Source organism: Macaca fascicularis, chromosome 8, assembly GCF_037993035.2.
Source record: "Macaca fascicularis isolate 582-1 chromosome 8, T2T-MFA8v1.1".
Lineage (NCBI taxonomy): Eukaryota > Metazoa > Chordata > Mammalia > Primates > Cercopithecidae > Macaca > Macaca fascicularis.
This window is the reverse complement of record NC_088382.1, coordinates 151,817,937-151,887,624: the sequence shown is the minus strand read 5'-3', so window position 1 is coordinate 151,887,624 and position 69,688 is coordinate 151,817,937. Positions and strand designations below refer to the sequence as shown.

At 57.3% G+C, this 69,688-nt stretch overlaps 3 long non-coding RNA genes across 3 annotated transcripts in view; all 3 read left to right on the top strand.

Moving 5' to 3' along the window:
* Nucleotides 1-9,181: 9,181 nt before the first annotated feature.
* Nucleotides 9,182-30,042, top strand: LOC123575286 (uncharacterized). Its single transcript, XR_006700554.3, has 3 exons — nt 9,182-9,375; nt 10,891-10,997; nt 29,665-30,042. It is a non-coding gene; the product is annotated as an uncharacterized lncRNA (long non-coding RNA).
* A 22,399-nt stretch (nt 30,043-52,441) lies between these two features.
* Nucleotides 52,442-63,699, top strand: LOC135964837 (uncharacterized). The gene is made up of 2 exons (XR_010577526.2): nt 52,442-52,861; nt 62,726-63,699. It is a non-coding gene; the product is annotated as an uncharacterized lncRNA (long non-coding RNA).
* Nucleotides 63,700-69,207: 5,508 nt separating this feature from the next.
* LOC135964836 (uncharacterized) overlaps nt 69,208-69,688 on the top strand; it is a 2,131-nt gene continuing 1,650 nt past the window's right edge. Inside the window, exon 1 of the long non-coding RNA XR_010577525.1 lies at nt 69,208-69,291. This is a non-coding gene — a long non-coding RNA (uncharacterized lncRNA). The remainder of the gene's footprint in view (nt 69,292-69,688) is intronic.

The following is a 69,688-nucleotide window of genomic DNA, read 5'->3' as shown; positions in this document are numbered from 1 at the left end:
CATCTCCTACCCCACTGGTGGATTTGGAAATTTCTCCCAGTAGCTCTATAACTGTTTGCTTTATGTATTCCGTGGCTATTTTGTTAAGGTTGTATACAAGTTTAGAATGTATCATCTTGGTGAAGTGAACATTTCAGCATTATAAAGTGACCTTTCTGATTCCACATAATGCTTTTTATCTTAAATCCATTTTGTCTGCTCTTAACAGGACTATCCCAGCTTTCTTTTGATTAATGTTTTCGTGATATAGTTTCCTGTACTTTTTCATTTTCGGTATTTCTATGCCTCTGTGCTTTTGATATGCCTCTTGTAAATAGCAGATAGCCGGATTTAAAAAAATCCCATGTGACAATCCCTGTCTTTTCACTGGTGAGTTTAATCCATTATTGATATATTGGGACTTGTTTCTCCCTTCATACTTTTTGATCTGTATTTATCTTGATGTCTGAAAGCTTCTTTATTTTTTATTACTAGAGTTTTAAACTTTTTACTTTGAAAATATTTCAAATGTACATAACAGTCGCAGGAATAGGACACCGAGCCCGGCCTCTTTGGGTCCTATCCGCCATTGTTAATTCTTCCTCATCAGGATGCTCCAATCTGCAGCCCTTGAGTAGCATCAGGAAGAGCCGAGATTCTCCCGCACACCCTCAGAAGTGGCGAGTTGGCGCTAACCACGTATTTAACATGACTCGCTAATCACAGGCCCCACTCGAGTTTTCCTGATTACTCCACTAACGCTTCCTGTTAAGTCCAGGATCGAATTCATTGCATCTGGTGCGTTTACTTTTCATGTCTCTTGAATCAATGGAGTTTTTAAAAGTTAGTTCATTTTTTTCTTGCTCTATTTTTAAAAGTCTTCTTCTACACTTTATTTCAATCTAGTAATTGTTTCCCTTGAAATGTTGCCAGGTCATTCTACTGAAATGAAGTCTCAGGTTAGACATCATCCTAGCCCCTTCCTGAATAATGCATGGGCTTTTAAACGCTTCAGCTCGGATTACTCCCTTGCATCTTCCATGCTATTGTTACCCGTTATTTTTAGTTCACGCTCTCCAGGCCTATCTTGGCTCTTACCCAAGGGGCTCTAAGGCTCCCTGTGGAAAGGACGTGGCTGCCCCCGGCCACCTTCTTTTGCAGAAAGGAGGGGTGTCGGCTCTGGGAAGCCCACCTGGCTGAGGTTCGGCTGCTGATGGCAGCGGAGGCTCAGTGGGACCTTGAGTTCAGTTTTCTGGCTGTGCCAAGCTTTCCCTGAGCCCCAGAACTTTCTCTCCCATAGGCCTTCACCCAAACCAGTCCCCCTTCCTGGGGGCCTTTCCTGCCTGCCCTCTGGCCCCACCTCTCTTCTGGGCGGCCTTTTCCTAATCCCTTGCCTCTCGTCCCATCCGTAGGCCCAGCTGGTGCATCTGCACATTTACTTACCAAGTGTCCTGGGGTCTGCAGTGCCAGGGATGAGCCAGACATGCCCCCTGCCCCGGTGGGATTCTGTGGAAGCCGTGCCAGCAACTACCCCCCTGGCTGGTGACCACCCCCCCGGCTGGTGAGCAGGAGCCTGGCGGGCTTCCTGGAGGAGATGCCACCTGAGCTGAGTTTGGGAGGCGGAGTAGGCATGAGCCAGGTGAAGAAGGAAAGAGAGGTGTTTGGCAGAGGCAGGTGTGTGCAGGGGCGGGTGTGCAGGGGCGGGTGTGCAGGGGCGGGTGTGCAGGGGCGGGTGTGTGGGGCGGGTGTGCGGAGGCAGGTGTGCAAGGGCGGGTGTGCAAGGGCGGGTGTGCAAGGGTGGGTGTGCAGGGGCGGGTGTGCAGGGGCGGGTGTGTGGGGCGGGTGTGCGGAGGCAGGTGTGCAAGGGCGGGTGTGCAAGGGCGGGTGTGCAAGGGTGGGTGTACAGGGGCGGATGTGCAGGGGTGGGTGTACAGGGCTGGGTGTATAGGGGCAGGTATGCATGTACAGGTGAGCACCAGGAGTGTGCAGAGGAGGGGCTGGGGAGGTGAGGCAGGAGGAGTTTGGCTCGGAGCCTTGAGCAGGGGAGGACTGTGGTCAGGTTTGATGGTTCTGGCTGGGGAATGGTGTGGAGGCAGAAACAGGGCTCCGGGGAGCAGCTGGCAGATGGTGGCAGGAGAGGTACCACGGTGTGGGGTGGAGCAGATGTGGGGGCTCCTTCTCCTCGGGTTCCGGCGCTTGCCTCTGGCTCCCAGCATCTGTCTGTCGAATGTGTCTCCCTGCTGACTGGGCTCAGCGGCAGGGTTTTCTTCTTTCCATGTCCCTAGCCCCTGACTTGTGGCAACAGTTCAGTTAATGGAGCGGAAAGGAGGCAGGAAGGGATGGGGAACAGGATTGTCAGGTATGGAGGTGACAGGTGGTAGCCCAGGAGACAGGAGGATGTGAGCCGCCAGGAGCCCTGGGTTGCTGCCCACAGAGAGGCCAGGCCCAGTCGAGGCCCAGCACATTCTGAGCAGCCTGGGAGTGTGGGGACATAGGCCAGGGTCCTGGGGACTCAGGGAGACAGATGGCACTCCTTCTCCCCAGGAAGAGGCTGACAGGGGTGCAGGGTGGAGGGCAGGTAATGCAATCACCAGGGTGTCTGACAATCACAGCATTAGGTGAAGCAGACATGCTTCCTGGGTCGGGTGAGGGAGGCGACTGCCTCCCTAAGTCAGATGCATGGAGAGCCGGGCGGGCAGCGTGGACAGGCTGGTGGCGTGGGCCAGCAGGGGAACGGGAGGCACAGGAGATCCTTGTTTCTGGTAGACTTGCCTTCCCCCAACCCAACACTTCTCTAAGTCAGTTGCATTAAAAAGCTGTAAGCCACCCTGGGGGCTGGTGCACAGGACTCACGAGCAGCCACCGCAAGCATGGCTCAGGAGAGACAGGTCCAGAAGAGATCCGGCTCACGGGCCCTCCCTCCATGTCCACCTGGGGCCTGCTGATAGGACCGCATGACTCCATCCTTCGAGTGACAGTGTCCAGGCACAGCCCCTCCGAGCTCTGGGAGGGGGCTGTCTGCAGGAAGGAGAGTGTGCCTGTGCACTCACAGCATGCGACAGCCACCAAACATGCAGTCACCTCCGCCATCCTCAGGAGGACTTGCTTGTCAAAATGTTTGATTGATAAGGAAACGGAGGTTCAGGGGAGGGCCCGGGTGGTTCCGCTGGCACACAGCGGAGACAGCCAGGGCCTGTCCACTCACGGGGGCCCCCTTTGTGCCAGGCCCTTTGGGTGGAGAGGCCATGAAAGGCCCCATAGCTTCACTTGGTGGGGATATTCAGCAGGGAGGTCCACAAAACCACAAGCCGCCCGTGTGCCAGTCATTGACCCCAGCTTAGGGCTGGGGACGCAGGCCTGTGCAGACCAAGACCCCTGCCTTCATGGAGCCACCCACTGGTGGGCGGAGCAGGCAAGGAACAGCAGGAGGAGAAAACCTCAGCCCCTCCAGGGAGAGAGGTCCTTGCAGGGAGAAGCAGGAGGGGTGGCGGGCGTGTGCCGGCAGGTGGCAGGTGAGTCGGGCGGCAGGAGGGGAGGCTGAGCAGGAGGTGGGCTCTGGGGAAGAACTGGGCAGAGGGAACAGCAAGCCCAGGCTACACGCTCACCCGTTGTTCTGGGAACCTCAGGCCCCTGGCTCCCAGCTTTCGATTGCCTAAAAAGCTTCCCCCTCATAACCGTGGGCTCTTCCCTCCCTGCCTTCAGGTCTGGACTCAGAAGTCACCTTGGCAGTGACGCCTTTGCTGACCAGCCCCTGCCCATTTTCCTCGTCATCACCGCCACGGGGTGCATTTCCTCTGCGCCTGCTTCCTGTGTCTGCACCAGGGGCGGGGTCTTTGTTTCCTTCCCTGACATCCCCAGCACCTAGGACAACCCTTGCACACAGGAAATTAATATGCGCTGATTAACTAATTGATACGGAACATGAGGAGAGGGACTGGGGCAGACAGGTGTGGGTGTCAGCTCGGCTCAGGGAGGGTGGGAAGAGGTGGCGGTCTGGAAGACAGGAATGAGCTCACCTGTGTGGAGGCGGGGTCTAGGGGAGCCTGGTGTCTTTGGGGATTTCTTAATTTTTTCATTCATTCATTCATTCATTCAGCCTCCAGAGTGAGAAGGCCTGGGGATCAGCCTGGGACTTCAGTCACAGAAACAGGAGAGGGGGCCAACTTGGGGGGTTCCTCACACCTGACGAGCCCGGGAGGTTTCTTGGCATAGGGAAGGTGCCCAGCGGAGACTTGGTGCAGAAAGAAGGGTGGGGACGGTCACATCACCTCGGGTGAGAGTCCCAGCCCTGGGCTCAGCCCTGGCCAGGCTCTTCCTGCCCCACCTGCCCCTGCCAGGCTCCCCACCTCCTGCCTCTCTCTGCCCCTCTCTGAGCCTGCCCTGCCCTGAGCCCATGGCCTGTGTCTCACGGGCGGGTCCAAGGAGCAGACGGCTCTTTTTTTTTTTTTTTTTTTGAGACGGAGTCTCGCTCTGTCACCCAGGCTGGAGTGCAGTGGCCGGATCTCAGCTCACTGCAAGCTCCGCCTCCCGGGTTTACGCCATTTTCCTACCTCAGCCTCCCAAGTAGCTGGGACTACAGGCGCCCGCCACCTTGCCTGGCTAGTTTTTTTGCATTTTTTTTTTTTTTTAGTAGAGACGGGGTTTCACTGTGTTGGCCAGGATGGTCTTGATCTCCTGACCTCATGATCCGCCCGTCTCGGCCTCCCAAAGTGCTGGGATTACAGGCTTGAGCCACTGCGCCTGGCCCAGAAGCCTCTTTAAAAGGCATCCCTCTTTGCATTTTTGTCTCCACAAGGGAAGCTCATTGTAACAAAAATCAAACTGAAAGAAAGCATTCCAGGATTCCACCTCCAGAGGAAACTGACCAGGGAAACTGAAGCCTCGAGTGGGCAGAGCCACATGGCCACACAGTGAGGCTGCGGCTGGAGCCTGGCTGCCGAGTCCTTGCCCTGAAGCTCCAGCATCCCGCACAGCCTGGGGCTAATCAGAGGAGACCAGCTTGTCTCCCCTGGGGGTCTTGCAGCACTCCATGCCCCCACCTTGCCAGGTAAAGCCCCTCCTGCATGCCCACCTCCTCCTGCCCCGCCGTGCTCCTCGGCTTGTCCATCCCCCACCCTGCATGAAGCCCTCCCTGAGAGGCAGGACTCCTGTGTCCCATGCCAGATCCTGGCCGGCCCTGGCACAGAGGAAGCGCTCAGGGCATCTTCCCCTTCGGGACAGTGGGAGCCAACGCCACGTGCTCTCACCCGCTGCCGCCCTTGGCCTCAAGTGAGTGCCCAAGGACACAGCATTCCTGAGATCCAAGTCATAATTCTGTAATTTTCCCCGGCAGAATGCGCCCATTTCAATAATTACAGCATTTGTAATCCACTTAGAAAACATGGTATTTTTGACGTGAACATTTAAGAAACAATCCGTTCCACACCCATCTATCCAAATGGCTCCGATTTTGAATAATTCTTTTGAAATGGAGTCTAAATATATACAAATAGATGTTTCTGAAATGTCATGTGTTTTGAATGCATTTGCATGGGAAGCGGATCCTGAGGAATGGGGGGCCAGGGTGCAGGGGGGTCAGGAGGAAGGGGCTGGGGGTAGGGGTGGGGGTGGAAGGGCAGAGGGAGGAGCAAACCAGGTGGGGATGAGGAGGCCTCACGGCCCCAGGAGGGCGCTGGGGCCCGCGTTAGATGTCCAGCATCCAGGTACCTGCTGGACCCCACCTGTGGGTATCCTGGGTGAGTCACATCCTTCTCTGGGGCTTGTGCTGCCCTGGACCATGGGCACCAGAACGCAGGGTGCTGGGTGCAGTCAGGTTCCCCTCGGTCCCCACAGCCCCAAGTATGTGCCCAAATGCCTGCCCTCCCTGAGGACCGTGCTGGCAGCTGTTTTCTCCTGATCCATGTCTTTGAATTTCTTTCTGTTTGTTCTGCTTCCATTCTTTTTGCTGGGGTCACTCCTCAGCCATCTGGGGTCACTCCTCAGCCATCTGGGGTCACTCCTCAGCCATCTGGGGTCGCTGGCTTTCTGCTTGTATTTAGACTGGGACACTCACGCGCTGGTGGGAATGTGTTGTGTGGGACAAAAGGACTTTAGGAGGTGGAGTTTGGGTGAGGATGTTGTGGAGGGATGAGGGGACTTCAGGAGGTGGAGGCAGGGTGAGCCTCCCCAGATGTGAAACCCTCTCTAGGCTTGGTCTCCCCGTTCCGTGCCTGGGGGTGCACGGTGGATCCTCATGCTAATGGGATGAGGGAGCAGGTGGATGGGGTGCCTGTCTGTGTGCCCCACCTCACTGACAGCCCTCCTTCCTCACCTGGACAGGGAGCTGCAGAGGCCCGAGGGGCTGCCCTGGTCACACAGCAGGGCTGGGCTGCCCTCTGGGCAACATCTACAGAGATCTCATGGAGCCTTCCCTGGACCCGTGGCTGGGGTCACGGCGCCATCCTGGAGCCTTCCCTGGACCCGTGGCTGGGGTCACGGCGCCATCCTGGAGCCTTCCCTGGACCCGTGGCTGGGGTCACGGCGCCATCCTGGAGCCTTCCCTGGACCCGTGGCTGGGGTCACGGCGCCATCCTGGAGCCTTCCCTGGACCCGTGGCTGGGGTCACGGCGCCATCCTGGAGCCTTCCCTGGACCCGTGGCTGGGGTCATGGTGTCATCTTGGAGCCTTCCCCAGACCCCATGATTGGGGTCACTTGTTTTCTCCTCTCTCTTCTTGGTTATGTTTCCACTGAGCACCTGCCACATTCAGATGGCGAGGTGGTCACACCTCATCCGCCTCCCACAGCTCCAGTGGGGAAGGAGGTGAGGCTTGAGCTGGGAGGGTGTAGCAGTCGGTTCTGTGCAGAGGGAAGCCAGGGCTCTGGACCCCAGAAACTCAGCATGACTCGGGGCATCTGGGAGGGCATCCTGGAGGTGGTGGGGCTGACGATGGTGATGAAGAGCCAGCAGGCGGAGGGAGGAGCCCTTGCCTAGGCCCACAGGGAGTAAGCTGCCTTCCCAAACCGTAACCTAGGCACTGGTTCCCGCTGGGGCAGGAGGCAGAGCAGACAGGGGAGGGGCTCAGCCTCTTGAGGAGGCGAGCTTGTGTCCGTGGGCCTCATCGCCAGCCCTGCCCACACAATGAGTTAATTAAACACGAGCACACCGGCCCCTCCTGGCCCTGTTGCTGAGATGGTGTCAGCTGTGATCCCGTGACGCAGGGAGGTCTCCCAGGTTGGCATCCTGGCATCCCCCAGCCCCCTTTCCCCTCTGACAATGAGGCAGGGCAGAACTGTGCCCCAAGCACAGGCTTGATGTGGATGAGGCCAGGCTTCCCCAGCATGAAGAGTGGGGGCTCCTGGTGGGCTCCTCAGCCTTGACTGTCACCCTTCTAGAAAGCCCGGCTTGGGTCCTAGGCCCTCCCATCTGTACCAGGAAAGCTGTGCTGGCTCTTCTTGCCTCAGGGGCCTGTCCTGCCTGTCCCCCAGACACAGTGATACTTAACAGGAAAACTCATCTCGCCTGGTTAAGGAAGGTCCCTCTGCACTCAGGTCATGGATGTGGTCAAAACATTTTCATCGGGGGGCCAGAAAGGTCAGCCCTATGAGTGGGCGCTGTGTGCATGGCCAGCTGTCCCCTCCCCCAGCTTGGGGAGGGTGGCTTCTCCTTTGCAGGGCAGCTGCCTGGGTGCCTGCTGGAGTGAGGAGGGCCCAGGGGGCTGCAGTGAGCCCCAGGTCAAGGTTGGCCACAGCAGGAGCTCAGTCCCTCCTACCGGGCAGCTCCTCCCTTCCAGGGACGTTGCTGGGCTGCAGCAGCTGGCGTGGAGGCTGGGGTCAGGGAGGGGAGCTGGACAAGTCTGGGGCTGCAGAGCCCTCATCAAAGGCCTGCCTCTGCCTTCATGACCAGAGATGGAGCGGTGGCTTGGCGATGGGTAGAGAGGAGGCTGTGGAGGGGCCAGGCTTGGCAGCAGCTGACTGGAGCTGAAGAGGGTCCCCGGGGGTCCTTTCCCTTCCCTTCTTCCCCAGATGCTCCCTCAGGCTCCTCTGGGGCACATCCTTTGCTACACCTGAGTCCGCCCCTTTGGCCTGGCCGTTCCTGTGGTTCCAGCTTCCTTGCCTCCCTGCAGCCTCCCTCCCCCACTCTGTTGAACCCAGCGTGTTGGGGAATGGAGGGTAGACACAGTGAGATGTAGCACGGGGAGACAGGCTTGACCTGGGACCATGTAAGGAGGCCCTCGGTTGGCCAACTTTAGGGCCATAGGAAGTGGCCCAGGGCCCAGTCTGGGCAGGGCACAGGGGCACAACACCCAACTGAAGAGGAGTGTGAGGCTAGGCTGGGCCTGTCAGCTGCCTGGGGGCTGTAGCTGGGTGTGTGGATGGAGGCCCAGGGCAGTGCTTCCAGCAAAGGCTACCAAGTTCTTCCCATGCACCAGCTCCTCCAGCTGGCACCCCAGATCAGAGGCTGGGAACTGCAGCTGCCGAGAGGCCCAGCACTGTGCTCAAGGCCACGGTCAGGCAGTGATGTGAGGACGGGCCTGCAAGCAGAACGGCTTGACCTCAAGCTCCTGTTCCCTCTCCATGCCCTTTGCTCCCCTCGGGTACCCAGGAGACCCCGCACCATAGTTCGTCAGGCTCCTTCTCAGCGTGGGTGACCCAAGTGTGGGAGTAGGGCTGGCACGGGAGAATTCAGCTTGCACTCTTATGGCCCATACAGGGCACAGGTAGCTCCAAGTGCATGGGCCTTATGGGGCAGGGTGTGGAGTCAGCAGCAGGCTCTGTTGTTGGGTGCCCAGCTCCAACCCTGGCTCTGCAGATCTCAGGCTGGTGGCTTTGGGCAGGCCACATTACCTCTCTGAGCCATCTCCTCTTCTGCAGACCGGGGGTGTTGGTGGGACCACCTCTGTGCTGTGGTGGGGGATGATGCTCAGGAAAGGGCAGCTGTATTGCTGACTGGGATGATGCTGGTGAGGGGACCATGGACCCTACAGACACTGGCCACCCACAAACCCCAGTGCCCAAGCCATGGGCACTGTCATGGGTCCTGAAGTTGTCCTTAATTCAGAGCACCTTGTCCTGTGCACTGATGCAGAGCCTTGTCCCTGCCAGGAGGGTTGACTGCCCTCCCCACCCCCACCGGTAAGCTGAGGGCTTTGTCTGATTCACTGTTGGACTCCTGTCCCCTTCCTTCCACCCCCTCCACCCCTCATCACCCTGCCCACATCCTAGGATGTCCAGGCAGCAGCATGACTTTGTGACAACAGCTACAAGGAGAGAGACCTGAACCTCAGATCTGCCACACACTGTGAAGCCTGGGCAGGTCTCTACCTTTTTGAGCTTCAGTGTCCTGGCCAAGAACACAGGTAGCAACATGTTTCCCAAGGCTGGGAAGCGGTGCTGTTTCAGCAATTGCTCATTTTCAGGTCAGTATGTGGGTCCCTTGTAAGGTGGAATGACAGTGGCACCTTAATTGAGGCAGTTGATGGATAGCTGAATAGAAGGATGGGTGGATAGATGGGTGGGTAGATGAATGGGTGTATGTTTGGATGGATGAATGGATGGATGGAGAGGTGGGTAGATGGATGGATGGATGGATGGATGGATGGATGGATGGATAGATGAATTGATGGGTAGATGGGTAGATGGATAGGTGGGTAGATAGATGGATGGATGGATAGATGAATTGATGGGTAGATGAGTGGATGGATGGGTGGGTAGATGGATGGATGGATGGATGAGTGGATAGATGCATTAATGGATTTTCATCCCAACATTTAACTGATGACTCAGAGGGGTAACCGGGGATACTCGGTTGTCCTTGGCTTGTCCTCTATGCTTCACTCCTCTCGCCTATCCAGTCAATCCTAGGTTATGAGGATTCCACCTTCTGGTTTTGACTCTGTTCCATCTGACCCTCCCTTCTCTGCCCTCCTCCAGGCCCCTGCCCATCTTTCACGGACACATCAGTCTTCCTCCTGTCTGGCATCCTTGTCTCAGATCTCTTTTCTACCTAACCTCTTGTCTGGCTCCCTGAGTGCCCCCTCCAACAACACACTGCTAAATATGTCACTCTTCTGCTCTAAATTCCTGTCTTCCCTGCTATCTAGGGGTGGTGTTGAAACTCCTTCACAATTTGCAGGACTGTCTCATCCCAACCTGTCTCCCTTCCCATTCCCTGTCCCCTGTTCCCTGATTTGGATACTTGGTACTTACCATTTTATTTAAGCTCCAAGTTTTCTCTGGGTTCTCCCTTAATCCCTTGCGTTTCACCCCCTGGTCTGCCTAGGGATTTCCCACCCCACATTCAGGACCTGAATGAAGCATATCCTTCTTCAGGAAGCCCCCCAATTCCTCTTTAATCAGTCCCCTAGCACAGATCAATGTCTTTCTCCTCCATGAGACCTTTGATGGTGGGTCCAGAATTTGTTAAATCAGTAATAGTCACAAGAATATACAAGTAAGACTATCTGGTGAGGACTATGTGTCTGGCATTCGCCAGGCCCCAGGCTATGTAGTTTCCAGGCATCACCTTAATTTTAAGGCTTTCAAATGTCTCCATGAAGTCCATGGCATCATCCTATCCTTACAAAATAATTTAAGGTACCAAGAAGGGAAACAGCTGAGATCCCTCAGCTCAAGATGGACAAAGCATGAATCACACCCATGCCTGGCTGACTCTGGAGCTTAAGCTTAAGCTGAGTCTCCTGCCTCCCTCCCTTTGAACCTGGTTCCAGAGCCAGCCCAGAGCAGTCCTTCAATAAACAGGCATGCCAGCTCAGGTCAGAGCCCCTTGCAAGACACAGGTTCTGTCTGGACCCTGCCCCAGGGTGGGCTCAGCCCCTGCATGCCACGGCCCAAAGTATGCACAAGCCAAATGCCCCCTGAGGATGGGAGGTTGGAGGACCAGGATATGGAAACCACCTCTCTCTCTCTCCCAGTTCCAGAGACACAAGATCAAGTGCTACTTCCTATCAGCTGGAGTCACTGCCCTGCTTGTCATCATCATCATCATCGTCACCTCTGTTTGAAAGTGATGCCACCCGTGGTGAGTGCCCTACCTGCGCCTACACCATCCATTCATTTGCACATCCACCATCCATTCATTCACCTATCCACCATCCATCTAACCATCCACCTCCATCCATCTATCCATCCACCCATTTATCCACCCATCTACCATCCCTCTGTCCAACCATCCACCCATCCACCATCCACCCATCTATCCATCTGCCATCCATCCATCCATCCACCCATCAACCATCCATCCATCCATCCATCCATCTACCATCCATCCATCCATCCACCCACCCACCATCCATCCTTTCATCCATCCACCATCCATCCATCAATCCACCCACTGTCCATCCTTCTATCCACCCATCCACCATCTGTCCATCCATTCATCCACCTTCCATTCATCCATCCACCATCCACCCATCTCTCCACCCACCCACTATCCATCCATCTATCCATCCACCATCCATTTATCCATCCACCATTTACCCATCTATCCACTCATGCACCCATCTATCCATCAACTCATCCACCCATCTATCCACCCATCCACCACCTGTCCATCCATCTACCTTCCATTCATCCACCCACCATCCACCCATCTATCTACCCACCCACTATCCATCCATCTATCCATCCACCATCCATTTATCCATCCATCCATCCATCTATCCACCATTTACTCATCTATCCACTCATCCACCCATCCATCCATCAACCCATCCACCCCTCTATCCACCCATCCACCATCTGTTCATCCGTCCACCCAGCTACCATCCACCCATCCACCTGTACACTATCTGTTTGTCCATCTATCCACCCGTCCACCATTCATCCTTCTACCCATCCATTCATCTCTCACCTATCCACCCATCATCCATCTTTCTGTCCTTCCTTGCTTGCATCCATTCATTCTTCCTTCCTTCATCATCCTCTATGTGTTTGTTGAGCACCTCCTGTGTGTTAGGCACGGGCTGGGCTCTAGGGTCCCAGTGGTGCACATGGCAGAGGGGTGCCCTGTGTTCTTGCAACTCAGAGCCACTGGGGCAAGGCCACCCTGAAGCCTCCCTTTTCCTAGGCACTGACCTCCAGAAGTTTATGACTGGCAATTCCTCTGGGGCTAGCAATCAGTGCACAGAGCATGCTGGGCCATGTGGTGAGTGTGCATTCGGAGCCCAGAGGAAGGGAATGAGGCACCAGTGAGGAGAGCTCACCAGGAAGCTTCACCAGCTCCTGTAGGCAGGGAGGAGTGGGTACTGAGACACATGGCTGGCACTGGAGCATGGCTGTCCCCAGGACACAGGGCCCTGGGCTGCAGCTGGTCAGGGCTGGGACAGAACATGGGAAGGCCTTTAGTGTCAGTGGAGCCTTTGAAGCATGTGAAGCATGTATATCCATTACTGATACTGCATGCCAAATTAGCTTAATGCTTAGTGGCTGAAACCAAGTCAATGTTTGTTATCTCACAGTTTCTGTGAGTCAAAATTTGGAAGTGGCTTAGTTGGGTGGCTCTGGCTCCGGGTCTCTTGTGAGGCTGCAGGTAGATGTTGGCCAGGGCTACGTCATCTGAAGACTCAGATGGGGCTGAAGGATCCATTCAAAGCTGGATCTGCATGTGGCTGACACTGGTGCTGGCTGCTGGTGGGCTGGAGGCTCAGTTGCTCTCCATAAACTCCGGGAAGGCTGGCAAGGGAGCAGGGTGGATGCCACCCTTGCTCAGTTCTGCAGTACTCAGCTTCTCACTCAAGGCTGCCCTACTCGAGTCTTACTGAGCACTGGAGACTCCCATGGTTGGTCTACTGTGTGCCAGGCCATGCGTTATACATCCATTATCTAAATCCTGTAGCCTCCTGAGGAGTGCGGAAGCAGAGTCCAGGCGTCGGGGCCAGCATGGCCAGGAGAGCATGGACTCAGTAGGTCTTGGATTTGTGTGAAGACACACTGTGAACCTTCCAGATATTGTGTCGCATCCCTGGGGTCTCCCCAGTCAGCTCATCCCCTCACAGCAAGGCTTCTGTGTGTTCACATTAGGCAGGGCACGTGAAGACCCCAAGTGACCTTGCCTCATTTGGGTCAGCTGAGGTTTTGCTACTAAAATCCTGGATGGCAAAGAGAACTCCTGGTGTCCAGAGCTGCTGGTGTTGGGGCTGTGGGCAGAATGGGGGGGCTGGCTGTCACTGGGGTTATGGGCAGAAATGGGGGCCTGGCTGTCATTGTGGTTGTGGGTGTAGTGTGGGTCCTGGCTGTCACTGTTGTGTGGGTGCAGTGGAGGTCCTGGCTGTCACTGGGGCTATGGGCAAGATGGAGGTCCTGGCTGTCACTGGAGTTGTGGGCAGGAAAGGGGTCCTGGCTGTCACTGGGGTGTGGGTGCATTGGGGTTCTTGGCTGTCACTGAGATTGTGGGCAGGATGTGGGTCTTGGCTGTCACTGGGGTTGTGGGTGCAGTGGGGGGTCCCGATTGTCACTGGGGTGCAGGTACAGTGGGGATCCTGGCTGTCACTGCTGTGTGGGTGCAGTGGGGGACCTGGCTGTCACTGGGGTATGGGTGCAGTGGGGGCCCTGGCTGTCACTGGGGTTGTGGGTGCAGTGGGGGTTCTGGCTGTCACTGCTGTGTGGGTGCAGTGGGGGGCCTGGCTATCACTGTCATATGGGTGCAGTGGTGGTCCTGACTGTCACTGGGGTTGTGGGTGCAGTGAGGGACATGTTATCGTGTCTGTTTTCTGGATGAGGCTCAGCAGCTTGCCCAGGGAGCAAGTGAGGTGCTGCAGGACCCCCAGGAAGGAAATGGGCCTTTGAGCCCTAGGTAGGGCCCTGCCATGGGGAGCCCTTCTTGACCCCTGCTGCTTCCTTATGCCAGGAACTGCTGTGGTCCTGCCAGGCTCTCTCTGGAGGTTCTTGGGGAGAACCTCCTTGAGGAGCCCAGGCTTCTGCCTCTATTAGTCCTGGGCTTGGGGCAGTGACCCCATTCCTTCAGCCCCCCAGGACTCCAGAGCCCATGCTTTTTAGCCAGAGGAGTGAGGCTGAGCAGAGTGGGTGGCCTGAGGGGGCTCTGAGTGTGGGGTCTGGACAGAATCCTGTCTCTGGGGGCCATCAGGGTCCCCTTCCCAGCTCTGAGTCCTGGAAGTAAAGGTTCTCTGGGAAAGGATCCACAGAAGAACAAGCAATAGGGGCAGACGCAAGCAGGACAGCGTGGGCTGAGAGATGGGTGGGAGATGCCAATCGTAGCTCAAGTGCAGGAGCCGGGCTGCAGAGAGGACCCCTGCCTGCAGCCGGTGCCGCCTCTGCGATGCATGCTGCGTGTATGCGCAAGCCAGTGTGTGTGCCCGGCCACACTCCGAGCAGTACCCCTCCACTCTCGCCCACACTGGTGTGGCCCCAAGCCAGCCAGAAACCAGCCCTGGACATAGTAATAGTTACTGTGGTGATGGTGACCACCCCTGTACAGAGCTGACCTGTTCCTCCAAATCAGGGTCTCCACCCCAACACCTGTGAACATGGCCTTATTTGGGAACAGGTTCTCTGCAGATGTAATGAGTTAAGATAAGGTCTTACCGGGTTATGGTGGGCCCTAAATCTGATAGCTGGTATCCTGAGAGGAAGAGAGGACACAGAAACACCCACAGAAGAAGGGCACGTGGAGAGGGAGCAGGGATGAGGTGACGCAACCACCAGCCCAGAAACACCTGGCACCACCCGAAGCTGGACGGGGCAAGGAAGAACCCAGCCTGGCACACACGGCCCTGCCAACTCCTCCACCCCAGACTTCACCTCCCGGGCTATGAGAGAACACATGGCTGTTGTTTAGAGCCCCCCGCGTATGGTACTCGGTTGCAGCAGCCGCAGGAAGCCACCACATCTGAGTGACGGGTTGTGGTTTGCAAATGTTACCTATGCTGGCCTCGTCACGGGCGGTGGGGCGGGCTTCACTGGTACCACTGTCCCAGCCTGCAGAGGAGACGGGCCCGGCAGCACATGGTTTGCCTGTAGTCACTTGCAAGGAGGTGTGGAACTGCTCTGAGGCCTGGTGGCCCAGCTGCACCCATGTCCTGTGGTCAGAAGGCAGAGGGCAGGAGCCAGCAGCAGGACTGCAGAGGGTCCAGGAGTGCCTGGCCTCCCAGCAGGAGAGACAGATGGACACGGACAGTTACAGCATAGCCATCCACGTGAGCACCTGGCAGGGGAGGGTTGGGGATGGTTATGGGAGGCGGAGAAGGTGGCTGAGCCAGGGTCAGGGAGCACTGCAGCGCTGGTGCCTTGTCAGTGGAGAGGTCCCAGCAGGATCAGGGCCAAGGAGCAGAGAAGGTGGTGAGGCAGCAGCAGAGGCCAGACCAGGAGAGCCCTGGGTCTTGCTGGAGATTCAGAGTGTGGAGTATTCCAAGGGCAGGCGAAGCCAGGGAGGGTGGGAGCGAGGGCAAGCCATGTCCACATCTGCATGGGTAAGGAGGGTCTGGGGGGAGCAGGGAGGCTTGGCGACCATCAGGGGCTGACAGCAGGGAGAAGTTGGAGAGGCACAGTGGGCCTCAGGGCCGAGCAGGGAGACTCCTGGCAGTTTGGATGTGGGCTGAGGGGAGGTGAACAGGCCTGCAGCCACGCCTCCCTTGGCTCTGTTGCTGGGGTGGGAGCAGCTCCCAGCCTGCAGGCCCATGTGGGGAAGGGGTTTGCTGGCCCCACCTTCACTCCCCTGCTAGGGATCAATCAGGGCCACCCAGCCCCACCCTCTGCCCCACTCCCCGTGGACTTAGCCTCATCGGCATCCTGACTGCTCTGCCCAGACTCACCCAAGATTGTGGTGAATGAAATCACAGGTCTGGACACACCCCATTCAGAGTGGCGGGCGAGGCCATGCCAGCCAGGGAGCTCCAAGAGGCCCCCAGAGAACCCCTGCCTGGCTCTGACAGCCACAACCCAGCTCGGGCTCAGCTCTACCAGGTCATGGAAGTCCACCTCCTGCCTGGCCCTCACAGGAGCTGGAAGAAGTCGAGACAGGGCCCTCCTTTGACAAGGGAACAGTGGCTGCCACCAAGTAGGCCTGGCAAGTGCTGTGAGTCTCCACGGTGAGGAGGGACTGCACCCAGCCAGCCTCATTCATCTGCAGGTCCCAGGACCCAATTCACAACTAATGCGAAGGCTTGTCTGGGATCAGGGGCAGGGCCCAGCATGTGGTAAGGGTCAGAGGTCAGCATGTGGCTAGGGTCAGAGGTCAGCATATGGTGAGGGTCAAGGCTCCATATGTGGCCAGGGTCAGAGGTCAGTATGTGGCTAGGGTCCATAGTCAGGTTTGGGGCATCTTTAGTCATGACAGGCATTAGGGCAAAGCCTGCCTGCCGCACTCGATGGAGCCATTCTGAGTCCCAGCCTTCGTCTCTGTATTGGAGCCTCCCCTTTTCCCACCAGCCACCCCACCCCGGCCTGTGCTGGGGTTTCCAGAAGCCTCTCCAGGCCCCATTGCTTGGTGAGGAGGCCTCTTGCTGTAGATGAAGGATCTGGGCTGGGCTCAGGGTAATGGGGACACAGACCCTACACGCCAGGGTGAGGAGGACGCTGTGGTGGTGGTGCATCCCTCAGGACTGCACTGATGGCTCTCAGAGGACGAAATGGCCCCAAGCAGGCTCTTCAGAAAGCCCTGCCTGGGCTCCCTCGGCGGTCGGGCTACAAGTCGGGGCTGGTGCCCTGGGTGGCAAGGACGTGGTATCGTTCAGATTTCTCAGATGTGGTTGTTGCAGAAATGAGCTGGTGGAACCTTGTAGAAGCGAGGTGAGCCCTTGGGATCTGGGTTTTGGGCGCCTCCTCTCTGCTTATCCATGATCTCCCCACTCTGGATCCCAGGACCCAAGCCCCTGCACCCGCAGAAGCACCTTCCACATTGGTCTTTGGTAGCTGTTGACTTGTCTGTGAACTCCTGGGGGTGTGATCTCTCTGCAGGAAAGGATGGAATGAGTGAGTGAATAAGTGAGTGAGAGTGAATGAGTGAGTGAATGAGTGAAAGAGTGAGTGATGAGTGAGTGAGTGGATGAGTGAGTGAGTGAGCGAATGAGTGAGCGAGTGAGTGAATGAGTAACTGAGTGAATGAGTGGGTGAGTGAATGAGTGAATGAGCAAGTGAGTGAGTAAATGAGTGAGTGAATGAGTGGGTGAGTGAATGATTGAGTGGATGAGTGAATGAGTGAATGAGTGGATGAGTGAATGAGTGAATGAGTAAGTGAGTGAATGAGTGGATGACTGAATGAGTAAGTAAGTGAATGAGTGAATGAGTGAGTGAATGAGTAGATGAGTGAATGAGTGAATGAGTGAGTGAATGAGTGGATGAGTGAATGAGTGAATGAGTGAGTGAGTGAATGAGTGGATGACTGAATGAGTAAGTGAATGAATGGATGAGTGAGTGAGTGAATGAGTGAGTGAGTGAATGAGTGAGTGAATGAGTGAGTGAATGAGTGGATGAGTGAGTGAGTGAATGAATGAGTGAGTGAATGAGTGGATGACTGAATGAGTAAGTAAGTGAATGAGTGGATGAGTGAGTGAGTGAGTGAGTGAATGAGTAGATGACTGAATGAGTAAGTAAGTGGATGAGTGAGTGAGTGAATGAGTGAGTGAGTGAATGAGTGAGTGAATGAGTGGATGAGTGAGTGAGTGAATGAGTGACTGAGTGAGTGAATGAGTGGATGACTGAATGAGTAAGTAAGTGAATGAGTGGATGAGTGAGTGAGTGAATGAGTGAGTGTGTGAAGGAGTGGATGAGTGAATGAGTGAGTGAGTAAATGAGTGGATGAGTGAGTGAATGAGTGAGTGAATGAGTGGATGAGTGAATGAGTGAGTGAGTGGATGAGTGGATGAGTGAATGAGTGGATGAGTGAATGAGTAAGTGAATGAGTGAGTGAATGAGTGGATGAGTGAGTGAGTGAATGAGTGAGTGAATGAGTAAGTAAGTGAATGAGTGGATGAGTGAGTGAATGAGTGAGTGAATGAGTGGGTGAGTGAATGAGTGAGTGAGTGGATGAGTGGATGAGTGAATGAGTGGATGAGTGAATGAGTGAGTGAGTGAATGATTGGATGAGTGAGTGAATGAGTGGATGAGTGAGTGAATGAATGAGTGAATGAGTGAGTGAATGAGTGAGTGAATGAGTGGATGAGTGAGTGAATGAGTGGATGAATGAGTGAGTGAATGAGTGAGTGAGTGGATGAGTGAGTGAATGAGTGAATGAGTGAGTGAATGAGTGAGTGAACGAGTGGATGAGTGAGTGAATGAGTGAGTGAATGAGTGAGTGAGTAGATGAGTGAGTGAATGAGTGGATGAGTGAGTGGATGAGTGAGTGAGTGAATGAGTGAGTGAATGAGTGAGTGAATGAGTGAGTGAGTGGATGAGTGAGTGAATGAGTGAATGAGTGAGTGAATGAGTGGATGAGTGAGTGAATGAGTGAGTGAATGAGTGGATGAGTGAGTGAGTGAATGAGTGAGTGAATGAGAGGTGAATGAGTGAGTGAATGAGTGGATGAGTGAGTGAGTGAATGAGTGAGTGAATGAGAGGTGAATGAGTGAGTGAATGAGTGGATGAGTGAGTGAATGAGTGAGTGAGTGAATGAGTGAGTGAATGAGTGGATGAGTGAGTGAGTGAATGAGTGAGTGAATGAGTGGGTGAGTGAATGAGTGAGTGAGTGGATGAGTGGATGAGTGAATGAGTAAGTGGATGAGTGAATGAGTGGATGAGTGAGTGAGTGGATGAATGAGTGAATGAGTGAGTGAATGAGTGAGTGAATGAGTGGATGAGTGAGTGAGTGAATGAGTGAGTGAATGAGTGGGTGAGTGAATGAGTGAGTGAGTGGATGAGTGAATGAGTAAGTGGATGAGTGAATGAGTGGATGAGTGAGTGAGTGGATGAATGAGTGAATGAGTGAGTGAATGAGTGAGTGAATGAGTAGATGAGTGAGTGAATGAGTGAGTGAATGAGTGGATGAGTGAGTGAGTGAATGAGTGAGTGAGTGAATGAGTGAGTGAATGAGTGGATGAGTGAGTGAATGAGTGGATGAGTGAATGAGTGGATGAGTGAGTGAATGAGTGGATGAGTGAGTGAATGAGTGAGTGAATGAGTGGATGAGTGAGTGAGTGAATGAGTGAGTGAGTGAATGAGTGAGTGAATGAGTGGATGAGTGAGTGAATGAGTGGATGAGTGAATGAGTGGATGAGTGAGTGAATGAGTGGATGAGTGAGTGAATGAGTGAGTGAATGAGTGAGTGAGGGCCCCAGGGAGCAAATCCCTGTCCGAGGGCCCCTGGCTCCTGGAGCCACAAGCCTGGGCCCCAGTAAATAGAAAATTACAGTATCCAGGCAACGATCAATCAAATATTTTTCATAAGCACAAAACATTTAAGGGGTTAAGTGGAGGAGCGTTCACACACCAGGCATTTACAGGACGTGACAATGCACCACACTCACAGCTGCCATTTATTGAGTGCTTGCTGTATGCCAGCAAAGAGTGAGTACTTTACACAGATTCTCTCCGTCAATCCTTCATCTCACAGAATCTTCTATGGGACTGCCAGGTCCCACATTCCACTGCCAGGAGGTACGGTATTCAGCCCGAGGTCGCACAGCTAGCAGGTGCCAGGCCAGGTTTTTAGCTTGGGTCTGGTGACCCTGAGGCCTGGTGGGCTGCACTGCCTGCCGGTTGGGGCTTTGTGCTAGGGTCTGTTTGCCTTTTGGTGGCCCAGGACAGTTCAGTGCATGCCGTCTTTGGGGCGTGACCATGGTGGCACCTTTCACTCAGAAGCCTGGGAGATAACATAGATGCCCCTCTGTGATGAGCAGATCAGAAGCCCAAGGGGGCCTGGTTCCCTGGTCCCGGGTCTGGATCTGGGGCCCCGCCCTCCCTGGCCTAACCTGGAAGCCACCAGGGCCTGACCCTGCCCTCGGGGTGTGAGAGGCTCCCTGAGGTCTCCTGTGGCTCTCCAGAGGCTTCCCCATCCAGATCTCTCCCCGGGACCCAGACCCAGCCTCCCAGAGTTCCAGACTTGGGGCAGATGGAGTTTGCCCTGAGTACCACCTCTGAGGGCAGAGTCTGGCAAGTGGGCTGGAAGCAGAGCCGGGCCGTGGAGGGCACTGTGGAGCAGAAGCCTCCTCACTGTGGGGCCTCAACATGGGGCTTCCCCTCTCTGAGCCTTCGTTTCCTCATCTGTGAAATGGGGCATGCGTGCTACCTTGCAGGGCCACTGAGCATTACAGAGGAGGTCCTGCAGCCCGCCCGGCATCTGGCCTCATTCAGTCACGGCCATGGAGCTCACTGCCCGTCTCTGCTACCCTCGTGGGCTACGTTGCTGTTACGCTGCAGGCGCTCTGCTCTGTGGCCCTGAGGCCCACGGCGGGACACAGCGGTGGTTTCTTTCTGGTGCTCCCATGTGGCCTTTGGGCCAGCAAGACACCAGGACAGAGTGACTGGCCCCAATGGACCCCAGATCCCACCTTTCCCCTCTGTCTCTTCACCACCCCCTGCTGTTCCCAGCTGGCATGTGACTCCCAGCCTGGGCTGGCGCCCATCCACAGTGGGCCGGAGCAAACACACAGCAGCCCACGGGTTGTCCTGGGCAGCGGGCCCTCGGGGTGAAGGAGACTGGTAGCCAGAAGGACGGCTGAGGCCTGGAGGGGCAGGGGGGAAGGGCAGAGCTGTCCTCATAGGTAGGACTCAGGGTCATCCCTGGCATGCAGTCCTGCATCCCTGTCCCCCCAGGACCTCTGCTCTTCTCCCAGGAAATGGACAGGCAGGAAGGCGGGTGAGGGGAGGGGGCCCTGGGGCTTAACTGTGGGCAGCTGCAACCTCTCCAGTAGCAGGGCTGTGTTGGCCAGGAGACCTCGTCCCTGTGGCCCATGGCCTTGGGTTTGAGACCTGGCCAGGTCCACCTGGGCGCCCAGGGACAAATCACCGCATTTCCTGGAGCTTTGGTACCGGAATCTGTAAAGGGAAACAGCCTCTCCCTGAGGGCAAGGTTGTAGATACGGGACTGACCTGCAGGGCCGGATTAGAAGCTGTGCCTGGGGGTGGTAGCAAAAACAAGGCCCCCATTCCTCTCCCCTCCTCTTCCCCTCCCTCCCCTCCATCTCTTGCCATCCTTCTCTCCCCAGCCTTCCTCCTCCTTCCTCATCTCTCTCTCCTTTTCCTCCTGCCTGTCTGGGCAGTGAACCCTAGCATGATATGGAAGGAAGAAATGGGGGTGCTGCCTTCAGGGTCCCCCTCTTAGCAGAAACAGGGATTCTGGCTCCACTCCAGGGAAGTCCCACCCAGGAGGTGACACTCAGGGAACAGGAAGCATCTTCAGCCAACCATGACAGGGAAAAGAAGTTTTGTTTCCTAACTGCAGCAAGAGAGACTTCAGTGGGACACAAGGAGGCATCCCCGGGGTGAAGGCTGCAAAGCTCATTCTGAAATTGGGATGTGCTTGGCAAGACTCCTGCCTCCTTGACTGTCTCCTCTGCCCAAAGCAAGCAATTTTGCTTCCGGGTGCTTCTCAGTAATTGCAATAATAAATTGAATAATTAAGTTAAATCCACAGAAGAGAATTAAATATTAATTTCTAATAAGATATTTGGAAAGTGTCAGCAGTGGAATGTGAATGCACTGGGTGCTCCAGTTGCCCGAGCAGAGCAGGGCCTCAAGGCCCCAGGGCCCTCCTGCACCCAGGGTGGGGCGGGGAGGGCTCAGGGCCACACATGCCCAGCCTCTCACAGGGGGCTGGCACCTAGGCGTTCGGACCCTGAGTGTGTTGGGTGGCAGCCTGTGGGTCTGGCATCAGGCAGTCAACAGGGGCAGATGCCTGCTCATGCTGGGCTCACAGCTCCCTGGCAGCTGAGGCTCGTCATCGAGAGGTGGCCCATGCTATTTGGCAGAGTGGTGAGTGGGATGAGAGTGGGACATGTCTGAGGGACATTGGCAGTGAGCTGAAGGATGGGCAACATTCCCAGCCAGACCAGGCTCTGAGTGGTCTGTGCTCCAAGAGGGCCTAGAAACCCACACAGTGAAGCTCAAGGGAGCCCACGAAGTGGTCCGGCCCTCAACAGGCAGCTCTCCAGGGTGGACACTGGATATGACCTGGTCACAGGCTGAGCCCTGACCCTGGTCACACACTGAGCCTTGACCCTGGCCACACACTGAACCCTGATCCTGCTCACACCCTGAGCCTGATCCCGGTCACACTGAGCCCAGATCCTGGTCATACGTTGAGCCCTGACTCTGGTCACACTCTGAGTCCTGATCCTGGTCACTCTGAGCCCTGATCCTGCTCACACCCTGAGCCCTGATGAGGTCACACACTAAGCTCTGATCCTGGTCACACATTGAGCCTGATCCTGGTCATACACTGAGTCTGATCCTGATCACACACTGAGTGAGCCCTGATCCTGCTCACACACTGAACCTGATTCTGCTCATACCCAGAACCTGAGCCTGGTCACATGGAGCCCTGATCCTGGTCATACAGTGAGCCCTGACCCTGGCCACAATCTGAACCCTGATCCTGCTCACATCCTGAGCCCTGATCCTGGTCATACTGAACCCTGATCCTGGTCACACCCTGAACCCTGATCCTGCTCACACCCTGAGCCCTGATCCTGTTCACACTCTGAACCCTGATTCTGGTGATACCCTGAGCCCTGGCCCTGGCCACACCCTGAACCTTGATCCTGCTCACACCCTGAGCCCTGATCCTGGTCACATTCTGAACCCTGATCCTGGTCACACCCTGAGCCCTGATCCTGGTCACAAACTAAGCTCTGATCCTGGTCACACACTGACCCTAATTCTAGTTACATTTTGAGCCCTGACCTTGGTCACAGGCTGAACCTAAGCCTGGCTATGGACTAGCCCTGACACTTCATTGACGAGGCCAGAAAGCATGGTGCATGCACACTGTGTTTGCCTGGAACAAAAAGTTGATGCTGACATAGCTAAGGTGGGCAGGTCAGAGCCACCTTTTAGGTGATGAGCCCCGTTCAAGGGCTCAGACTCAATCCATCATCAGAGAGACATTGAGGGTGTTTGGAGCTGGGAATTGCCATGGTCAGGGGTGGGTGGAGTGGGAGGGCTGGCCCTGGGGTGATGCCCTTGAGGCAGTGACTGGGATTCAGGAAGGCAGGGGCTGGAGTAGGCAGAGGAGGTGCCATCTGCCCCTGGCAGGCGAGCTGGGGAAGATGGAAGGTGCAGGCACAGAAAGCAGGGACCCTTGCATGACAGCCTCCACTGAGGCTGGAGCAGCCGTTGCTGGAATCTGGGCTCTGGATCCTCAGCCAGGCCTGGAGACTTTTGGGCACCTGGCACAGGTTCAGAGTCACTCGGCCATCTCACCTGCATCTCGTGACCTGGGTGGCTCCTCCCTCGGACTCAGGCCCGGTGTTCAGTGTAGGAGCCCAGATCCTGCAGGTGGGGCAGGGCCAGAGCAGAGGGGCACTGGGAGGTGCTGGGTAGAGCCCGACCATGCACACCCCTGCCAGATTGCCAGTCTTAGCAAAAGCAAAAAGAAACCCGTGTCCCATTCAATATGAATTTCAGGTAAAGGACAAATTATCTTCCAATATAATTAATTCCTGTGTAATAATTGGGATATTTTTACAGTAAGACAGTAATTCCTTGTCTATCTGAAATTCAGACTGAAGTCTTGTATTAACCCAGCAACCTGTGGGGCCCATCCCTGCCAGGCTCCCCTGGCAACCGGTGCCCCTGGAGCCTTCCTTACACCCTAGGGCTCCTTTTCCTGGGACTGAAGACCCACAGGAGCCAGGGAAGGCCGACAAGTCATAGCTGGAGGCTACCCCAGAGATCCCCCCCAGCTGAGGTGGGGGTTTGGAAAAGAGCCAGGGGAGACTCAGCCACTCCCTCAGAGGATGAGGCCTGTCACCTGAGCTATGCCCCCACCCTGCTGGGCACCCTCAGGCAAGCCTCTGCACCTCTCTGAGTCTGGCTAGCTCAGGGCAGAATGGGGGTTATAGAACGAACGAACGAATGAATGAATGAATGAATGAGTGAATAAATGAATGACTGGAGCCTGGGTCATCCAGGTCACACACCAAACTCTGATCCTGCTGTGGTTTGTGGCCTCCCCTGCCCTCCTCCTCTCCCGTCCTGGGGTCATCCAGACCCCAGTCATTCACTCATCCATTCATTCATTCTGTAATCACTGGTTTGAGCATTCCTTGTGCAAGAGGAATGGGCCTGCTCTGGGCTCCCCCCATCCTTGCTGGGGCAGCCACTAGGGAGGGCGCATGAGGGCTTCCTGGGCTGCACCATGGGAAGTGTGAGGCCAGAGTCTGGGGGTCTGGCTGCATGGTTCAAGGGTTCCACCATCGTTGTGGCTGGGCCTGGCAGTGGCCTGTTTGCCCCTCCTCCGGTGTTCCTGATGCCCCTGCTCACCCCTGCCCATGACCACCTGCCCTTGCCTGCCTGCTGTTGGCCTGCTGGCTCTCGTCTCTGGCCAACATTCAAGCTCTCAGCACCATGGACAGCAGCAGAGGGGCCAGAGTCCTTTCTGGGGTCAGCCATTCTTTAAGCAGTTTCTTTCTTTCTTTCTTTCTTTCTTTCTTTCTTTCTTTCTTTCTTTCTTTCTTTCTTTCTTTCTTTCTTTCTTTCTTTCTTTCTTTCTTTCTTTCTTTCTCTTTCTTTCTTCTTTCTCTTTCTCTCTTTCTCTTTTTCTCTCTCTCTTTCTCTTTCTTCTTTTTCTTTCCTTCCTTCCTTCCTTCCTTCCTTCCTTCCTTCCTTCCTTCTTCCTTCCTTCCCTCCCTCCCTCCCTCCTTCCTTCCTTCCTTCCTTCCTTCCTTCCTTCCTTCCTTCCTTCCTTCCTTCCTTCCTTCCTTCCTTCCTTCCTTCCTTCCTTCCTTCCTTCTTTTGTTTCTTTCTTTTTTTTTGAGACAGAGTCTTGCTCTGTCGCCCAGGCTGGAGTGCAGTGGCACAATCTCGGCTCACTGCAACCTCCACCTCCCAGGGTTTAAGTGATTCTCCTGCCTCAGCCTCTTGAGTAGTTGGGATTACAGGTGTGTGCCACCATGCTTGGCTAATTTTTTGTATTTTTAGTAGAGACAAGGTTTCATCCTGATCTGGTGGGACAGATCAGGATGGTCTTGATCTCCTGACCTCGTGATCTGCCCTCCTTGGCCTCCCAAAATGCTGGGATTACAGGCATGAGACACCACGCCTGGCCCTTAGGCAGTTTCTCCATGACCGTTCACCTACCATCTCCTCTCCCTGTTTTATCTCCCCTCTGATGGGGGCCTAAACCCTGGTTCCCTGTTGTCTGGTGTCCAGACCAGTGTGGGGCCCAGGGACACCTGAGGCAGATTTGTTGACTGAGAGGAGGATAAACAACCAGGCAGGGTCAGTGCCAAGTATCTGCCCATTTTACAGATATGGGGGCAGGTCAGAGGGGTTGATCCTTGCCAAGGACTTCAGGCCGGCCTGAGTCTGTGCCTCTGCTCATCTCCCACCCCAGGCTTTGCTCCTCTCAGGCAGGAGGGAGAGTATGGAGCGAGGCAGTGCCCTGTGCCCTATGCCCAGGCTGCTGACCAGTGCAGGGAGGGGCGGGGTGGGACAGGGGGTTTTATGCTGCTGTGCCAGGCCGGGAGGCCGACACCCTCCAGCCCCATCTCCCTGAGAGTCAATTTCCAAAACCCTGCAGTAGCATCTTCCTAGAGACCCCTCTTGGGCCCCCGAGCCTACGGCCAGAGGACGCCAGAGCCCAGGCAGCTCCTCAGGTCCCAGTGACTATACCTGTGTTGCTCAGCCAATCAGGGAGAGCCCGGACCTCATCCTTCCCAGCCCCACACCCCCAGCCCCTGGCCCGGCCCCTGCCTCTCTGCACTGCGCCAGCGTCCGCCCATCTGTTCCAATCCAAAGGTCTCCCCAGCGGCATTCATTCCAGTGCCATATGGCCGAGGCTCAGCCCTCAGAGAAGGGGCAGGGGCACCATGGCGGAGGTGGGAGCTGCTTCTACGCTGGGCCCTAGGGGTGAAGAGACCCAGCTAGGGATCTGGAGGAACTGGGGCTGAGGGGCAGCAGGGAGAGGGGAAGGCTCACGGCCTGGGCCTAGAGGATGCCACGGGAAGCTCTCCCCCTCAGATCTGCCCCGTCACAGGGCCACTCAGCCAGCAGGTGCCACATGCCATCTGCTGAGGCAGGCAGAGGCTGGGCTGGCTTTGCAGAGGGCCCGAGGGCCATCCATCTCTGGGTCCCCAGCCAGGCTTCTCCCGGAATTCCACAGCACCATGAAGCCAGCCTGGGGTGCAGGCGGAGGGTTGGCCCATTGACCACCGAGGCTCCAGAGCTCAGGGAACGTGGCCCGCACTAGATGCTGAAGGGCGTGTCCAGGCCCAGCTGGGTGGGGCTGAGCTGGCAGCCTCAGCAAAGGTGCCCACGTGGGGCTGCCACTGCCAGCCGGCCTCTCGCCGGTGCGTGCTGGGTGGGGCGGGGACTTCCCTCCCAGGCTGCTGCTCCCTTGGCCTGCCCTTCCCCTCTCTCAGCTCAGTCTGCCTTCCAGGTGTGAGGGCAGGGAGAACTCCCTGGTAGGTCATGGGGGACAGCTCTCCTGGGTGTTCTTAGGTTCACAGCTGGGCCCTGCTGCCCTGGCTTAGACAGAGTGTGTGTGGGGAGGCCGAGCGGTGGTGGTGGACAAGGGCAATGGACGAGACCCAGTTCCCAATCTTGGGGGACACACATGGGGATGGGAGGGGCAGTTCTGGCCAGAAGATGGGGGCGTCAGGCATTGCAAGGCTGCCCCTGACCACCACTGCTGCCACCTCTCATTAGACCCTGTCCACTGACACCAGGACTTTGCATTGTGTTGAGGGGCACGCTGAGCACCACCATCCTTGGGGTGCCCCCACCCTCATCCCCAGGCAGTAAGGAAGTGGGGGGTCCCTCCGAACACAGCTGGATCCTGGTGCGGCAGTCACTCTGCCAGAGCAGTGCAGTGCCTGGGAGTTGGAAACAGCCGTGCACATTACAGATTTGTTCACTCGATAGATACACATTCATGGTGTCTGTGCAGGCCCTGGCCTGGGCCCAGGGACACCTCCGTGGACACCTCCGTGGACAGGACAGGTCTCTGCCTGCAGGCGCAACCATCTGGCTAGGAGCATGGACAGAGAGTGTGATGAGGCCACAGGTGAAGCCCCTGAGGTGGGAAGTGCTGGTGGAGGGAGCCCTTATCAATGGGAAGTCCTCATCAGCTCAGCTGCCGTAACCAAGCACCACAGGTGGCTTCAACCACAGAAGAAACTACCCTTTGCCCCGGAGGCTGGAAGTCCCAGATCAGGGTGCTGTCAGGGTTGGGTTCTGATGGGGCCCTTCCAGGCTGCTGAGGGCGACCTCTCCTACATCCTCACGTGGCAGAGGGAGGGCGGGAGCTCTTGGGGCCTGGATCCCACGAGGAGGCTGTACCCTCAGGACCACAGCACCTCCCAGAGGCCCTACCTCTCACACCATCACCCTGGGGGTTATTTTCACGTTTAAGTTTTGGAGGGACACAAACACTCAGACCGTAGCAGGGGCTGGAGTGAGGCTGGTTGTGATTTTAAACAGGCCTCACTGAGAGCGAGGTGCAGGGAAAATCATTCCAGCAGAGGGAACAGCCCGGGCCCAGCGCAAGGTAGACCTTGGGCCTGGCAGAGCCCAGAGAGTTCTGGGCAGGAAGTGAGGGGCCATGTTTTAAGAATGATTGGAGAAATATCCTGAGGGATCCAGGGACTGGGTGCAGTGGGGCACAGACAGGGACCATCCCGAATCCGGGGTGGCGGGGAGAGGAGGTGGTAGGGGGTGGGGCAGCCTCAAGGGGATTCTGGATGTGCCAAGGCCGAGCCCCAGGCTGGAGTGAAGGGTCCAGGGAGACACTGCGGTGTGGATGGGGCCAGGCTTGGGCTGTGGGCGGGGAGCGGGGTCTGCTCTGACTCCAGCTGCAGCCCTGCAGTGGCCGCCAGTCCTCCCTTCTGGGTTCCCAGGGCCAGGCAGGCCACACCCAGTGTCATCGCCTGCTCCCTGGACCTTGGCTATGTCTGAGTTGGCCGGTCCCTGAGCCCTGATGCCCTCAGACCCTGGCCATGCCTCTTGCCAGCCCTGAGGACCCCCTCTCCATACTCACTATGGAGAGCTTTGAGGGCAGGACAGGTGTCTCCAGGGACTGGCACTTTGGGGAGAATCCTGGAAAGGCCAGGGCTTCCCGGGGGGCTGGGCTCTGATGGGGAACCCCACAGCACCAGGTGCCTTGGCCCAGCTCGGCCCTGCAGGAGCTGCCTGCACATCACTGGGCCACCTGCTGGGCACCTGGCTCAGCACCCAAGAGGCCCCTCACTGGCCTAGGCCCACGGCCTCGCCCTGCCCTCGCCTCCCTGCTTCCTGTGGTAATCGGATTTCGGGGAGCCAGCAGTGAGTTTGCCACCAAGTCCTGAGGGGCCCCCTCCCTGGCTGCCTCCTCCCTCTGCTCCTCCAGAAGGCCCAGCTCCTGGCCCCAGGGACTTCGCTGCCCACAGCCCTGTCTCCAGCTGCCTCTGCCCACGGCCAGGCAACTGGCATTTTGTCCTTATTGGACTTTTATAGGGGTTTTCAGTTTTTCTTTTGAAAATAGATTTATTGGTCGTGCAAAAATGATACATGCTCGCTGCAAAAAAGTCATCATGGAAAAGTACGGAGAAGTAGCAGCTGCCCCCTTGCTGTCTGCCCAAGGCTAGAGGGGCACGGGATGGGGCCTCAGAAGCAAGTGGCCTGCTCCCCAGGAGAGGAGCTGGAGGAGGGACATTCTCTCCAGCCCCGGAGTCCACCCAGGATTTCCCTGGCAGGGAAGGATTAAAGAGGGAGGGAGGGAGGGGAGAGTGGGAGGAGAGGAGGAAGGGGGAGGGAGGGGGGAGAGGAAGAGCAGAGGGAGGGGAGAGAGGAAGGGGAAGGGAGGGAGGGGAGGAAGGATTGGGGAGAGGGAGGGGAGGGTGAGAGATGGGAGAGAGGGGGAGGGAAGAGGGAGGGGGAAGAGGAAGGATTTGAGAGAAGGAGGGGAGGAGGAGGGAGAGGAGAGAGGGAGGAGGAAAGATGGGAGAGAGGGAGGGGGAGAAGGAGGGAGGGAAGAGAGGGACGGGGGAGGAGAGAGAGGGAAGGGGAGGAAGAAGGATTGGAGAAAGGCAGGGAGGGAGGGAAGAGAAGGAGAGGGGACGGGAGAGGGAGGGAGAGGGGGAAGGATTGAGAGGGAGGGAGAGGGGGAAGGATTGGAGAGAGGGAGGAGGAGGGGAGAGGAAGGGGCTGGGGAAGAGCGAGGGTCCTCTCGTGGGCCTCTGGCTTTGAAGTCAGATGGAGGGTGTGCCCAGGAGAGGGAGAGCTGGTGGGTGCGCCAGGCAGAGCCTGCTGAATTGGGCCTGGGGAACTCCAGTGGACTCGGGAAGGCTCTAGCCACAGGCGTCCCCAGCCTGGGCACATGGATGCGGCCGGGAGGGATGGATTGGGCAGGGATGGAGTGCAGGGCAGGGGATGGTGCTGAGCGTGGGGACAGGTGACCGAGGCCTGCGTGGAGCCTGACCAGGGCTGGGAGAGTCTGGGCTGGCCCCTGCAGCTGCAGGTGGCCACTCCCCTCTCAGGGCCCTACCTCCACTGTCAGCCCCAGACCAGGCCCAGGTACTTCTCACCCACCCTCTGGCAGCTTGGGCTCTCCCTGTCACCTGGTCAGGGCCCCGTCTGAGCCTCCACTTTCTCATCTGCAGCATGGGCCGCTGAACCCTCAGCTGGCTGTGATGTGGGCTCTCCAGCCCCGAGCACCCATCCTGGTCCGGAGCTGGGAGCTGATGGAGTCCACTGCGTTGCCAGCTGATGCCGTCACCTGGCCTGCACTGGTCCCGAGAGCTTCACAGCTGCCTGCTGTCCCCCCCTGCGCGGACCCCACTCACCCCTGTGTTGGCCCCAGCTGAGCGAGAGCTTCACAGCTGCCTGCTGTCCCCCCCTGCGCGGACCCCACTCACCCCTGTGTTGGCCCCAGCTGAGCGAGAGCTTCACAGCTGCCTGCTGTCCCCCTCTGCGTGGACCCCACTCACCCCTGTGTTGGCCCCAGTGGAGCCCCCGAATAAACCACTGCAACTTATCCAGCCACGCACCTGTCTTCGTCTGTCAGGGACCCCTGAGATGAAGCCTGGGTGGGATCTGGGTGGGAATGGAGGCCAACAGGACTGCGGGAGGCAGGCTGGGGCTTGCTGGGGAGTGAGTGTGGCTGTGTGTGAGCATGTGTATGAACATGAACCTGTGCTCACAGCTGGGGAGGGGCATGCTGTGAGCCTTGCTGTGGTGGTGGGTGGGAAGCTGCCTTGGTTCTGTGTGGAGCCAGGGCACTGCTCCCCGCCTGGGGCTGTCTCAGCCCCCACCAAGAGGGGCTTCATCAAGGAAGCGGCCTGGAATGCCACACCGAGCCCTTGATGGGTGGAGGTCCTTGCCTTCCTCCCTGAGGGCCTAGGACAAGCCCTTGCCCCTCCTGGGACCTCAGTTTCCCACTCTGAAAGCTAAGGGTTGGCTTTGGCCCTGGCTGCTCCCAGGCTGTGGCCTCTCTGCTGCCTGCTGCCCAGCTCCACGTTGGGGGCGTGAAGGGGGTCCCTGGCAGGGTAGAGCCTGCTCTGTGGCAATCCCAGGCTCCTCTTCTCTGCACCTGTTCCCCCAGGAGTAGGGGGTAGGACCCCCAAGAACAGAAGGGTCCATGCAGAGTGGCCGCTCCGCCCACCGTGGCCCAGAGGGCACCAGGAGGGCAGTGCACTGAGGGCAAAGCGTCTCCCCAGCTGCCCCAGGCTGCGTCAGCACAGCGGCCAGCACTGAGGGGTCCCCAGCACCCTCCTCAGCCAAGGACTGGGGGTGGGGGGTGCACAGCAGACCCTGCAGGGCAGGCGGAGTCTGTGACCCCCCAGGAGAGCGTGCGCCCCCCTCCATGCGCATTCCAGCCAGGTCTGCAGACGCTGGTTCCTGCTCAGGCAGAGGGAGGAGATGGCCCCAGCCTCTCCCCGCCCCATGCCCTCCGCCAAGGCCTGAAACCGCCACAAAGCCAGCACCACACACAGTGCTTCAGGGTTTTAGAGATTCCATGAAGAGATTTCTCAGCAATTTTCTTCCCAGGGGCCTGAGGAACACAACACTGAGGCAGCACTGCTGGGCTCAGTGACAGGCGGGGAGCTGGGCAGACGGCCCCCCCAGAGCTGCTGTCATCTTCTCAGATTTGCCACTGCACAGGCTGGCTCCGGGATGTCCGAGGAGGTGTCAGGGAGCAAATTGGATTTGGCACCTCCTGGCTGCAGGTGTGAGGGCTCCAGAGGCTGAGGAGGCCAGACTCAGTCCAGGCAGGGCCGCAGCTGCTGGGAGGCCCATGATGAGGCCGAGGGAGGAGGCTCTGGGGGCAGGGCAGGCTGAGAATGGATGGTGGAGGGGCCAGGTGCTCACCGCCCAATTCTCTCCTACGCAGCTGGGAACCCAGCTTGGGGGGGGCAGACAGCCCCTGGGCCGGGGTCACGTGCACAGTTTACAGATGAGGAAATGGAGCCTGGAGAGGAGGGGCTTGTCTACAGGGAGGGGCCAGAGCCAGGCTGCCAGGGAGGGGGGACCAGGCTGGGGGCTCTGCCTTCGTTCTCTGTGAGCTGCGTGACCTTGGAGGCCATGGGGGAGGTCAGCCCATTGTGGAATGCACTGCTGTGACTGGCTGCCCCGAGCCCCTGCCCCATCAGCACTTCCTCGGGGTGGGCCCGGGGTGGGAGCAGGTGTTCTGGGGTGAGGAGTTCAGGCTGAGCCAGCAGGAGGGGATGCCAGGACAGTGCTGCCTTGGCAGCAGCTGCTACCATCCAGCCAGACGTGGCCTCCCCACTCAGGACTGAAGTGTCAGAGTCACCTTCAGGTCCCCCTGTCTGGAGCAGCAGGAGGCTGAGAGCCCTGCCCGCTGTCCCAGCTGAGCGGCCCCAGCCAGAGAGGCCCACCTGGCGGGTGTCCATCTGGTGCCAGGATAGGAGAAGGGGTGGACGGGAAGGCAGTAGCCACAGTAGCACCCCGGGAGGCAGCAGGCCAGTGAGGGAGGGCGTCTCGGCACCCTCACCAGCCCTCTCCTTCTTGAGAGGCCAAGGCCTAGAGAGAGACTGGGCTTCCCCCAAGTCGTACAGCACCTCCGTGGCAGAGCTCGAATGAAAATCAGTCTTCTGGTTCCCAGGCTGGACACAATTTATGGGAACCCAAAGGTCAGAATTGTTGAACTTCCGGGGAAAGTTCCCGCTGACAGGTGATGGAGAGAACACGACGTTGGTGCACAGTAGGTGGACCAGAGGTGTCTGTCCAGTGGGCATCATGTACCGGGGCAGGGTCAGGAGTCTGTGGCCCTCTCTCTCTCGCCCTCCTTGCTGGCACCCTGGTACGATGGAGACAGTGTGGATCACACAGCTCTGCCTCAAATCCTGCCTGGGAAGGTGATATGGACAAGCTTGCGGGGCGTGGAGGCTCAGGCTGCTGTGGGAGGGTTGGGCCTGGCACCCTCCTCATGCAGGAGCTGTGGGGACCCTGCCTTGGGGGAACCCACTGCCCAGGAACTTCTCTGCTGCTGGCCTTAGGACCCCAGAACACTGCTGGGCCCCTTGAGCTCCGAGCCATGGATCTGCCGAGGGAGCTCCCTGGAGAGAGCTCTGAGCCATGGATCTGCCGAGGGAGCTCCCTGGAGAGAGCTCCGAGCCATGGATCTGCCGAGGGAGCTCCCTGGAGAGGTCCCTTCAGCTCGGCAGCAGCCACAGGATTCAGGTGTCCCAGTGCAAAATGAAAATGCAGGGCCTGGACGAGGGCAGGAACATGGGTCCCTTCCCATGGGTCCCTTCCCTTGGGCCCTACATATCCCTAGTCTTATTCACCCCGCCAGCCTTCTGCTCCCCAGGTTTGGCTCAAAGGCTTGGGGCTGGAATCACCTGAAGCCTCACTCAGTCACATGCTTCCTGGTTGATGCTGGCTGTCTGCTGGGACCTAAGCTGGGGCTGAGGGTTCCAACACCCACGCATGTCCTCTCCATGTGGATTGGGCTTCCTTACAAGATGGCAGCTGGCTCCTGGGGGAGCATTTCAAGAGAGTGAGCAAGGCAGAAACTGCATCCTTTTTATGACTTCTCAGAAGTCACGTGGCATCACCTCCATCACATTCTTTTGGTTGGAGCTGTCACAAGCCCCTAGGTTCCAGAGAAGGGGAAGGAGACTCCACCTGTCTTAGTCTGTTTGTGCTATGATAACCAAATACCCAAGACTGAATACTTCGTATCGAACAGAGATTTATTTCTTACAGTTCTGGAGGCTGGGAAGTCCAAGGTCCAGGCGCCAGCATCTTTCAAGAGCCTTCTTGCTCCATGATCTCATGGCAGAAGGACAAGAGCACACGTGAGACAGAGGGAAAGGTTGTACCCATTTTCTCATCAGGAACCCACTCCCTCAACAATGACGTTAATCCATTGTGAGGGTGGGGCCATCATCACCTAATCACCCTTGCAATAGTGTTGAAAGGCCCCACCACTCAACACTACAGCATTGGCGTTTATGTTTTCAGCACATGAACTTTGGGGGACACATTCAAGCCACAGCACCACCTCCTGATGGGAGAGTGGTAAGGTGACCGTTTTCGGAAAATGCAGTTTGCCACAGTTCCCCTTTTCTTCACGCTCAGCTTGTTGGAAGTTGAGTCAAACCGTCACTCTGAGGCTGTCAGGTTTGGAGGTCCCTCCTGAATGGGGTCGTGGTGTCTTCCACTGGACACCATGGTAACACAGCTGTATCCAGGAGATCCTCTGGGTTGTGGGCACTCTCTTCATGTGGTTCTTCAGGTCTCTTGTCCTTGATAATCAGGGTTGATTCCCCAGCCACTGCCTTCATGCTGCTTTGCTTGTTAGTTTGGTGCCACCAGACAGGTGGCCAACTCAGCCCCCAGGGCAGCAGAGCCATTCCTGTGACCCCTGGTGGAAACATTCCGGCACTGGGCATTATCTTGGGCAGTCCCTATGAGGGGAATGTGAACTGGTGGAGAATGTGACCATGAGAGACCACCCCATAGGTTCTGCCTGGGGGAGAAGGAGCTCCAGATATAAGTCCCTTGTTCTCAGCACACACCCCATCCTGTAGGACAGTATCCCTCCGCATGGGGCATTGTTTCTAAATGGTGTCTTCAGGCACCCTCTTCGTTGCACAGGAGGCCAGTTGCTTCAGGGTGATGAGGAAGCCAGGGAATCCTGGAGGCATCAGGTGTGACTCTGCTTTTTTTTTTTTTGCTACGAAATGATTTCCTTGTTGGAAGATTAAGAAAAGGCTCTAGAGTCTCAGGCCCAAAGTTCTTGCAGAAGGGAGAAATGGCTACCTGTTGTCAATAGCTTAGTCTTTTAAATCTGTTTAAGCATCTCTCTATCCCCCATCCATCCTCCCATTTCCCATCCATCCACGCAGCCATTTATCCCTCTAACCCCCATCCATCCATCCACCTATCCATCTATTCCTCCCCATCCATTCATTTATCCATCTATCCTTCCATCCCCCATCGACTCATCCATTCCCCATCCATCTACCCATACCCCCATCTATCTACCCACCCATCTATCCCCCCACCCCCATCCATCCATCCACCTATCCATCCATTCCTCCCCATCCATCCATTTATCAATCTATCCTTCTATCCCCCATCTATTCACCCATTCCCCATCCATCCACCCATCCATCCACCCACCCATCCACCCACCCATTTATCCCTCTAACCTCCATCCATCCGCCTATCCTTCCATTCATCTATCTATCCTTCCACTCCCTGTCTATTCATCCATTCCCCATCCATCCACCCACCCACCCATCTATCCCTCCAACCCCCACCCATCCACCTATCCATCCACTCCTCCCCATCTATCCATTTATCCATCTATCTCTCCATCCCCCATTTATCCGTCCATTCCCATACATCCACCCACCCATCCATTCATCCATCCACCCACCCACCCATCTGCCTATCCATTTATCTCTCCAACCCCCATCTATCTATCCACTCATCCATCCCCATCCATCCCCCATCTATGCATCCATCTATCCATCCCCTACTCACCCATCCATCCATTCACCCATCCATTCCCCAGCCATTTGCCCATCTTTCCTCCATTCACCCATCCATTTATTCATACAATCCCCCATTCATCTACCATCCACCCATCCATTTCCTATCCAGCTCCCACCCATCTACCCACCCATCTATCCACCCATCCACCAACCCACTCATCCATCCATCTATGCATTCATTCATTCCCCATCTGTCCCCCACACATTCACCCATTCATTCATTTGTTCTCTGGAGAGCTGCCTTCTAAGCACCCCCATCCCACCTACCTGGGCTCAACACAGGAAGTAAAGCAGGACTCCAGTGCCCCAGAAGCTCCCAGTGTGGTGGAAGTGCATCCATGTAGACAGAGAAGCCACATTCACCGTGGGTGGCACAGAGGAGGAAGAACACAGGAACAAAGGTGTCACAGGTCAGGTAACGCTGCTGGGGTCTAGGTAGCTTCCAGACAGGGTGACCTTGACCTGCAGGCAGGGAGGAGCTGGTGACCTCCCTCCCATCGAGGGTCACCCGCACAGTCCCGTAGCAGCCAGACTCCTAGAACCAATTTTTGGACTGAAGTTTTCAGTTCTCCCTTTAACCAAATCATTGCTCCTTTTCCCGGCGAGTTTCCAATTTAAATACCCAAATTGTTTACTCGCTGAAATCAATCGACAAGGGACCAGCTTGTATTTGCGATTCAATTGACTATGATACACTGTATTACAATTACAGCTCGAATGGATTTCTTTTTAATTTATTTTTCTCTTAACGGTCTCCTCAGCAGTAATTCCAAGACTAATTGTCCTCCCGATCACCCTCATCAGCTGGAGGAAGGATAATGAATTGCTGTAGTTCACAGAGGATGCTGGCCAGGAGCTGCCGGGTCCCCAGCCCTCCCAGCACCCCTTCCCTGGGTCCTCCCTTTCAGGCCAGCCCTTGCGCTGTGAGCTGAAGTCCTCCCAGGGGAGATTCCACTGTCAATGGTTTCATCTGTTGGGCTCAAGATGGGGCGAATCCCAGAGAAGAGGGCAGACCCTGCCCCTGCCCCTTCTCCTGCCTGGTGACTGCTCTGCAAGTTCCCATATGGCAGGGAAGCAGGCTGGAGGCCCGTGGAGCTCTGAGGGTCTGTGATCTGCTGTGTATCCTGAATGAACCTCTTCTCTCTGGGCCTCAGTTTCCCCATCTGTGAGATGGGCCTCCTGGTCTCTAGAGCCCCTTTGGCTGAGACCTTCTGTGGATCTGTTTAGGGCTCAGGGAAAGGAGGGCTGGGCAGTGCATCCTGCACGAGTCTGGCTCAGACCCCGCCTCTGCTGTCACTTGTCCTTCCCCCTTTCCCTCACATCCCACCGTCCACTCTGGGGTCTGTGTGTCCGTGTGCCTGGGGCCAGCTTGGCACCAGGTGTTAGACCGGCTTGGCTGTGCAGGTGGGCATCATTGCCAACCCCGCTTTCCAGGTGGGAACACGGGAGGCCCTCAGGCACCAGGGGCCTTCAGCCCAAGAGCCAGGCTTCACCCCAGAGCCATGTGGCCATGGAGGTGCTGCTCCAGCCGTGCCTGGCCGAGGGCGCTTGCCTGCGCTCCCTTGGGAGAGACTTCTAGGAGCCCTGCATCCACCCTGGGGCTCACTTCTGTGAACAAGCCACACCGTGCCCTGAAATATCCTGTAGTGGGGAGAGGGGAGGCGAGGTCTCAGGCGAGGGCTCAGGTGGGGACCCCAACACCGACAGGTGGAGACCCCTGCAGGAGAGGCCACCAGAGGCAGAGATGCCACGACCCCCTCATAAGTGCTTCCGGATGTGTACGTGCCTGTGTATCTGTGTTTGTGTCCGTGTTTGTGTGTGTCTTGCTTTTGTGTGTGCACATGTGTGTGAGCATGTGTATGAGCGTGTGTGTGTGCATGTTTGTGTGTGCATGTGTGAGTATATGTGTGTGCATGCGTGTGCATGTTTGTGTGTGCATGTGCGAGCATTGTGTGCATGTGTGTGAGCATGTATATGCATGTGTGTGAGCATGTGTGTCTACATGCGTGTGCATATGTGTGAGCATGCATCTACATGTGTGTGCATATATGTGAGCAGGTGTGCATGTTTGTGTGTGCATGTGTGAGCATGTGTGTGTGCATGTTTGTGTGTGCATATGTGTGTATGCATGCGTGTGAGCATGTGTGTGTGCATGCATGTGTTCCTTGCACGTGTGCATATATCTGCATTGTGGTATCTGTGTGTGCCTCTGTTGTGCCCATGTGTGTCTCCGTGTGTGTCTGTGTATGTGCGTGTTTGTATGTGTGTGCATATGTGTGTGCTCGTGTGCGTGTCCGTGTGTGTCTCTGTGCATATGTGTGCATGTGTGGGCACGAGGGAGCCACTCACGGAGACTGAGGCAATGGGATCCTGGTTCCTGCCCACCCAATGCCTTCCTGACCGGGCCTCAGTTTCTCATTTGTGATGTGGGGTGAGGGTGAGAGGCGTCTCTGTGGCCCTTTAGAGGTGACCAGATGCCTTCATCCGTCGTTTGTCCTCTGACCTTCGCACAAGTGAGGGGTGTGGGGGGTGTATTTAATTACCCTCCTCAGCGCCTGGCAGCCTCCATGGTGGAGCAAGCAACTGGGCCTCTGCCCCTGCCCCCCACCCCCAGTGCTCCCTCCATGCCTTGACACGTGGGAGACACAGAGCTCCCCAGGCTTCCACATGGATTGATTTGGCGGCCCCAGGAATAGATGTGTCCATACATTAGGTGCGTGTGGAAACACAGCCCCAATAACTCCAGCCTGCATGCCTCTGCCTGAAAAATTCTCGCATGATGGGAATTATTTTGCTATTTTGGGGTATATATCCTCACAGGAGCTGAGATGCTGTTTCCATCATGGGTGCCACCATCAAGAAAAGGAGAATCAATGACAGAGTGCGAGGCGGGATGAGTGAGGGGAGCCCTGGCTGTGTCTGGCGCCAGAATCAGCCCTCAGGCTTCCAGACAGGTCTGGGTGCCAAGGGCACCCAGCTGGAGTCAGCCCCCAGGCTTCCAGAAAGGTCCGGGTGCCGAGGGCACCCAGCCAGAGTCAGCCCCCAGGCTTCCAGAAAGGTTCAGCTGCCGAAGGCACCCAGCCTGTGCCTCCTGGCCTCTCTGAAGCCGCCAGAGGTGAGGTCAGCGAGGATGTCCAGCCACAGGAACCAGGAGCTCAGATGACTCTGTGAACTGGAGGGGACAGGAGACCTCCCAAGGCCACACAGCAGCTGGACATGGGCAGGGTCTTGCCCAATCACTTGAGTTTCTGCCCACAAATACACCAGCCAGAGGGAGACAGCGCCCCTGTGCATGCAGACCCTGATAGACCCCAAACACTCCTGTTTGTGGCGTCCCTGCCCTTGGCCCCGCCCCTGCTGACCACCCTGGGGCAGCCCCTTCAGCTTCAGCTCAGATGCACGAGCGGTCCTGGGTCTGGGTTCTGACTCTGGTTTCAAATCGAGCTTGGTGGTTCAAACTTAGAAAGGTCGTTTCCTTGACTTCAGACTCCTTATTTGTACAATGAGCCAATGATACCTTCCCCTGAAGGTTCTGAGTAGCTGGCATTCTGACATGTTAGGCGCCTGGTAAATGCAGCACTTTTGGCTCTTTGGGCCTGTACTGTCTGCAATGCGCTGCGCCGCTCAGAGGCAGTGAGTGTGCAGGCAGAGAGGGGGCCCACTACTCAGGTGTGGGAGACTGGGTGAAAAGGCTCTGAGGCCTCTTCAAATGGAGTTGACACAGAATGGCAAGGACACCCAGGATCCAAATCATCCAGTCCTGCCTAGAAGTGCAGACGTCCTTCTGGAGCTGTGCCCCCCATGTTGCAGCCAGGAGGCACGTTCTCCCTGCCCCTGCCCCTGTCCCAGGGGAGGGAGCTGAGGTTCCCAGCGGTGCCTGCCATGCATTGAGATGCCAGGGAGCCTGAATTCAATTACGCACCAGGTGTTATGTATGTGGCATCCCACGGATGCATTGATCTCTCAGGGTGACAGATCGGTTATGAATCAGGTAATAGACCAGCTTGTAAGTGAAATATATTGTATTGTGCAGGCGGCCTGCTCGAGTATCGGCTTGAGGGGAATAGGGCAGATTTACGAGCCTGGGAGGGTGGCCGGGGCATCAGCCGTTCACCCTGCACAGTCACAGCTGCTAGCCTCATACCTGTGTCCGGGGAGCCGGGAAATAGAGAGGTGATCTGGGAGAGGAGGAGGGAACAGCACAGAGAAGGGTCCACTGGCGGGAGGGCCCAGGAATGGGGCACAGAGCAGGGCAGGGAGGCTGTGGGTCCTCAAGAGACCCCGGGAGCAGTGCGGGAGGATCACGGGTCTGGAGTCCAGGGCGGCGTCCTGGGAGCAGCGCGGGAGGATCACGGGTCTGGAGTCCAGGGCAGCGTGGCGCTCCTAGGACCTGATCATGCCTGTGGTCCCTTTCATGAGGGCTTCGTGTCCCGGGAACCTGTCAGCGATTATCTAGGTCCCCTCCGACGACACTCACAGCCCAGGAGTCAGGTGCTATCATCATCCCCTTGCAGCTAGGCAGGCTAAGCTCAGAGATGGCAAGAAACCTCTCTGTGCCACGCAGCTGAGGGGAGGCCAAGATTGCAAAGCCAGACAGACTAACTTTGTGCCTTTTGCTTCCCAGCTCAGCTCTTCTGAACCAGGACAAGCAGGAGTGAGGCCCCATGGAGGGGGCCCTACCCTGCCACACTCAGGCAGTGCACCCCAGGACTCTGGCGCTCAACCTCTGTGACCTCAGCCTCTACACACAGCAGACCAGGATGGGGCCCTGCTCAGAGGTGGGAGCAGTGCTCTGGTCTGCCTGGCAGAGGGCGGAGGTGGAGGCTGGAGGGCTGTCAGGGTCAGAGCAGGCGGCCTGGGCGTGGGCGGGCAGGGAGAGCCAGGCCGGGGACTCCCGTCACCCACTGTACTTGGCTGATATCACTGTTCAGGTGCTGCCTCCCCATGCGGAGTCAAATGCCCTGAGCAGAGGGGGCCTTTCTTTTCATATGCAGAGCCCAGCCAGGGCCCAGCCTGTGAGAAGCTCAGAGAGAGGGCAGCGTGAGTGGATGTGGTGGACATCCAGGAGCACCCGCAGTCCTGGGGCTTGGACCCGCCTAAGATGAGACACCAGGGCTCAGGACTCAGCCTCCAGTCACAGTCTGGGTTCAGTACGTGACCTTGGTCAGAGCTCAGACTGTGACCAGAGCAGGGCTCAGTCTGGGGCCAGAATCATGGCTTAGACTTTGCCTAGGATAAGGCTTGGAGTATGACCTGGGTTAGGACTCAGTGTATGGCTATGATTGGGGCTCCGTGTGCGGCCCAGATGAGGGCTCAGGGTGCAGCCCTTAGAGGAAAGGAGCTGCCTGGGCCACCGGAGAACAGACCTCTCATCCCCTGGATCCCTTCGCTCCACCCTCTCTCCGAGGACCCGACCAAGACCATCGGTGGATGCACAGAAGCTTCTGGATCTGCTCAGGCCCCTCTGCTGTGGAAACCCTCCTGGCCCCCTCTCCCTGCTGTGGGTCTACGTCACTGAGAGGCCCCGTGAGCATCTCTAATGAGCTCCTTCCAGGGCGAGGCTGGGGGCTGGAGGGGGCCCAATTTATCTCTATTTATGCCTCTCCTTATAGCTCCACCAGCTTCTCAGTAATCTTTATGGGGTTCAATTATTGTATCTCCAATTGATATGAGTGATTTCAGTGGTTCTTAATGTTCCGTATTAAATCTCCAGTGTAAAATATCTTTAATGTTCAGCATAAAATACCTAGTCATTGCCGGCAATGCAGCCACGGAGGCCTCGCCGGGAGCCGCGGGCCTGGTTCTGGGTGGCAGGTGAGGCGTCCTCACCCCTGGGCCCACAAATCAGTGGGGGTGACAGCCTCTCCTCCACCCTGGTGGCTGGAGCACCTCATGGTGAGAACTTAGGTTTTATGGGAAAATAGAGCTGGGGCTTGAGGCTGGGAGTGATCCGACTCACCAGTTTCCTGTTTCTGTTGTAACAACTAACCACCAACCCGTGATTTCAACCAACAGAAATTCGTTTCTTACAGCTCCATAGTCAGAAATCCAGGAGGAGAGTCAGGGACTCCATCTAGGCGTCGGCAGAGCTGGCCCTGCCCAGACGCCCTGTGGGAGGCTCCCTCCTGGCATCTGCAGGCTTCTGGAGACCTGCTTTCCTTGAAGCCTCTGTCTCGAGGCCCTTCCCCTCCTCACACCTGTCTCCTGCCTCCCTCTCTTTTTCCTTTTTGAGATTGGGTCTCGCTTTGTCAACCGCGTGGAATGCAGAGCTGGAGTGCAGTGGTGCCCTCATGCTTCACTGCAGCCCCCCTCTCCTGGGCTCAGGTGATCCTCCTGCCTCAGCCTCCCAGGTAACTGAGACTAGAGGGGCACGCCACTATGTCCAGCTAATTTTTAAATATTTTTTGTAGAGACGAAGTCTTGCTATTTTGCCCAGGCTGGTCTTGGCCTCAAGTGACCCTCTCACCTTGGTCTCCCAAAGTGCTGCGATTATAGGCATAAGCCTAGCCACCTGCCTTCCTCTTAAAAGGACCCTTGAGGTGACATTTAGGACCCACCTGGGTCACCCAGGATTGTCACACATCTCCTGGTCCCTCGCATCTGCACATCCCTTTTGCCACGTGTGGGGCATAACCACAGGGTAAGGTCCATGCATGGTGTGTTTCCATGGTAACATGGTGAAATGGAAACACGCAAGGGCACATCCTCACCATGCCTGTGAAAGCCCCAAGGCTGCCCTCGTAGCTGCAAGGGGTGCAGCTGCCAACCCTGCCTCTCGTGTTTTCATTGCTACCGTCTTCCCCCAGTAAGAGCAGCCGATGCCCCTGCCCGGCCCATGTGAGCGCTCCTTGTAAACACGCTTTGCTTTGCTGCAGCTCATGTGCCTCTTAAGGGAAGTTTCTACTAAGCCGTGTCCCCTCCTCAAGGTCGTTCAGTCATGCAACAAACACCTGTGCAGATAGAAGGAAACAGAGGTGGGTCAGACACCAGGAACGCTCAGTGGGAGGAGGCCAGCGGGCAAACACATCTCACAATTCAACAAACGAGGGCTGCAAGGTGCCATCCAGGAAGTCGGGACCGTGGACTGAAGGGAAGATGGTGGCAGGGTGGTCTGGAAGTGGCCAGGAGTAGCAGCGACCTCGGCCTGCCTCCAGGTCCTGCCTCTATCTTGTGCCGTGGACTGGAGGCAGTCCCACTCAGTAGGACAGGCTGTGCTGATGCTGGCTGTGTAATCCAGAGGCTCCGGGATGGGCAGGAGGGAGATGGACATGGCGGGTAATGTGCAGAAACGGATGAGGACGGGGGAGTCATGGGTGACCTGGAGTCAAGGGAATAGGCCTGACGAGATGTCTTGAGTAGGCTCAGGCTGGAGCCCTGTGGGAGGCGGGTGGGACTGGGGATGCCCTCTTGACCTTTGATGAAGGGGCTAGGGACCTTGGCCAGTCCCAGGGTGAAGGCTTGCCATTGCACAGGGTTACTTGAGGTCTGGATCCTGCATCACAACAGCAGCCTACATCCCACAATAAACAAAGGTGGTGTTATTAGGAGAGCTTGGCATCCCTTGAGGGCTCCGTTTCCTGGGGTTTCACCCTGTGAGCACAGAAGCTCTTCAAATGCTTTGCCAGTTAGACTGAAAGACCCACGAGAGGGCAGATGCCAGGGATCCCCAGGCAGGGACCTGCCCAGAGCCACAGGCCCAGCAGGATGAGAAACACCGTGGGGGTGAGTTGGGCTGTGGGCTCAGGCCACTGCCAGAAATAAGAGCAATGAACAGAGGGCGGGGGACCCCATGGGAGTGTGGGCAGCCCAGGGGGGTCATGGCAGCCCAGGGGGGTTGTGGCAACAACACACATGAAGCCCAGGCTCCTTCCCTCCTGCTCCTTTGCCATCCTCAACACACAGCTTCCATCTGTGGCCAAGGTGGCTGCTCTTGCTCCGGCCATCACATCTATCCTCCAGCCAGCAGGAAGGGGAGAATGGACCAGGGTGGCCTGCTCCTTCCTGTTGGCAACTTAGCCCAGAGGCTTCCTGTGTCCCATCCCTCCATCCCACTGGCCATAACTCGGTTCCAGGACTACCACTGCTGAAGAGTGGCTGGAAAACAGTCTTTGGCCAGACAGCCAGAAGCCCTCCAAAACTGGGGAACAAATCGCAGGCTCTGCTACATTCAGCTGTTGTTAGTGAAGGAGGCGCCCAGGACGGGTCAAGAGGGCATGCTGTTAGTGAGGGGGCAGCTGGGAGGTGGGGCTAGAATGTTCTCTGACAGAGTGTCTGGCAGAGTGCACCCCCTCTCCTTGTCAGGCCCTTCCAAGTACACTTCAGAGAGCGTCCTAGGGTATCTGGGAGTTTCCAGGTACCGGAGGGACGTCCTCCGGTTCTCACAGTCTATGGAGGGAGCAGCCTCACCCACGTTTCAGAGAAAACCCTCCCACTGCTCACGCCAGCCACATGGCTGGAACTCCCGCCCACGGCTGCTGCCTGCGAAGTGAGGGAGAGTGTGAGGGTTGAGGGCAGTGGGCAGCTGGGGGATGGGCTGGGCAGGGGGTGGAGGGGGCTGAGGGCCCTCGGGAGAAGGCAGCTTCCGGCCTCGTGGCGCTGGGACCAGGTGGCCTGAGCTAAGTGGACTGCAGCTGCCGCCCCGCTCTCTGCACTCACCTGGGAGCTGGGGAACCTGGGGGCTGGTCCCTGGTGCTGACTTCCCCAGTGCACTCGCTCTTGGGAGAAAACCCGGGCCTCAGAGGGGGCAGCGGGACAGAGAGAGGCTAGGGCTTGCTGCGGGGGCCATGGGGACTCTCCCCATTCCTGCCCCAGCCCAGCAGCTGCTGGGGGCAGAGCTGGTGCTCAGAGCCCGCCTTCCCACAGAGCCCTCCAATCAGAGGTCTTGCCCCTCCTCCCTGGGGGCGGGGTCTGGAGAGGGGCGGAGCCTTTCTCCCAACAAGGGAGTGAGCGTGAGACAGAGGTGCCCGGTTTAGGAGCTGAAGCAGCTGAGTCCCGGAGCCTGACCATCAACAGGACCCGGCAGTAATGAGGCTGCGTTGGTCTGGGGTGCACAGTCACCCTGACAGCCCTGCAGGGGCGAAAGTCAACTCCTTTGGGTGATGGAGGCTGTGGGCTGCCTTCTCCCTGCACTGGGAAGGGGCGAGGCTCCCGGCTACACCAGCTCTGTTGTGGGGCTGGGGGCACTGCCCCTTCCCGATCCCAGTGCCTGTGGGACCTATAGTCCCCCCTGAGAATCCTGCAGCCCTTGAGTGACCCCAGCCTGGAGATCAAGGACCTTACCTTGGCACCCAGGCCTGGTACAAGCTCTGGCTTCAAAGTCTGACCACTCTTCCCACGTGAGGCCACTCACTGTCACCCGTAAGAATCCTCCCACAGCCCCTGCTGTCCTGCTGATGTCCTTGCAAACTCAATTTTCCTTCCGTATGCAATTCCCTTGCACCTCTATTCCACCGGCAAACTCCTGTTAGTGCATCAGGACAGAATCCTGATGCCTCCTCCTCCAGGAAGCTTTCCCTGGTTGCACTCACTCTCTGCCACCTCCTCTCCCACCCTCCACATGCAGGGATGGTTGTTGCCTCCCTATAAGCATCTGCCCTGGCCTTTCTAGGGGTGGCTCCTCACTGGGTTCAATGCGGCTTGTCCTGTGTAGCGTGGCTGGATGAGCCCCATTGTCTCCTCATGAAATTGATGCTTCCCATCACTCTCCCGTCTTCTTGGAACAACTTCAGGGTTTATTGAATCTGGAAAGAAAGAAGAGCAACAAAAGGGAATCATGTACATCGCACAAATCAGTTGTTCTGACAGTTTTATTAAATAATGGGGTGGTTCAATCATGTTGTGAAACAAGGCTCTGGGGAGGAGGCAAGAGGCAGGATCTGGGGCTGGAATTTCTGGAAGAAGTCTGGCCGCTTCCGAAATTGGTCACTGAGCCTCCCTCATGCTGTGGAAGGTGTGGGTTCAGACCCAGGCTTTCCACTGGCAGCAGGGTGGCTGGGAGCAATTGCTCAGCCCCAGCCTCGCCTGCCCTGCCCCAGCCTCGCCTGCCCTGCCCCCACCTGCTTGCTTCCCCGAGGGTCAGGCACTGGTGCTCTAGGCCTGCTTGCTGGTGGGCGGGGGTTGGGGGGTGTCGCTGAGGAGAGCCAGGGAGCCACGAGAATTCCCTCTTCAGGGTCTTTCCTGGGAGAGCAAGAGGAGGCCGAGGCCCTGGGAGAACCGATGTGGGGTCCGGGCCCTCGGCTGGGAGGGTGGAGGCGGTGGAGGAACCACATTTATTTGACTCCACCTGCTAGGAGCTGGGTGGCTTGTGCTAGGAGACCCTGTACCGCCCTCCCCACCGGGTCCAAGCTCCTGGCCTTCAGCATCCAGAGCTCCCAATGAACTTCCCAGGTCTCCCCGGGGTTCCCAAGGAACCTTCATGCAAGATGCAATGGCCTTGGACAGATTGATAAGTCCCAGCCAGGCACACCCTGAAGCCTCTTCCTGGGGCTTCCACAGGTCTCCTGCAGCTGCTGGACACTGAGGGACACTGGCCCCAGGCCCACGTGATGCTTGGCAGGCGGGGCCTGGAACCTGCCGGGTGTCTCCTCCAGCCTCGGCTCCCATCCATGGAATGGGAAATAACTGTGACTTCCCGGGACAGGGTGGGATGTGATGGCTGCGTGGATGTGTACCTTGAGCTTCTGGGTCATGCTGCTCAGCGCTGACCAGTCCTTGCCAGGTGGGTGCCACTTGCTTTACAGTAGGGTTCAGAGGCCACATCGAGGGGCAGCAGTGCTGTTGGCTCTGGGAAGAGGTCCCACCTAGGCAGGGGTCCGGCGCCCGTCCTCCCAGCCCCTGGCCCTGCCTGGTACGGAATGATTTTCAATGTCTTTCTCTGGGTTCACCTGCTACTCAGGGGCTGAGCCTGTTCCATGACCCAGCAGCCCCATCTCCCTCTGTCTCTCGGACTCTGCCACCCTGGTCTTTCCACCTGCTCCTGGCTGCCAGCTCTCTGAGGCCTTCATCCTTGGGGTTGGCCTTGGACCCTGACTGGGTCAGCAGCCTGCGTTAGGAGGCCTTCCATTGCCCTCCAGGGCCTTCTGGAGCTCCCGCCATGTACTGGGGCTCTCAGAGGGCGCTGGGGAGCAGAGGGCATGCAGTGGGGGGGTGGACCCAGGTCTGGGAGCTGAGGGCAGCACGGCCGTGGGAGGGGACCTGGGGGAGCTCTGGATGTCGGGGTGATGTCTTTGCACTGAGGGATGGCACTCCCGGAGGGTCACTGCTGGCTCCAGAGCACAGAGATGTGACTCCCGGAGGGTGGCCAGCCCTGCCGGGCGTCAGGAGCTGGTGGGGACAGTGCAGGGAGAGGCAGAGGCTCTCGGGTCCCCCAACGGGCTTCAGGATGAATCACATGAACTCACCAGCATTTCACAATTTTGACCTACAGAGCCAGCAATTCCACACGGCTGACCCCAAACACCTCAGAGGTGTCCTGGCCAGGCTGGGCTTGGGCTGCATCCTGTGGCGCCCAGGAGCATGAGTCTCCACCCCGCAGGTGCTGTGCCGGCGGGGCAGGGTGAGGACGAACTAGAGGAGCAGGGACAGAGCCCAGCCCTGAACCCCAGACGCCCTGGCAGGTGGGACCGGGTCAGCGTAGCTCTGTGGGGCAGGCGGCCTGGGACGGAGCCCCAGCCCTACTCTCGTTAGCAGGGTGCCCTCATGGGAGCGGCCTCGCCTCTGGGTGCCTTGTCTTTTGAGGGGGCCTAAGAGTCGCCTCTGCCTCTCAAGCTCTGCCGAGGAGGAGCCGAGCTGTTTCGTGCGGGCGCTGGCAGGGCCCGGTGTGTGCAGCTGGCACCTTCGCTCCAGGCAGGGCACAGGGCACCGGGAATGCAGTGACCCCGTGCTTCTGAATTGGGATCAGACGAAAACCTTAGGGGGCTGGTGCCAGGATGGACCCAAAACAGGGGGTGGGGTGGGGGTCAGGGAGCCCTGGAGGGTGGGGAGGCCAAGGGAATACCTGACCAGGCACCAAGGCCCCTGCCCCTGGGGACAGCAGGGGAGAGGGTGGAGCGACCCCAGCGTCGAGTGCAGATAAAGCTGTCATCCATCTACCCCAGCCCTGCTTCTGAGGGGCCCCCTCTCCTTCCCCACACTGGCCAGGCCATGAGCAAGGAAGGGCACCCCGCAGGGAAGGGGGCCTCCTGCCTGGCGGCTGGGCTGACCTCCAACCTCTGACCCTTGATGGGCTGGAGTACCCACACGAACAAGACGCCTGTGCGGCAGAAACCTGAAAAAAGCTAAAGAAACCTTTGGAGAAAAGCAGTGCCCCTCCCACGCGGCTCCTGCCCCGAGCAGGCCTTCTTCCTCCAAATAGACCAAACATGGTAATTTTATGTACAAATCAAGCCATGCATTATACATTTTTATGTTCTCATGCTAACAAAGTGACTTTGGATCTATCAAAGGCACAGAAAAAAGCATTCCACTTATTTTTGCCCCCTGAACAGCCCTCCTGTCCATCATCCTCCCCCTCATGGCCCTGGCTGCAACTCCAGATGGACCCAGCCCAAGCCCCATCACACAGCAGTGGCCCGGTCACCCTTGGAATGGCTAGCCTGACCCTCCACCACCGACCTCCTCTGACCTTCCAAGGCCCCTCTGACGCGCACACTGTGAGTCCTTGGTCTGGCACTTGGAGGCCGAAGAGGCTGTCACCTTCCACACCCCCATGCCAGGCCCTCTGCACAAGCCTGGCTGATTCCTTTCCCTTCCTTGAATATTTCATGCCTCTTTGTTTCTACTCAAAATGCCCCTCACCTGCCCTCTGGACCTCCTGGTGAACTCCTACACATTCTTCAAAACCCAACTTGAAGACCCCCTCCTCTGTGAAATCTCCCATCGGTGAGTTGACAAAGTGCTATTACTGAGCACACTTTATGTATGTCCTTCGTCAAAGCCAAAGGGCACCTTGTACTGCCAGATGGGCAGGAGCTCAGAGCTGGGAGGAGGGGCCAAGGGAGTGGGGAGGAATGTGGGATTCCGCCGGTGGGTCAGGGTGAGCGGACACAGAGGGAGGGGCCGCGCCTGCTTTTGGGAGGTGCCATGCTTTGGGGCTGGAGTGTCCTGGCAGGGCTGGAGCCTGGCACAGTCAGCAAAATCCAGATCACAGAGGGCCCAAGGGCCCTGCATTCCGTTACACTTAGCAGGTCCTGTCCATGGTCCCAAAGTGGCTCGCAGACCCTGATGCGGACCTGCTGCCCTCCCCCTAAAGGCCCTCCTAGGGTTCTGGGCTCAGGACATTGGTGAGGAAGGGACCGAGACCAATACCAGGAGGCTGGGGCATGACCATGGCCAACACCCTCCTTATCTGGCTGCCCTTTGGGGAGAGTGTGTGGTTCCTGTTCAGATCCTGGCTGCCCTGGCCGGCTGTGTGACCTAGGGCAGGAGACGGGCCTCTTAGAGCCTGAGGTCATTGAGTGGCTGGGACTGTGGTGTTGTCTTGAGGAGTAGTGGGGCAGCTGGTCCCGTGTGTAGGCGGTGATCCAGGATCCAGGCTGGCGGGAGGCGGGCCGCCATCTGGACGTGTGTTTCTTGGTTTCTGTAAAATGAAGGCGTGAGCCGGTGCGGCCCGTGCGATGCATGAGTCTGGGGCGTCGGTTGTCTCTTTGACCTCTGAGTGGAGGAGACACTTTTGCTAATGGTGAGCATTTTGACAGAGGCAGTGTCTGGAGCTGGAGGCCAGGTGGGCCTGAAGCTGGCACGGAGTCAGATTGGACCCCCGAGGCCCAGGTGGGGTTAACTGTGGGTCAGGAGGCCTCTGTTGGCTGCTGCTCTGGACTGGGCTGGGCTCCCCATGACAAAGGCACCTCCCCAGCAGGCTCCTGACTGGGGCAGGGTGCATGGCAGTGGGGGGTGGCTCAGGGCAGGAGGGAAAGGTGGGGTGCCCAGCTCTCTGCTTGTGCTTACTTTACCAGCTCTGACAGAGTGGCTCAGTTTTGCACCAGTGAGCCCAGTCCCCCACTCCTCCCTCTCTGCTCTCTCTTCCCTCCCGGTCCTCCCCTATCCCTGCTCTCTCCTCTCTCCTGTTCTTTCCTCCTTCCTGCTCTCCCCTCCCTCCTGCTCCTTTTTCCTCCCTGCTCTCTCCTCCCTTCTGCTCCTCCCCACTCCCTGCTCCTCCCTCCCACTCCCCCTTCATCTCCGCTCTCCCCTCCCTCCTGCTCGTTTTTCCTCCCTGCTCCTCCTTCCCTCCTGCTCCTCCCAGTTCTCTAGTCCTCCCTCCTCTCTGCTCCTCCCTCCCTCTCACTCCTCCCTCTCCTCCTCCTTCCCTCCCTCCTGCTCATTTCTCCTCCCTGCTCCTCCTTCCCTCCTACTCCTCACAGTTCTCTGCTCCTCCCTCCTCTCTGCTCCTCCCTCCCTCTCACTCCTCCCTCTCCTCCTCCTTCCCTCCCTCCTGCTCATTTCTCCTCCCTGCTCCTCCTTCCCTCCTACTCCTCACAGTTCTCTGCTCCTCCCTCCTCCCTGCTCCTCCCTCCCTCTCACTCCTCCCTCTCCTCCTCCTTCCCTCCCTCCTGCTCATTTCTCCTCCCTGCTCCTCCTTCCCTCCTACTCCTCACAGTTCTCTGCTCCTCCCTCCTCCCTGCTCCTCCCTCCCTCTCACTCCTCCCTCTCCCTCCTCCTTCCCTCCCTCCTGCTCTTCATCTTCCTTTCATGGCTTTGGCTGCCAGTTCCATCCCTGGGCCGAGTCCTCACTGTGAAACAGATGGTGCCCGTGCTGAGGCTGCCTTCATGGGGACCCCTGGTGGTTTGCCCCGAGTGTGTCCCTTGCAGACCCCGCTCAGGGAGAGGGCCCAGCACGAGCCAGGTGTGGGGAAGGGTTCTCTCCTGACCTGGGAACTGGAGAGCAGGGGGCTGCTGGGAGCCAGGTTGGGAGCTAGGTCTACCCAGGGAAGAGGCCTGGTGGGAAGAGACAGCAGCGGCCACAACCCCCTGACTGTAAACCTGGAGGTTCTCCACAGACTGCAGCCCCCTTCACCCAAGGAAAGTGGCTCTAGAGGGGGAGGGGTGTCGCTGGGATCCCTTATACAAGGACAGGTTTGTGGAAGTTGCAAAGGGATGTCCTAGCTAGAGGCACGTTCAGAGTGTGGATGTTTCAACCAGAAAGACCTGGGTTGGAGTGCTGGCTCTGCCGTTGAAGAGCTGTGTAGGCCTGGGTAACTACTCAGCTGCCGCGAGAACTGAATCTTCACCCTCTCTGTGCACACAGAGGCTTCATCCCACAGGACACTCTTTCGAAGGACTCCTATTCACCCTTCAAAACCCTGCTGCAATGCCACCTCGTTCAGGAACCTGGTTAGAGGACTTGGCTCCCCGCCTCTGCCGCTTGCTACCTTGCACATGGCTGCTGTTTCACTCTTTGGCCTTCTTTCTCTCCCAGCCAGCTTCATCCTGAAGTGAGGGGCTGTGACTTACTCATCTCTACGTTCACCACCTCCAGTGCAGACCTGGGCCCAGAGCTCACGTTTAACATACGTGCTGTGTGCGGCAGAGCCACAGGCGTCACCAGATCATCCCGTGTGTGGATCACCCCCAACCGGCCAGCACTGTGCACTGCCCTCTCCAGGAGACACCCAGGCCCTCCAGGGTCCCCCTTCCCTGTCTCTAGCATGACAGAGTCCATCGCAGGCCTGGGCACTCAGTAGCTGCTCAAGAAAGGCATTCTCTTTAAATCCCATCCCTAGCTGATCTTCCACTTAATCTCTGAGGCTTTGCTGGGCGTCTCCTGACAGGTGTGACTCCTGAAAGATGCAAAAGGGAAGAAAGCAGGAGGCTGGACCAACAGAGGCCTGAGATGAATGAGGCTGAGTGTTTGTCCCAATGACTGTCATCACAGGGCCCTGGACAGCCCAGGGATGAGAAGGAGAGACAGGGAGAGCCAGAGACAGCTAGAGACAGAGGCAGGAAGAGATGGAGCCAGAGAGAGGGAGAGGCAGAGGCAGCCAGACAGAGATAGGGAGAGTCAGAGACAGAGAGAGCCAGAGAGAGGGAGAGACAGAGACAGACAGACAGAGATAGGGAGAGTCAGAGAGAGTCAGAGACAGGGAGAGCCAGAGGCGGGGAGAGCCAGAGACAGAGAGAGACAGAGACAGGGAGAGCCAGAGACAGGGAGAGACAGAGCCAGAGAGAGACAGGGCCAGGGAGAGACAGGGCCAGGGAGAGCCACAGAGAGCCAGAGACAGGGAGATACAGAGCCAGGGAGAGCCAGAGATAGGGAGAGACAGATTCAGAAAGAGCCAGAGCCAGAGAGAGCCAGAAAGAGCCAGAGAGAGGGAGAGACATAACCAGAGAGAGACAGATACAGAGAGAGCCAGAGACAGAGAGAGCCAGAGACAGGGAGAGACAGAGACAGGGAGAGACAGAGACAGAGAGAGCCAGAGACAGAGACAGCAGGGAGAGCCAGAGACAGGGAGAGACAGCTAGGGAGAGCCAGAGACAGGGCCACAGAGAGCCAGAGACAGGGAGAGACAGGGCCAGGGAGAGACGGAGACAGAGTAACAGACACAGAGAGAGCCAGAGCAGGGGAGGCCAGAGCAGAGAGTGTGGGGAGAGAGTAGGGTTAACCATTTAGGCACCAGGTTTTGGGAGTGGTTTCCATGCATTGTTTCTTCGACTGTTATTGGAACCCCAGGAGGTGGGTGCTGTAGTCACCATTCTCTAGGTGTGAGGATGGAGGTGTGGCGACTGGCCCCAGCTCAGGAAGAGCATGCATGGGGTCTGCATGGCCTCAGAGTCTGTGCTTTGAACTCTTTACTGCCCCCTTTGATAATGCATGTGTGTGCACACGTATCTATGCATGCACGTACTGCCTGTGTGCACAGGTGTACACATATGTGGACCTGCATATGTCTACCTAGGTTCATTGATGTGTGTGTGCATGTTTGTCACACCTTTGTGCACATGTGTGAGTGAGCATATACATACATGTGTGGGCATGAATGAGAGTGTGGGTGTGCATGCATGTGCACATATGTGTGGGGGAGCATGGGACCATTCAGGTGCTTGTGTGTGCATGTGTGTGCATGTGGGGCACCTGCACGGTGTGAATGTGTGTGCACCCACCTGGTGGACAGGCCCCATCAGGAGCAGGAAGTCAGCACTCAGCAGCCTCAGGTGAGGAGACAGGATGGAGAGAGACGACCGTGGGGCCTGCAGGGCCCAGCCGGTGCCTGAAGCTGCCTCGTCCTGCTCCGGTTGCCTGATGAGCCCATCAGTTCCCCTTTGGACCTCGCATAGGTTGGTTCGAGTTTCCATCCCTTGCACCCAGGAGCCCTGTCTAGGACGAGGCTGTTTTTGCCCTGCCTGGACATCCCCCATGGTCACATGTGGCTGTAAAGGAGGCTGGGAAATGTGGTCTTTGGTTGGACAGACATTGCTCAGAGGAAACTGTGCTTCTGTAGAAAGAGGAGAGAACGGAAATCAAGGGGACAAGTAGCCATTCTGCCACCTCCCACGCAGGACTTGACAACCTAGCTCCTGCTGGCGCTGCTGCCTCCCTGCGGCGCCTGTGTGTCCCAGCGGCTGGTCTGCCGGGTGCCTCCCGGGCCGGTCTTCCACGTGCGGCAGGCCCTCTTCCTGGAGCAGGTTTCGGCTCCCACAGATCTGCACAGACCCTGGTCATCCTTAAAGCCCAGCTGAAGCCCTCCTGTTCCAGGCAGCCGGCCCTAACGCCCTCATTTGAGACAGCCACTCCCTGCTCATGGCTCCTGACGAAACTCTTCCTTCCTCTGCTCTCGCACACCTGAACTTCGCAAGAACTTTGAGCATCCCTTTCAAATGGAGGGGCTGGATCCTGCAGGTGGGTGCTGCGGCTTCTCACCGGGCTTAGAACTCACGGTCACTGCAGGTCTCTGGGTGGAGGGGCAAGTTCTTAGGTGTCCCCATCTCACCCCTCCCCCAGCCTCCAATCCAAAGAGGAATTCGAGCTTGACTTGTTCTGGTTCCAGGACCACGAGGAGCCTCAGTTGCTGGTGGACAGAGTTGCTGCGTGGGGAGGGGCTGCTCTTCTCGGAGTCCGTCGGGTGCCTGACCTCTCTTGAGGCAGATGGCATTTGTCAAGACTCCATATTTTTGGTTGGGATTTAGGGATGGCCTCTAGATCTCTAGCTGGGACCCAGTGAGCAGCTGCACAGCCTGAGTTGGAGGATGCATGGACCTTCCTCTCATGGCGTGTGTCTCCCTCATGGGCCTTCATGGGGGAGGTCTGGGGTCTGAGCATTCCTGGGTCCTTTGCTGTCCACTGGCTAAGAGCGGCCTGTCCTACCAAGTTTCCCAACAGTAAATAGTCATCAAATAGTTGTTGAATGAATGATTGAGGAAATGATTGTTTCACTGAATTAATCCACTGCAGGATGACTTTGGTGAAAGAATGAGCAGGTGACTGTGGGAAGCCATGTGCAGGCGTGCATCAGGTAGGCGTGTGCCCTGCAGACGTGTGCCATATAGGCATGTGCTGTGCAAGTGTGTGCCATGTACAGGTGTGTGCCATGTGCAGGTGTGTGCCATGTGCAGGTGTGTGTTGTGCAGGTGTGTGCCATGTACAGGTGTGTGCCATGTACAGGTGTGTGCCATGTGCAGGTGTGTGCCATGTACAGGTGTGTGCCATGTGCAGGTGTGTGCCATGTGCAGGTGTGTGCTGTGCAAGTGTGTGCCATGTACAGGTGTGTGCCATGTGCAGGTGTGTGCCATGTGCAGGTGTGTGCCATGTACAGGTGTGTGCCATGTGCAGGTGTGTGTTGTGTAGGTTTGTGCTGTGCAGGTGTGTGCCATGTACAGGTGTGTGTTGTGCAGGTGTGTGCCATGTGCAGGTGTGTGCTGTGCAGGTGTGTGCTGTACAGGTGTGTGCCATGTACAGGTGTGTGTTGTGCAGGTGTGTGCCATGTGCAGGTGTGTGCTGTGCAGGTGTGTGCCATGTACAGGTGTGTGCCATGTGCAGGTGTGTGCCATGTGCAGGTGTGTGCCATGTACAGGTGTGTGTTGTGCAGGTGTGTGCCATGTACAGGTGTGTGTTGTGCAGGTGTGTGCCATGTACAGGTGTGTGCCATGTGCAGGTGTGTGCCATGTACAGGTGTGTGCCATGTGCAGGTGTGTGCCATGTACAGGTGTGTATTGTGCAGGTGTGTGCCATGTGCAGGTGTGTATTGTGCAGGTGTGTGCCATGTGCAGGTGTGTATTGTGCAGGTGTGTGCCATGTGCAGGTGTGTATTGTGCAGGTGTGTGCCATGTGCAGGTGTGTGTTGTGCAGGTGTGTGCCATGTGCAGGTGTGTGCCATGTACAGGTGTGTATTGTGCAGGTGTGTGCCATGTACAGGTGTGTATTGTGCAGGTATGTGGCATGTACAGGTGTGTATTGTGCAGGTGTGTGCCATGTACAGGTGTGTATTGTGCAGGTGTGTGCCATGTACAGGTGTGTATTGTGCAGGTGTGTGCCATGTGCAGGTGTGTGCCATGTGCAGGTGTGTGCCATGTGCAGGTGTGTATTGTGCAGGTGTGTGCCATGTGCAGGTGTGTGCCATGTACAGGTGTGTGCCATGTGCAGGTGTGTGCTGTGCAGGTGTGTGTTGTGCAGGTGTGTGCCATGTGCAGCTGTGTGCCATGTACAGGTGTGTGCCATGTGCAGGTGTGTTCCATGTCCAGGTGTGTGTTGTGCAGGTGTGTGCCATGTGCAGGTGTGTGTTGTGCAGGTGTGTGCTACAGGATGCTCCTGCCTGCCTTGTTCCCACCCAGCCAGGCCCTATCCTGGGCCTGTAGGTGAGCTCCAGGCCTCACCACCTGTCTGAAGATGCTTCCTTGGAGAAGCTGGACGCAGCTGCTCTGGGGGTCTGGCTGCCTTTCTGGGCACTAAGTCTGGATACTTCTGGTTCCTGGATCTCCATCACAAGCTTCGTATTGTTTCCCATAAATTATATGGTTTGCCTGCTAAGAGCTCTTCCTCCTGCAGGTCCCTGAGGAGGCTCTGGTGAACAAGCTGCCCCCACCTCCCAGCAGAGCTCAAACCCACAGCCACCCTGGGGAGATGCTGTGGCCTTGGTGGAAAGCACAGCTGGGAGGTCAGGCAGTCAGGGCTGTGAGGAGGCCCCAACACTCTGGGACTTAGGCAGGCTCACCTGGCCTCCACAGCCAGTTGTGGTCAGAGCGCCAGCGGTGCACGTGTGCCAGCCCAACCTCCTATCCACGTTCCAATCCCCCCAAATCACAGCAGGATGTTGTTGAAACCTCCTCATGATGGGGACTAACTCTCAGAACCACCCAGGCAGGCAGCCTGTGCTGCTAATCCTGGCCCATAAGGATGATGCCTTCGCGGGGACTGCAGAGTCCCAGGAGCCCCTCCAGACAAGCAGTCCCTAAGGGGAGCCCAGCTCTGTTCTCCAGGTGGCCCCTAAGCTGAATCCCAATCCTACGGAGTTTGCTCTGCCGAGTGCCGCAGTGTGCTACAGCCCAGGTGCCCCGGCCCCCAGAGAAGCAGGCTGTGCCACCCGGTGCAGTCCAGGGCCCAGCAGCAGTAGCACCCTTGGGAACCTGGGCCTGCCCAGACCCACTGCATCCCAGCCCGCACTGTCTGCGACGGGGTATCCAGGACCCAAGGGCACCTTAATGTCTGGGGGGGCCCTTGCCCCTTACAGCCTGGTTGGCAACTGTCAGGGAAACAGATGGTCATAATCTCAGGGTGCAGGGAGCCCCAGAAGCCCCTTGCCCTGTGTCCCCAGTGGAGACTTCCCACTCTTGCCTCTGGGGAATGTCGTGGCAATGGACTCCGCATGGCCTGATGGGAGGCAAACGCTGCTTGGGCTGAGTCCCTTGTCAGTGGGGAGCCCAGGTGGGCTCTTGAACTCTGTAGGCCTGGCTGGAGTGGGCTCCCCTCCTGCGGGTCTCTCCCAGGTCTTCCTGATACTTCTCCTGGATCAGGTTCCCTCCCACTGCCAGGATCTTGGGTGTCAGCACCCTGGCCCACTCCCTGACAGCCCGGCCACACCCTGGCCCAGGGCAAGTACAAGAACAGAAACAGACCACGACCTGTGCCTCCACCTGTGCCTCCTCGCGGCCCTCGCCCTGGCTGTGCCTCCACGCGGCCCTCGCCCTGGCTGTGCCTCCGTGCAGCCCTTGCCCTGGGATTCCCCCTGATGTCCATCCTCCACCTCGCCTGCCCTGAGGGGAATTCAGAGAGCCCCTCCGAGCTTCAGTTGTGTGTACCTACTGGGTGCAAACCCTATGCTGGGTGACAACCCACAGTGCAGCTCTTCCTCCCAGAGCCTACACAGGTGGAAAGTCGCAGGGCTGGAGGCGCAGGAGGTGGGTAGGGAGCCAGATGGCAGGAGGTGGACCAATGCCTAACCCCAGGTGGGCCGAATCACACTCTTACCCCTTCCCACTCCCTCCTGGGAACAGCCGAAGTGGGGCAGGCCCAGGGAGGAGTGGGGTCACAGAGGAGCCCTTCCTTTTGGCAGAGGTCATGGAGGAGGGGGTGGGCTCGTGAAAGCCCAGGGGAACATTCAGAGAGGCCAGGCAAGGTCTGGGATGGGCGGACAGGAGCAGGGACCTGGCCCTGATGGAACCTAAGCCCTGGCACCCTCAGAAGCCCCACTCTCCTCATCTCTAACGTGGGCTAATGTTGACAACAGCTCCCCGGACTGCTGTACAGCCAGAGCAAAGCAGGGAGGGCCTGCATGGGCAGCAGAAGGTGCCTGTGTCTGGGGCCCCCATGCTCCTGCTAGGGGCATGGTTAGTCCCCCATTCGGGTAGGAAAGAACAGAACTTCAGCCTGGTAGTGGCAATGGGATTTCTTGTTTGTATCCTCATTTGATCTTTCAATCATTCATTAAGGTTTATTGAGAATTTTCTATATGTGGCACAGTGTTCTAGATCTTGAGAATTCTCCCTCAACTGGGAGAGAAAAGAAAGAAGATGGGCAACACATAGGCCATCAGAGTCCTCTGAATATGCTGGAAGGGTTAGAGGTTGGCTGGTGTCATTGGAGGTCAGGGGAAGCCTCTCGGAGGAGGAGACATTTAGGTTGAGTCCTGAGTCCAGGCACATGAGGATCTGGTGGGCCAGAAAGCTGCAATGAGGCGGGGGCTCTGGGAACACTGTGGGGGTCATGATGATGGTGCTGGTGATAGTGGAGGTGTTGATGGTAATGATAGTGGTGGTAATAATGGCGAAGATGATGATAGTGTGATGGTCATGGTAATGATGGTGATGAGGTGGTATTGATGGTGGTGATATTATGGTGGTGGTGATGACGTTAATGGTGATGATAATAGTGATGATAGTGCTGGTGGGAATGGTGGTGTTGATGGTGATGATGGTGGTGAGGGTGGTGAGGGTGGTGATGATGGTGATAGTGATAGTGATGATGGTGATAGTGATGGTGATGTGATGGTGATGATGGTGATGTGATGTGACAGTGATGGTGATGTGATGGTGTTGTGATAGTGATGGTGAGAGTAATGATGATGATGGTGATAGTGATGGTGATGTGATGGTGATGTGATGATGATGGTGATAGTGATGATGGGGATAGTGATGGTGATAGTGATGGTGATGATGGTGATATGATGGTGATAATGGTGATAGTGATGCTGATGTGATAGTGATGGTGATATGATGGTGATGATGGTGATGTGATGGTGATAGTGGTGGTGATGATGGTGATAGTGATGGTGATGTGATGGTGATAGTGATGGTGATGATGGTGAATAATGATAGTGGTGGTGATGATGGTGGTATGATGGTGATATGATGGTGATAGCGATGGTGATGATGGTGATAGTGATGGTGATGTGATAGTGATGGTGATATGATGGTGATGGTGATGATGGTGACGTGATGATGATGATGTGATGGTGATAGTGATGGTGATGATGGTGAGAGTGGTGGTGATGATGGTGATATGGTGATAGTGATAATGATGATGGTGATAGTGATGGTGATGATGATGATGTGATGGTGATAGTGATGGTGATATGATGGTGATAGCAATGGTGGTGATGGTGATAGTGATGGTGATGATGGTGATATGATGGTGGTGATGATGGTGATATGATGGTGATAGTGGTGGTGATGATGGTGATATGATGGTGGTGATGATGGTGATATGGTGGTAGCGATGGTGATGATGGTGATAGTGATGGTGATGTTGATGGTGGTGATGGTGGTGTTGATAATAGTGGTGATGGTGAAAGATGATGATGGTGATGGTAGTGAAGGTGATGATGGTGTTGATGGTGTTGGTGATGGCGGTGATGATGCCAATGGTAGTGATGTTGATGGTGATGATGGTAATGATAGGCATGATGTTGATGTTGATGGTGATGGTGGTGATGATGGTGATGGTGATGATGGTAAAGATTATGCGGGTGATGATGATGATAATGGTCGTGGTGATAGTGGGGATAATGGCAAATGCAGTGGTAATGATGGCAATGGTAGAAGCTATTTATTGACCTTAAATAAATGGCAGCTCTGTGCCAAATGCTTTGTTCTGTATCAACTCACTTAATCCCCACAATGAGATAGATGCTAATATCTACTCATTTTACAGATTAGGAGACTGAGACCCAAAGAGGGGCAGTCACTTGCCCAAGTCCATGTGGCTATTAATGTTGGAGTCAGAATTTGAAGCCAGGGAGGCTGATCACGTTGTGCCTTCTGAGGTGTTCTCCCGGAGACGCCCCTTCTGCTATCCTGCCTGTGCTGCCCTGATCATTACTGCAAATGGCTGGATTCATCTTTGTCAAGTTTGCACTTTCCCCAAAGTTTGAATTAACCTCGACATTAATTTGCTGATGAAGCGCCCGCAGTAGGTCATATAGCATGAGCACCTGTGATTTCCAAGGAAATTATTGTAATGTGCTAAATGGGAGATTTAAAGGTTACTTGTTCCCCTGCAATCTATGAACTGTTATATGAAAAAGTCATAACTGAAATAATTGAAGTGTCAGAAAAAAAAGGATAAGAAATCCAATCAACAATTCTCTTATCCCTTACCTATCATACTGATTTTATTTGGTATTTTGGCACTGCACCAATGCTGGAATATTGCTGTGGGCAGAGGACGAAGGGAGGAGGGAGAGAACCACAGAAGCACAAGTGCCGTAGCTGGGAGCCTGGTTACTGGAGCCTGGTTATTGGTGCTTGGTTATTGGAGCCTGGTTACTGGAGCCTGGTTACTGGAGCCTGGGCTCTGGTTTTGTGCAGGGAGTAGGCCCCTTATCCCTGGAGGTATTCCGGCATCCCACGGGTGGTCTCCTGGACGAGGTGCTATGGTTGGTGACCTGAGAGATGCCCAAGGTGCTATCTAGCTTTGAGCTTTTAGGGTTTTGGAGTTTTAGGGTCTGGTCCAAAGAAATAAAGTGGCTTCTCCGTGGCCACACAGCAACGTCAGCATGGGGTCCAGGCCTTGGCAAGTCCGGTCCTGGCTCATTCTGGCTGAGTACAGGGAAGAGGAGCTGGGGAGAAGTGTGGCAGGTGGGCGGGGGTCAGGCGTGGTGGGGAGTGGGAGAGGCTGGAGAGCAGCCTGGGCTGAGTGCAGGATGAAGAGGAGGGCACGTGTGCTCAGGACCTTTGAGGAGTTAGCGCTGCAATTCACGGGAATGAATAATACATTGAAGGAACATTAAATGGCATCAAAGCCAGAAATGATATCTGGCCAGAAGCCCAGAATCTATAAACAGCTTGGCTTGGTCTTGGGGCCAGGTTTCCAGAGAATCCAGGTCTGGGCAGAGCACATCTGGCCTGAGGCTCTGGCCTCCCAGAGGCCAGCATTACAGGTGAGTAGAGGCAGGCAGCCAGCGGTGGGGAGTGACACCAGCTGACACTGGCAGCCCCCACTGAATGCTCAAACCTCTTTCTTGCCAGGGCCCGACACTTCACCATTCCTGGATTTGGGGGCAGGGCTGTGGACGGCAGGGTATTCAGCATGGCCCTGCACAGCTGCCTCCTAACCTCGGCGTTCAGAAGCATTTGAGGGTCTTGTAAATGGGCAGCTTCTCACTCAGCAGTGCAGGCAGGCCTAGGATGCTGCAATCTAATGCCCGCCCAGGTGATGCTGGCTCTGCTGGTCCTCAGCCTACACTCTGAGTGGAGTCAGATGAAGGACCCACCGACTAACACATTTTTTCTGGATTCTTTGCCACTTTATACAGGAGAGCTTGTCGTTTCTAAAGCCATTGGTGTCAAGCTGCTAAGATGTGCAATCTGGAGGTTCTGGGAACCTGAGGCTGGATTTGTCTTGGAGGTGGCATGAAAGGAGAGTGGGGTCTGGGGCAGTAGAGCTCTGGGTTCAGAATTTGGCTATCTTTTTCTTTTCTTTTTTTTTTTTTTTTTTTTGAGATGGAGTCTCGCTTTATTGCCCAGGCTGGAGTGCAGTGGCCGGATCTCAGCTAACTGCAAGCTCCGCCTCCCGGGTTTATGCCATTCTCCTGCCTCAGCCTCCCGAGTAGTTGGGACTACAGGCGCCCGCCACCTCGCCCGGGTAGTTTTTTTGTGTTTTTTTTTTTTTTTTTTTAGTAGAGACGGGGTTTCACCATGTCAGCCAGGATGGTCTCAATCTCCTGACCTCATGATCCGCCCATCTCGGCTTCCTAAAGTGCTGGGATTATGGGCTTGAGCCACCGCACCCAGGCTTGGCTATCTTTTTCTTGCTGTGTGTCCCAGGGCAAGTTAATGAACCTGCCTGAACCATCTTTTTCTCATCTGCATGGCGTATGTAATACTGACGTATAATATTACCTAATTCTATAGTATAGTAATACCTAAGCAGAGTCCCAGTGATGCCTAAGCCACAGGGGGTGGGAGGAGAATAACGAAATGCACGACGGAAAGTCCTTGGGGATGTAACCTCGAGGCAGGGAGATGAGAGCTGGTTCTTAAGGGCTGCCTTAGGAGGGCTCCCAGGGGAGTGGGCCTCTGTCCTGAGGGTCTGGCAGGGTCTGCCTCGGTGCCTGGACAGGTCTGGGAGGGTGGCAGGCCACCCCCCTCAGTCACTGGCCCCCCCGTGGCATGGCAATCAGGGGTCCCTGGGGAGCTTCCAGCCAGGAGCTGCCTGAGGTGGGCTCAGGAGGGAGCCTGGAGAAGGGGGCCCATCTGCAAGTTCACTCTAGGGTTCCAGCAGCTCGAAGGAAAACCCCCTCTGCCCTCCCCCAGGCCCTTTGCCTTCGCCAGTGCCCCGCTGTCATTGCAGACATGACAATGTCACATTGTCCCTAACAGGGTTTGATTCCCCTTTGAGTGCCTGCATCCTGACTGCAAATGAAAAGGCTCCTATGTCTTATTTATTTACTTTTTCCAAAAATACGAGGAAACAGTAAAACTAAACCCTGTGAAAACAAACCAGCTGATTTCATTCTGGCCTGGGACTTTGGCCTCTGAAGCCTCCCAGCTGGAGGGGAGAAGCCCAGAAAGGGAGCCTCCTCTTGGATGAGGCTGAGCTGTCATTAAGGTTACTCCAGGACCCGGCGGGGTCCCACCCACCTGGTGGAAAGCCTTCGTCCACTCTTGCCAGGTTCAGAAAAGGAAGGCCTGGCCCTGCCAGCTGAGGGTGCCTCGGTACCCCCCGCCCCTGCCCCACACTCCCCTGCTGTGACTCCCGCCAGGCCTTTCCTGGTGCCCTCCCCACGGCGGCCTCTAAAGCAGAAGACGGGGGCCCGTGGTGAACTCTGGGGTCACAGAGGTGAGTTCAGGCCCAGACTGCCGGGCAGGTGGGGGAGAAACAGGAAGGCACCTGCCCCTGCCTGCCCTGCAGGGGACCCAGGGCCAGCCCCCTAGCCGTGGCCAGCGGTGGAGAGGGGGAGGCATGTTGCTCTCGGGTTCCTCCCTCTCACCGTCCACAGCCACAGCGTGGCCACCGGGCTCCAGGTGGCAGCTGCTGTGCCCAGCTGGTGTGCATTCCCCTGCTTTCTCCCTGCAGGGCATCCACACCCTTGCCACCCCCAGGCCCAGGCCCTGCCCTTTCAGGCTGTGGTTTGGGGCCTCATGAGTCTGCTGAAGCAAACGCCAGGCCCAGCTGCACTGTCTTCCCACTTTCCAGATGTGGAGACTGAGGCCGGGGAGGCAAGGAAATGGCTCATCTCATGTTCCACACTGGAGCAGGGTGGGCTGAGGGCAAGTCCGGGGTCCTGAGAGCAGGGGTCCATAGAAGATGGGAAGCAGAGATGAGGGCTGATGGTGGCACCCAACCGCCTGGCCACAGCTCTCAATGTCAAGGTCAGACATGGCTTTCCGCAGGAGGATTCCAGGTCTCTGGGGTTGTGGCAGGCCCCTCACCCTGGGTGCCCTGTATTCCGGGCCCGCCTCCTCGACGAAGTGTGTGAGGGCTCCCGGTGGCAGATGCTGCCCCTGAGAGCTGGGCGGTCCTGGATAGAGGCAGGATGGCACAGCCAGGGAGAGGAGCGTGGGGACCACGGTGGAGGGGCAGCCATGGACCCTCTGAGAGCGCTGGGATGGGAGGGATGGGCCTCTCATCTGCTATGGTCTGTGGAGGCTGCAGCCAGTTCGGCCAGGGCTTGGCCTGCCCCCTCTAGATCTGTGTGCTGTGTGCAGTCAGGTGGGCCTGGGCTTCCATCGGTGCTGGGTGACCGGAGCCGAGTCACTCAGCTCCTCAGAGCCTCAGTTTTCCCAACTCTAAAATGAGGCAGAACATCCGTTCTCTATCACTGTGTTGCAGGTTATCCCAAAGCTCATGGTTTGAAACAGCCAGCAAGCGTGGGCTGGGAGTCCAGCTCTGAGGCGGCTCTGGATCACTGTCTCTCGTGGGCTGTGCAGAGCCGTGGGACTGGGACCTCGGGCTTATCTGAAGACTCAGCTCAGGGGATTTGCTCCCAAACTCACTCGCATGGCTGTCGACTTAGCCCCTCGCCACCTGGGCTTGTCCACGGGGCTACCCCCCAGTGCAGCAGCTGACACCACCCAGGATTCAAGAGACAGCCAGAAATCATGGCCACGACAGAACCACAGGCTTTGCAACTGGATCTCAGGAGCCACATCACATCTTCTCTGCTCCCTCCATCCCTAGAATCCAGTCCTGAGTCACGCAGTCCAGTCCACATCAGGGACAGGGGACTGTGCTGGGTATGAGCACGGGGGGCCACCCCTGAGGTACCCACTGTGGTGGCAGCAGCACCTACTGGGCAGAGCGGCCTTGAGAACTGAGAATCTGCAGCTTGGTACCCAGCCTCCCAGCGCTCGTGGCTCAGTGAGTGTGAGAGCCATCTCCGAGGAAGCGTGCTCCTCCTCCTGCTACATCACGGCTTAATTCCTCAATGTCGGTGCCTCCCATATCCCAGGCTCTCTCTGGTGTCGAGGGACACCCAGATGAATGAGATGTGGCCCCTGACCTGGAGAATCCCGCATTTAAAATGGGGTGTGGCAGGTGCTTTGATGTGGGGGAGGCAAAGGGGAGGTGTCCCGCAGCTGTGAGCAGCATCGCATGTGCCCGGGGGCCCCCGGGTGGGCATCCTTCCATCAGACCCCTCCAGTGAGCCCAGCTGCAATGGGACGATTAACCCGTGTTCAGCGCTACCGAGCCGTGAATCTCGGTGAGCGGGTGTGTGCTGCCTCTAAATGAGCCTTATGTAACAGGGATGCTGGAGCAGCTGGCGCCCGCACACAGCCCTTCTTTTAAAATAGATTGCTTGTCTTTATATAGCCCAATGATTCTTTCTTCTGGCTCTGCCGTCTTACAGAGGCGCTGATGTAGGTCAGATATTGCTTGGTGAGAATTAATTAATCTATAATTGTATTGAAGGAAGGGGAGAAAAACAAGTAGACGCTCAGGGCGCTATACGGGTCCAGGAATAAGCTTTGCAGAGGAAGTTTTAGGGAGAGCCGCAACCACTGGTCCCTCGGACTTGCTGGCCCTCGCCCTGCCCACCGCCTGCCCAGGGCCCCAGGGAGCACGAGGCTTGGAGTCAGCTCTGAGCTCCGGAGGCTCTGCAGTCCCCAGCCCCAGCAGGGTGGTTACCACTTGGCCTGCTCTGGACCACCCGTGACAGGAGGCCTGGGCTCCTCCGTCACTGCCCGGGTCCTGTTCCCCACCAAGCTGTCCCCTCCCGTCTGCCCTACCCCTCCTCCCTCTCACCCCTGAACCCACCTGGCCAGGTGTTTCATCCATGGGGATGTCCTAAGACCACTGCTGACCTCCTGCTGCGCGAGCCCCAGGCCCGTTCCAGGCTCTCATCTCCCCCAGCTCCCCAGCTCCTTGTGGCCCAGAGCAGCCCCAGGTCTGCCATGTGCGCATCTCAGACCTTCCGTCCGCCTTCCCACTGAAGTCCTACAAGCTGCGGCTGGGGCCACCTGGCCCAGGCTGGGAGAGATTTGCTCTTGGAGTCAGGTGCACTCTGGGAGGCTGAGATCCAGGAAGTCCTGGCCTCTGAGTGGGGGGCCTGCTCTGGGGAGGCCCACACCTTTTCACAGGAGCAGGGCCGAGGGCGCGCTGGGGCGGAGGCACTGCCTCCTTTCTTGGTGAAAGCCTGCCCACATTTGGCACTGAGATGCCCCTGTCCCAGCCTCCCACCTGAGCGCCATGGCCCTGGCACTCAGTCATTCAGCAGTCCCTGACTGGGCTCTGAGGATGTGTCACCAGGTGCCTGCTGGCTTCAGAGAGGGTCTGGAACCTTCTGTTACTACTCAAAGCACCAGTCAATCCAGGCTGAGTGTGGGGGTCTCAGGGGCAACAGCAGGGAAATGTCCACACTGAACAAGGACCAGGGCTGGGTCTGTGTCTCCCAGCGAGGCCCTCGGGTTGCCAGTGCCAGCGTTCCCAGGGACCTAAGGGCATGTGTTGAATGCCCATCCTCCGGGCCCACTCCAAAACTTCCGTGCCCAGGACAAAGCGCGGCGACCCGGCTCACAATGCGGGACGCTGGGATTCTTGGGAGCTGAGGTGAGTGCTCCTGATTCCGGCGGGGGGTTCTGGTTCCCGCAGCTTTGATGAGACCCAGGGCCCAGCGTCACCCCTGAGCCACAGAGGCAGCCCCTCTGGGAGTGAGTCGGATGCCAGAGGCTCAGGGGTCACCTCGTGTTTTTCCAGTGCAGCTCGGGCTGGGGGCCGTGGGACTGTGTCCTGGCTGGTGAGATGTGGCCAACCCTCAGGCCTGCCCCAAGTGGAGTGTGGACCCACAGAGGAGCCTCCCCAGGCTTCTGTCTCCTCCTCAAGACCCAGGCCTGGCCCCTAGCAGGATGCAAAGGCAGAGACCCCTCCCTCCCCTCCCCTGGTGTCTGGCCAGGTCTCGTTCCTTCCCTGGGTTGCTGATCCCGGGGAATGCTCCTGCTTCTGGGGACACTTGTTGCCTTGTCTTACACAGAACCCCAAATCCAAAGATCTCATGAGAGACACAAGCTCATTGCCACGGTGGGTTGTGGTGGGTTGAGGCAGGAGGCATGGCTGGCACCAGCTGTGTGCTGCTGGCCAAGGCCTCACCGGGGTCTGCTTCAGCGCCCGAAGCTTCACCCTCAGACACACCTCTTGGTGAGAAGACAGCTCCTGAAGGCCCCATGGGATGTGGGTCCCAAATAGACCAGGGCAGCCTCCCTCCTGCAGGAGGCCTGTGCAGGCCCAGTGGAGTTGCTTCCATAGCAACTCAGCACCTCAGAGCTGCTCATCCTCCTTTAACAAGTGGGGAAACTGAGGCTTGGGAGTGAGAATTGCCCTAAGGCCTCATGGCTGGAAGGTGACAGAGCTGGGGTGGGACCCCACCCTCAGACATGAAGTCTGGTTCCTTCCTCTGCAAAGGGGCGTGGTGTCAACTGCTGTCTGCACAGAAGTGGAGGCTGGATGCACTGGCCATGGGGCCGGTGGGGACACAGATAAGGGGCTGCACTGGCAGGTGGGAGGGCCCAGGTGAGGGGATGCACTGGCTGGTGGGGGGGCACTCAGGTGAGGGGAGGCACTGACCAGGGGATTAAGGACTCAGGTGAGGGGATGCCTTGACCTGGGGGGTAGGGACCCAGATGAGGAGATACACTGGCCTAGGGTGGGGCCCAGGTGAGGGGAGGCACTGGTTTGGGCTGGGGGGTATTCAGATGAGGGGATGCACTGGTGGGGGGACTCAGGTGAGCGGATGCACTGGCTTGTGGAGGTGCCCAGGTAAGGGGGTGCACTGGCTGGCACTGGGGGGTTACTCAGATGAGGGGATGCACTAGATGGGGGGACTCAGGTGAGGGGATGCACTGGCTGGTGGGGGTGCGCAGGTGAGCGGGTGCACTGGCCGGCGCTGGGGGGTACTCAGATGAGGGGATGCACTGGATGGGGGGACTCAGGTGAGGGGATGCGCTGGCTGGTGGGGGTGCCCAGGTGAGGGGATGCACTGGTCGGGCCTGGGGGGTACTCAGGTGAGGGGATGCACTGATGGGGGGACTCAGGTGAGGGGATGCACTGGCCCAACCAGCTCAGGGCTCTGAGGTGAGCAGCTGCCCAGGCCTTCACACTTGGGGAGTGGCTGTTCCTTGACCGCGTGGAATTCTTGTGTGGAATCAGTCGTAAGTGCTCCTGTAGCATCTTGGACCCTGCGAGGGAATGTTTTCATCCGGAACAAATCGAGAGGCTCCCCACCACGTTCACTTCCCCCCTTTCAGCCTCAGTTTCCCTCCCCGTAAAACGGGGCTGTTGGAAGGACGAGGGAGACCTGGACCCGGAGCAGTGGTGGCTGCCTGCACTGCCTTCTCTGCGTGCACCTCCTCTCTGGAGGCCGGGCCCTGGGTCCTGCCTTCCTCCTCCTCCTCCCTCCTCCAACAGGGAGACTCTGCAGTGCCAGGCTGTGCCTCCTCCCAGGAGTTTCTTTCTTGTTCACTGTCGTACAAACGTCAGGGAAGAATTTAAATGAGGGAAACTGCCTCAGACAGCGTGTTCTGGCAGGATTTCAGGACACTTGTAATTAGGGGTGCAGCGAGCAAGGACCATCCTCACAGCGAAGGCAGGGCTGGCGCCGGCGGGCAGGGCGGTGCTGGGGTGCGGGCCCGGGCTGCCCTCCGCTGCCTCTGCTTCCTCCCAGTGCCACCGTGACCCCAGCCTCCGGTCTGTGGCCAAGCTGCCCCTCTGAGCTCTGGAGCGGAAGTGGGGGTCTGATGGAGGGGGCTGGACACGCAGTCCACTCAGACCCTGCCCATCGCTCGCCCCTCCCTGACCCCTCCAGACCCCCGTCGAGGCCTCTTTAGGCCGCCCTGCTAGTGGGGGCCGCCTGTGCGCAGCATTGGCCATGGCCTTTGCTCGGCCGACCTGAACTCTGGAGCCCCTCCCACCTGCTCTGGAGCCATCATCCGCGCCCAGGCCCCTGGCCCTCCAGTGACAGTGGCTGTCTCTTCGGGGTCGGAGGGTCAGGCCCCTTACCTGCAGCGGCCTGTTCCCCCCAGGCCCAGGGGCTGCCTCAGAGGGGCATGGAGACCCAGCTTCGGAAACCCCGGGGGCCAGGAATGGGAAGGGGCAGGCCGGGAAAGGGATGTGGACATCTGTTTGGCGCTTATTGCATGCTGCCCTGTGCTTGGTGTGCATGGTTTCATTAACCTCCAGTCCTGGGCATGGCTCCTAGTCACCCATCTTACAGGGGAGAAAACGGAGACCCAGAGAGGCTTCTGGTACTGGTCCCAGTCACCCATCTTACAGGGGAGACAACGGGGGCCCAGAGAGGCTTCCGGTACTGGTCCCAGTCACCCATCTTACAGAGGAGACAACGGAGACCCAGAGAGGCTTCCGGTACTGGTCCCAGTCACCCATCTTACAGGGGAGAAAACGGAGACCCGGAGAGGCTTCCGGTACTGGTCCCAGTCACCCATCTTACAGGGGAGACAACGGGGGCCCAGAGAGGCTTCCGGTACTGGTCCCAGTCACCCATCTTACAGGGGAGACAACGGGGGCCCAGAGAGGCTTCCGGTACTGGTCCCAGTCACCCATCTTACAGAGGAGAAAACGGAGACCCGGAGAGGCTTCCGGTACTGGTCCCAGTCACCCATCTTACAGGGGAGACAACGGGGGCCCAGAGAGGCTTCCAGTACTGGTCCCAGTCACCCATCTTACAGGGGAGACAACGGGGGCCCAGAGAGGCTTCCGGTACTGGTCCCAGTCACCCATCTTACAGAGGAGAAAACGGAGACCCGGAGAGGCTTCCGGTACTGGTCCAAGGACACTCGGGAGGCTGGGCAGGGTGGAAGGTCACTGATTGAGTGCCTCTGTGTGCGAGGTTCTTCTGCTCTGGTTCCTCGTTGGAGTCTGGCTCTGTCCCGGAGCTCGGGCATGGAGCTTGCTGTCTTCCTCCAGTGCTCGCAGGGGCTGTGGTGAGTTTTGTGGTTTTGGGGGGCTGGATGCTAGCCTCAGTCTCGAGGGGCTCATGGTCTAGAGTGGATGACTGGTTGCCACAACACCCTGTGGGTCTCGCTGTCAGGGAGGAGCCCAGGGTTCTAGGGTGTTCGTGGAGTGAAAAAGAGGGCCCGGCAGGCTGCCTGGAGGAGGTGAGCTCTGAGCAGTCCTGGAAGGCCACGGGGACTGTGGGTGGAATGTTTATGGGTGTCGCAGGGAGTGGGGAAAAGGAAGGCGGCAGAGAGCCCATGTTGGGACCTGACCGGGGCTCCACCGCAGCAATTACGAGCAGCCGGGATTGGAATTCTGGATGGTCGCATTCCAAAATCCCCCAAGTGCAGCAGCCCCACCTTCCAAAAGAGGAAACGCAGAGTTCGAGAAGGGCGGGGATTTGTCCAATTAGGGACAGATCTGACCTGAGTTACGATCTGAGTTGAGGCTCAAGGCTCTCCCTTGTGAAAATTAAATGAGATTTAAACCAACTCAGCCTTAAAAAAGCAAAAACAACACCCCACCCCCACCCTGCCCCTGAGCGGTCTCCAGCCCCGTTAGGGAGAGTGAGAGAGCAGGGGTCCGCCAGCGAGGAGATGGGGCTCCGTGAATGTAATTAATCACTTTTCAATTAGTATTCAGGAGCTTTTGTCTGAGGACTTGAAGCAGGTTAGTTCCAGATTGCAGCGCCAGGGTTTTCGGATGCATTTTTATAAATGTTGTGAGCCGAAATAGAACGCTCAGAGCTGAGCAGGCAGCCCCAACCAAAGGGAACAGAAACGAAGCCCCACAATAAGAGAAGTGATTGGGAACGGGGGCGTCTTGCCTGACACTCTGCAAATTCCTGAGCCGCAGTGCAGGAAGGGCTGGGCCTGCAGCCTGGAAGACTCCGGGATTCAGTCGGTGCTGCATAAACGCTCCTGGGGTGCTGAATGCTCCCGGCAGGGACGTGGGTAGGGTGTTCTTGGCGGCTCTCAGGGAAGGTTTGGGATTTCGGAAAGGCTGTTCTAAGGGTGCGGGAGCAGGTAGTCCCTGGCTCTCAACCACGTTCCAGGAACTGTGTGGGGTGACAGTGACCACATCTCTTAAATCTCGAAGGACAGAAGGTCCCGTGAGTACCAGAGACGCAGGTCCTGCTCTCCCATTTCACAGATGGCAGGCTCAGGGCACCCTTCAGGGAGGGAGAGTTGGTCCTCGGTGAGAAAGAGCATCCTGTGAGTGCCGGACAGTGGGTCTGGCTGGAGGACGAGTGCCTGCCGGGAATCGGGGGCCACACATATTCCACTCTATCCAGCTGGCTGTGAGATCCTGGGGACCTCCCCTGGCTTCTCTGGGCCTGGGCCTGTAACA